Below are 71,413 nucleotides of genomic sequence, written 5' to 3' on the forward strand. Positions count from 1 at the left end.
AGGGTTAGGGTTAGCCCCAACCCTACCGTTTAAACACAATTTTTAACATATCATTGAAAAATATGAAACAAAGCATGCTGTTTATTAATTGTATATTGTATACATGCGTATACTGTCATGTCAACCAACCTTATTTAGATAAAATAACCTGTTAATCATTCCATATTTATGTCAGCATCTTTGCACTCTGCACACTTGCAACAAACTCAAAGCATAGACTTATGCCCGTCTACGCTCATATATTTTGCAGAAAATATGCAACAGCGACCACTGGGGTCACACTCTACGATGGGTAACAGATTACTGTGAAGCTCCGTCTGAGCTGCGATTTATTAAATGTCCATGTCCGAGTTCGGGTTTGGCTCCCCGGAAACCTATACTATAACGCTACGATGTGTGGCACATTTCATATACAACATATAACAGTTACACAAGTACGGTACTAAATGAAGTTCCTTAAAGTCGGAGTGGGACCATGAAGATAAGATCTTCTTTATCTTTATTGCAGACTTATATAGGTCCATATACAAGACAATACAAAAGACAAACTAAAAATAGAAAAAAACAACAACAACAACAAACAAATAAGAAACACAACTAAAAAACATACAGACACTCTCTCCAATGCTTCCAGAGACTGGAAGTGTATCTGATGCTGCTTATCTTAGGCATGGTTAAAGTCATTATAATTTCATTTTTTGAGTCCATCGATCTCATCATAAAACTGTACATCAGATTCCTGAGCAATGCATTTAAAGTGGGAACACCACTGTTTACAAACCGTTGACTGGCACTTGTGCACCTTGGTAGCCTCAGCAGAATTCTAAGAGCATCATTATACGCCACTCTCAATTTGTTCGATTTACTTTTACTGTATCTGCACCACAAGTGGGCAGTATACAGTGGAGTAAAATAAGTTTTAAAAGGGCAATCTTAACATCATCAGTACACATATGAAATTATTGTGACAACATGTTAGCTTGTGCATATAATTAACAGTATTGTCTCTGAACATCATCATCATCATCACTAAGGTCGTCCCTTATGATGTGACCCAGATATCTGACCTTATCTACAACATTGCAACCCGGTATCACGCGATTGCGTGCTCCTGCGCACGAACGTTAATCTATTGAAGCGTGTTCCAGAGCACGATAGTCCGACTTTTTGCGTGTTACACAGAACGAAATGTAAACCAATGCATTCTGAATGGGAGTGTTCTAAGACAATTAACTAAAGGGTACGAGAGAGAGAGAAAGAGAGAGAGGGAGGGACAGAGAGAGAGAGGCTTCAGAAAGGGTGTGCGCAGATAGTGCAGTGCACCCTAGTTATGTTTATACCAAAACCACAAATGCTATATATATATATATATATATATATTGTGGTATCCCGGGCCTCGGTTGAACCGGGTTCCACGGACAAAACTCGCTTGGCCTTGTGTTTTTAGCCATGGCAGGCATTTATTTAACAGTCAACTGAAACAATCAAACAATGAAGGAGACTCGGTCTCCAGGGCCTCCGTGGGCCTCTAGGCTCTCTCGCTGCCACGAGCTCTTCCTTCCTGCTCCCGACCCCTGCTGTGCTGTGCTGTGCCTCCTTTTAAAATGGCTCCTCAGCTTTCGGCCAGGTGTCCCCCAATCACCCTGATTGGGGATCCAGAAGGGCTGCTCCCCGTCGCCGGCTGGTGGGTGGGGGTGGTATATCCAGTCCTTTACGTTACCCCGGGCCCGTCCAGGCTGAGGTCTCCGTGGCGGGATGCCACAATATATATATATATATATTGCCTAATTATATATATTGCCTATATATATGTATAGGCTATATATAATTAGGCTATAATTATATTATTTAGCGTGTAATGAGACAATCTATAGCCAAATTGTCGAAGATGCCCGAGAATCTCCGGGGATATCAGCATGGGAAATCGGCGAATCAGACCCATGAACCAATAAAGAAAGACGTCATCTCAAGCGGGAGGGAACGTTTGCGGTGCTGGTTTGTGTCACGTAAGTACAGGGCTCTCATGTCTCATGCATTCGGTGTGAGACACACGCAATTCAACCCATGCACACGCTCGAACCTGTGCCGTGTTCCAATACCCGTACTGTCCGTACTTACTAGCCAAAATTTGAGTACGCAGTACGTTCCAATTCAGATCCGGCGAAAAGAAGTATACTTCAAGGACCCGGATGCCGTACTCAAAACGGGCTAATCCTGAAGTGTGGATCGAAGGACACTCCCCGTACTCAACATAGACATCATATAGGGGTACTCAACATAGACATCTTATATGACAGACGGAGCATCGAATGCTACCGCCTACTGGCACTGACGAGACGCGGGGCCGCCATCTTGGAGTGGTCATCCGCTCCACTCAGTGTAATCCGTTTGGCTGGAGCAATGAACTGTCAGCGCATTTAATTAATCATACCTCACTGAATACCACTGATTTTCATGCGTTTTTTTGTCATACGTGTAGCTATGATAAAGGCCACATGGTTTGGCGTGTTTTATTATTCAATACTAATTCTACCAATAGTACGGTAATGTTAAATCTTGCTTGTGAAAAGTAATCCCCCGATTCCTATTATGGATTGTCCGCCGATTTGAGCAGGAATACGCTGAACAACAGCCCGGCATCCTGTTTATGCTGCTGTTGCTGCTCCCGGTTGACCACTCCAAGATGGCGGCCGTATTTCTCGCGTCCCAGCAGCCAATGCTCCGTCTATCTATAAGATGTCTATGGTACTCAACGGCAGCCATCTTAGCTACGTAGCGGAAGAGGCGGAGCCAGGCTGAGCCAAAGTCGGCGCATTTTCCACATAGCCTGCATTAATAGAGTCATTTTGTAGTTTTTATAGCTGCTAGGTGTAAAGAGTTCACCGTTCAAAGCGGGATGTTTATTGCGGGGGAGGAGCCACGGCGGCAGTCGTGATCGTAATTTCCGGTTAGTGCACCACGGAGTAGGCTACTCGATTTGGAACAGCACTCACATCTGAAAAAATAACGTAGTAGATAGTGCAGATAGTATACTTCCTTTAAGTATACTCATGGAAGTACGGGTATGGTCTCACGGAAATACGTGACACTGTCACGTTATTTAATCTATTGAAACGTGATCAGGGACACGTAGGCCTATTTTCTAAATTTTGTATTTCAATTGGAAGTAGGCTATTTGTCGTGTCACTAAGCATGACTTCCAAACTAAGGTTCTGTCCGGGAGCGTTCTCCCTAATGTCCCTTATGGAGCTCCGTACAGATAAAATTGTCTTAGAACACTCCCATTCAGAATGCATTGGTTTACATTTCGTTCTGTGTAACACGCAAAAAGTCGGACTATCGTGCTCTGGAACACGCTTCAATAGATTAACGTTCGTGCGCAGGAGCACGCAATCGCGTGATACCGGGTTGCAACCACACACACACACACACACACACACACATACACACACACACACACAACCTCTTGCAGGCAGACTCAGAATCTTGAGCCCATTTATTAGGGAACAGGTGTTATCGGGATTCCATCACTGCATTCCCAGAATCCTACATTGTGAAAGTCTTCCCTTTTTTTTTAAAATGAACAATGGCATTTTATTCTACATTCAAAACAACCATAGTATTTTTCAGGAGTCCACGACCACCCTGCCCATTTTGACACACAAAAGTAATTTGACACTTCTGGGATGAGCCAATGATTCATCTGTTTGGAAGGTTTTGTTGGAGACAAACAAAGAATCTTCAGGCAACAGATGTTACAGCTGTGACTGCTCTCTCTCTCCTTCGTCTGCTGGGTCCTCTGTGTTTGCCTACCTGCTACAGGTAGCCAGTGGGCGGGGCTGAGAGGCTTGTCAGCTGATGAGGTGCACCTGTGCAGGTCTGCCACGCAGGCTTTAGCCAGTCTCTCTCTCTTTCCACAGAGGCAGGGCCCCGTTTCCCGATACCGATGGATCTTCGCTCGTACGATCATTCTCCCGATGGATCTTGCGATCCATCGATAATTTCTTTGTCGCGTTTCCCGAAACTCCTCTTAAAGGCCCACTATGCAACTTTTTTAGCCAAAATTACATTAAGTATGCAGGTTGAGAGTTATGCTGATGGTTCTGCATCCATTTCTGGGTCGATTGGTGGGTGTGTCATTTACCCATGTCGCCTCTCCAGTGAAAAAGCGCACATGCAACTTGCTCTGTTCGGACCGACACAATCCGGATGTGACGCAACGGAAGTATCCTCGAAAATGTAGTCAGATTGTAGTTTCGAAAATGCTTTACGGCACAGACACACACCCAAACATGGCACCGGCTAGATATAAACAGCCAGTTGCGAGGCAATTGTTGCATTCATCATGGATCAATCGACTAATGGTACGGCCACACCAACCGCGTTACTCGCGTTGGATAACGCTAACGCGCCTAACCTGACGCTTGATCATTGTGTGTCACAAAAATGGTTCAACGCGCCCAACGCGCCTGTGGCTGCGCTAGAGTCCGAGGTAGGAAATCCAAACGCCGCCGTGTTTGGGTGCATGATAGAGTTTAGATCGGGTTAGATTAAATAATCTCGGATATAAATAACAATCTCATCTCATCGTTATCTGTTTATCCGGGGTCGGGTCGCGGGGGGAGCAGCTCAAGCAGGGGGCTCCAGACTTCCCTTTCCCGGGCCACATTGACCAGCTCTGACGGGGGGATCCCGAGGCATTCCTAGGCCAGTGTTGAGATATAATCTATCCACCTAGTCCAGGGTCTTCCCCGAGGTCTCCACCTAGTCCAGGGTCTTCCCCGAGGTCTCCTCCCCACTGGACGTGCCTGAAACACCTCCCAATGGAGGCGCCCAGTGGGCATCCTTGCCAGATGCCCGAACCACCTCAGCTGACTCCTTTCTAAGTAAAGGAGCAGCGGCTCTAATCCGAGTTCCTCACGGATGACTGAGCTTCTCACCTTATCCCGAGACGCCAGCCACCCTTCTGAGAAAACTCATCTCGGCCGCTTGTACCCGCGATCTCGTCCTTTCGGCCATCACCCAACCCTCATGACCATAGGTGAGGATAGGAACGAAGATCGACCGGTAGATCGAGAGCTTTGCCTTGCGGCTCAGCTCTCTTTTCGTAACAACGGTGCGGTAAAGCGAACGCAATACCGCCCCCGCTGCTCCGATTCTCCGGCCAATCTCACGCTCCATAGTACCCTCACTCGCGAACAAGACCCCGAGGTACTTCAACTCCTTCACTTGGGCTAAATAACGATAATCGGGTTAAATAACTTCACATGGTGTGTCTGGTGTGTTTCCAGCATTCGTAGTGTTGATCAGCAGAGAAATAGTCCGCCAAGACGTTGAGGTTGCTTAGCAACCAGAGACTCTGTCCATGCAAGTGAACGGAGCGTTCACTCTTCGTCATAACTATCAAACCAAACATCCTTCACATTCACCGAGCGAACATTATGAAAGTAAAATGCACATTTCTCGCTAAAAATGTTTCCATAAACGCATTTAATGGCGTAACTATGTTACTATTTCCACCCAGAATAAAGAAAGATGTCGGCCGTATCCTTCTGTGCAAGGGTCACTACTCTCTGTCAGTGACGTCGGGTCAAGCTCCACGCTGATTGGCTATCGTCGCTAAGCGTCACGCGTTGAAAGTTCTGAACTCCGGGCGTTGGTGCTTTACGGCACAGACCCCCAAACACGGAACCGGCTCGATATAAACACAAACACTAAGGGATTGTTATATTCATCATAGATCAGCCGACTAAAAAGAGACAGAGAAACCCAATGTCGGAGGAACAGAAGAAGAGAAAAGGGAGACTGACCGACAGAGAGGCCAGACACAAGTAAACTTTGGGCAAGCTTTTCAGGAATAGCGTGAACTGAAAGAAAAAGAAGACTGCAAATCACCGTGGTAAAGTTAGTTTTATATTGGACGTTGGATATTCGACACATTCGAAAAATCTATTCAGCACTGGCTTCGATGGACGAATTTGTGTCAAACCAACTTAGATGTGTTAATACAAGGCCTACCTATGTAAAACAAAGCTTATTTCTTTAAAAAAAAAACACCATTTGATTTTATAAAAAAATGTAATGTTAAAAAAGGCTATAAATCTATTATGCGGCTTGACCTTTTGACCTACCCATATCAAAACACGTGTGATGAACCCATCTAACTGCCCCACACATAACACAAAGCTTATTTTTTCAAAAAACCCACCTTTTGATTTTATACAATTTTTTTAATGTTAAAAAAGGCTATAAATCTATTATGCGGCTTGACCTTTTGACCTACCCATATCAAAACACATCTGGTGAACTCAGCTAACTGCCCCACACATAACACAAAGCTTCTTTTTTCCAAAAACCCACCTTTTGATTTTATACAATTTTTTTAATGTTAAAAAAGGCTATAAATCTATTATGCGGCTTGACCTTTTGACCTACCCATATCAAAACACATCTGGTGAACTCAGCTAACTGCCCCACACATAACACAAAGCTTATTTTTTCCAAAAACCCACCTTTTGATTTTATAAAAAAATGTTAATGTTAAAAAAGGCTATAAATCTATTATGCGGCTTGACCTTTTGACCTACCCATATCAAAACACATCTGGTGAACTCAGCTAACTGCCCCACACATAACACAAAGCTTATTTTTTCCAAAAACCCACCTTTTGATTTTATACAATTTTTTTAATGTTAAAAAAGGCTATAAATCTATTATGCGGCTTGACCTTTTGACCTACCCATATCAAAACACATCTGGTGAACTCAGCTAACTGCCCCACACATAACACAAAGCTTATTTTTTCCAAAAACCCACCTTTTGATTTTATACAATTTTTTTAATGTTAAAAAAGGCTATAAATCTATTATGCGGCTTGACCTTTTGACCTACCCATATCAAAACACATCTGCTGTAATTAGCTAACTTCCCCACACATAACACAAAGCTTATTTTTTCCAAAAACCCACCTTTTGATTTTACACTATTTTTTTTATGTTAAAAAAGGCTATAAATCTATTATGCGGCTTGACCTTTTGACCTACCCATATCAAAACAAGTATGATGAACCCATCTAACTGCCCCACACATAACACAAAACTTATTTTTTCCAAAAACCCACCTTTTGATTTTATACAATTTTTTTAATGTTAAAAAAGGCTATAAATCTATTATGCGGCTTGACCTTTTGACCTACCCATATCAAAACACGTGTGATGAACCCATCTAACTGCCCCACACATAACACAAAGCTTATTTTTTCCAAAAACCCACCTTTTGATTTTATACAATTTTTTTAATGTTAAAAAAGGCTATAAATCTATTATGCGGCTTGACCTTTTGACCTACCCATATCAAAACACATCTGGTGAACTCAGCTAACTGCCCCACACATAACACAAAGCTTCTTTTTTCCAAAAACCCACCTTTTGATTTTATACAATTTTTTTAATGTTAAAAAAGGCTATAAATCTATTATGCGGCTTGACCTTTTGACCTACCCATATCAAAACACATCTGGTGAACTCAGCTAACTGCCCCACACATAACACAAAGCTTATTTTTTCCAAAAACCCACCTTTTGATTTTATAAAAAAATGTTAATGTTAAAAAAGGCTATAAATCTATTATGCGGCTTGACCTTTTGACCTACCCATATCAAAACACATCTGGTGAACTCAGCTAACTGCCCCACACATAACACAAAGCTTATTTTTTCCAAAAACCCACCTTTTGATTTTATACAATTTTTTTAATGTTAAAAAAGGCTATAAATCTATTATGCGGCTTGACCTTTTGACCTACCCATATCAAAACACATCTGGTGAACTCAGCTAACTGCCCCACACATAACACAAAGCTTATTTTTTCCAAAAACCCACCTTTTGATTTTATACAATTTTTTTAATGTTAGAAAAGGCTATAAATCTATTATGCGGCTTGACCTTTTGACCTACCCATATCAAAACACATCTGCTGTAATCAGCTAACTTCCCCACACATAACACAAAGCTTATTTTTTCCAAAAACCCACCTTTTGATTTTACACTATTTTTTTTATGTTAAAAAAGGCTATAAATCTATTATGCGGCTTGACCTTTTGACCTACCCATATCAAAACAAGTATGATGAACCCATCTAACTGCCCCACACATAACACAAAACTTATTTTTTCCAAAAACCCACCTTTTGATTTTATACAATTTTTTTAATGTTAAAAAAGGCTATAAATCTATTATGCGGCTTGACCTTTTGACCTACCCATATCAAAACACATCTGGTGAACCCATCTAACTGCCCCACACATAACACAAAGCTTATTTTCTCAAAAAACTTACCCTTTGATTTTATATATTTTTTTTACTCTCAGAAAAATCTATAAATCTATTATGCGGCTTGACCTTTTGACCTACCCATATCAAAACACATCTGGTGAACCCATCTAACTGCCCCACACATAACACAAAGCTTATTTTCTCAAAATACCTACCCATTGATTTTAAATATATTTTTTACTCAGAAAAAGCTATAAATCTATTATGCGGCTTGACCTTTTGACCTACCCATATCAAAACACGTGTGATGAACCCATCTAACTGCCCCACACATAACACAAAGCTTATTTTTTCAAAAAACCCACCTTTTGATTTTATACAATTTTTTTAATGTTAAAAAAGGCTATAAATCTATTATGCGGCTTGACCTTTTGACCTACCCATATCAAAACACATCTGGTGAACTCAGCTAACTGCCCCACACATAACACAAAGCTTCTTTTTTCCAAAAACCCACCTTTTGATTTTATACAATTTTTTTAATGTTAAAAAAGGCTATAAATCTATTATGCGGCTTGACCTTTTGACCTACCCATATCAAAACAAGTGTGATGAACCCATCTAACTGCCCCACACATAACACAAAGCTTATTTTTTCCAAAAACCCACCTTTTGATTTTATACAATTTTTTTAACGTTAAAAAATATACATAAAATCAAAGGGTAGGTATTTTGAGAAAATAAGCTTTGTGTTATGGGAAATAGGGTAAGGTATGTATTGATGAGGAATACAACGGTGCATCGTTGAGCGCACGATCGGGAGGTGGAAGTTGCGCTTTAGATGCCTTCACAAGTCAGGCGGAGGGCTCCAGTTTTCGCCGGCCAAGTCATGCGCCGTGATATGTGTGACGGCTATGTTGCACAACATTGCAGCGATCGACATCGCTGCAATGAGGATCGACATATACAGAGATAAAAACAAAACCAACAGGCTTGGAAAGAGATCGCTGAGGAGTTTGGCCTGCAAGGTACTTAGCCTACAAGTTTTGTGAAAAACATAAAAACTTTCATACGGTATCTCCGTAAAACGACGGCGAAAGTTAAATTTTTTGAACGTATATTACGGACATACCGGACAGAAATTTTACGGAGGGGAGGAGTCTCGGAGGAAAAACGGACATTACGGAGAATCACATAGGAATTAATGGACTTTCGGTCGGAGACGGTTGGATCGAATACGAGAATGTACGTATGTGGAAACGAGGCGTAAGGCTGGGGTGGCATTGCTTGAACCGGAGGACGCTGAGGACGATGACGACGAGGAAGATCGGTGTGAGGACGGCCTCCCTCATAACTACGCGGCTGGTTTTCATGCGCGTCGAAGAGTGATTGAGACTTTTTTTTAACCCCCTCCACCCTCCCACATGTCACTAAACATTCCCGTCAACGTGACCAATCCCCACCATATCCCAGCCTTTTGCCTGCTCCTTTGCTTGTTTTTTATAATTTATTTTATTTCTTTATTTTTAATTTTTTTAATTTTTTTTTATCTTATTTTATTTGTTACATTATTTTATGCTACGTTTTATGAGTAGCCTATGTCAGTCTGCACAAATCCCCCCACTTTCTCTCACACATTTTGAGTGCCCTGCCTGCGCAAACATTTTCTGGACTGTCCCGTTTTATTTTGGCCATTTTAACATCTTTATTAATAAATTAATTAATAATCTTTATTAATTACCAAACTAAGAACATAAAGGCGCAATGCGTTTTAATAAAACGCATCCAATAGACGGAATGTCCGATGGTGACGCCACTGAGGCTATAGCTGACGATGCTCTTAGCGTCCTACGAGTACCTACGAGCACCCCTGGAGTACTCGTTAGCTACGAGCGTTTTCATGACGTTCGTTCCCAACGATGCTTTCGGGAAACGCGGTGAAAACTCTACGATGCCCTTTCGACGCACTTCACGATCCACTTAGGCTAACGACGCTTTCGGGAAACGGGGCCCAGGTGGGCTTGGGTTCTGTTTAGGGTGGTTCCTTAAGGTTTTGGTATGAGGGGCCGTTTAGGACATAACTAATTGAGACACTCTCACACACATACCTATGAAACACTTACACTCACTACTGAAACGCTCACACACTCACTACTGAAACACTCACGCATACATACATACTCTTCTGAAACACTCACACATAGGCCCAATCTCATTCATTTGCTCTGTCTCAACCCTACATCTCAACCCTAACCCTCATTGCTCAATCTCATTGCTACCCCTCATTGCTACCCCTTAACGGTCCCCTACCAAATGGGACAACCCTACCCTGTGACGTCATCATGGCCTCCCCGTGCCCCCTAGCAGATAACCAGACCCCTGGTAATGTTACAAGAGACAGACTGGCTGCCATTGTCTCGGGCAACGAGCAAGACCCATTGTAAAGATGTTTAACCTGAAATGGTATTTATATTTTGTAATTGGCATGTTTAAATAAAGTAAAAAATAATAATACTGTGGTATTAGCCAGACTGGCCACACTCACACTGGCAGATTTGAGCACGGTTAGGTGCTAAAACGGCCACGGCCACGGACAGATGGCCTAGTGTGAGTGCACCCTTAGATAATAATCGGTTAAGAACAAGAACACTTTAGAAGAAACACTTTATTTAAATAAGAAACACTGAACCACACATCTAAAAATACACACACACGCACACCTAAAAAATACACACACACACAGACACACACACTCTCAGCTTTTGAGAGAATGGTGGAGAATCACATCTTCTCCACCATTCCGCCAACTTTGCCTCGCTCTCCTCATGCCTCGCCTGCCCCCTGGCACTCTCCTCTTGGAAGGGGTGTCTGGGGTGGTGGAAGAGGTGCCTGGGATGGAGGAGCATGAGGGAGAGGTGGGGGGGGCTGGTGGCAGTGGACTCAACGAAGTCCTGAAAGAAAACGAATAAGAAGGAAACAGAAATTATATGCCAGAACTGGTTGATATGGCCATATGTTATGTACAATATAAAATAGCTATGTACACAATATAGTACTGCCAAAAAATACATTGATTAACTATGTAATATTACTAATATAATGTAATATATTAGTATAATAATACTTATAGAATATTACTAATATATATATATTAGTATATATAATATCACTTATAGAATATTAATAATTAATAACTAATAATATTACTAAAATGACTTTCTATATTTGATAAGAGTTTATTGTTTACTGTTTACTGTTTTTTGTTCACTTTTTATAGTTAGTTAAGAGTTTATTGTTTATCTTATATTATATTATAATTATTGTTTACTGTTTACTTTTTATTTTACTTTTTATAGTTATCTTAGAGTGTATTGTTTATCTTATATTGTATATAATTTAATATTGTGTTGTGTTTCTTTCTGTAAGCTACTGGACAATCAATTTCCTTGAGGGAATTATCCCAAAAGGATCAATAAAGCCTAATCTAATCTAATCTAATCTAATCTAATCTAATCTAATATATTAGTATAGTAAAGCTTATTTTTAACCTGGAGTCACTAGAACATGGAAGATCTGGATATCATACGACATGATATCCAGCCCGGTCTGCAGCCCGGTCTGCAGCCCGGTCTGCAGCCCGGTCTGCAGCCCGGTCTGCAGCCCGGTCTGCAGCCCGGTCTGCAGCCCGGTCTGCAGCCCGGTCTGCAGCCCGGTCTGCAGCCCGGTCGACGGCCGGGATGCAGAGCCCGTGATCGGGCATGCATCCCGGCCGAGAACCGGGGTCGGGCGGCCTGCGAAAGTCGGCCGGGGAGTTTCGCGATCTTCCGCGAAAATCGGCCACAGACTTTCGCGATCTTCCGAGAGTCCTTGGCCGGGCTTCGAAGCCCGCGGCCGGGCTGCAGAGTATAATTAATAAAAATAATTACTAGTTAATTACAGAGAAAATACTTACATTTGTGTTTTTCCAATCCTGTCGCATCTTTTCGTCCTCCATCTTGTCTAGGATATTTCTTGATTTTCCGTTTTCTCGCAAGGTATTGTGGGAGCAAGTCAGAACTGAATCGCTTTGAGGGTGCCCATCGAAAATCTCAATTTTGAGGGGATGTTAGCCCTCCCCCCCTACCCCTTAAGCTACATTTAAACAGTATTGGGACATGACTCCACGGCGCGTGAACGCGCAACAGCGAGGGCTAGGGTTGAGATTTTCTATGTAGCAAAGGAATGAGAATGGGCCATAGCCTACATATGAGAAACACACACGCATACATACATACCTCTGTGGCATATACACATACATATGAAATGCTCACATTCATACAAGTGAAACATTTATACGTATCTATCTGAAAAACTCATGCAAGCACATATTTGTATAAATGTTTCAAATGTATGAATACGTTTTTCAGTTATATGTATGTATGCTCTTACATGAGGATGTGCAAGCGTTTCAGAAGAGTATGTATGTATGTGTGAGTGTTTCAGTAGTGACGGTGAGAGCGTTTCAATAGTGAATGTAAGAGTGTTTCATAGGTATGTGTGCATGAAATTCCAAGGTCAAGGTCGGCATTTAAACCGGAAGGCGGGAACAAAGAGTGCCGGTTTCTAAGCCAACGGTGAAGAGTGTGACATTTCAGTCACGCTCTTCACCGTTGGCTTAGATTGGCTGAAATGTCACGCTCTTCACCGTTGGCTTAGAAACCGGCACTCTTTGTTCCCGCCTTCCGGTTTAAATGCCGACCTTGACCTTGGAATTTCATGCACACATACCTATGAAACACTCTTACATTTACTATTGAAACGCTCTCACCGTCCCTACTGAAATTACTGGTATGAATACTACATGTGAAACGCTTGCACATCCTCATGTAAGAGCATACATACATATAACTGAAAAACGTATTCATACATTTGAAACATTTATACAAATATGTGCTTGCATGAGTGTTTCAGTTGATACGTATAAATGTTTCACTTGCATGAATGTAAGCATTTCATATGTATGTGTATATGCCACAGAGGTATGTATGTATGCGTGTGTGTTTCTCATATGTATGTGTAAGTGTTTCAGAAGAGTATGTATGTATGTGTGAGTGTTTCAGTAGTGAGTGTAAGAGTGTTTCATAGGTATGTGTGTGAGAGTGTCTCAATTAGTTATGTCCTAAACGGCCCCTCATATTTTGGACCTTTGGATTGGTTCCATGTTTTGTTTTATGTTAACACTATTCAACATCCCCACAGCACACTTTCCACTGCCCATATACATAGGCTAATCGAAAGAATTGTGTGTTTGGTCAGTAGTTCAGTTGGTTGGTCACATATGTTGGTTTGCTGTTCAGGTTTGGTTTGTTGCATTTTGTTTGGGTATTTCCAACATGGTAAAGATGGTTTGTTGTTCCCAGTATTTGTTTTGTCTGTCTGGGTAAGTTTCCTCCGTTCGGGCTCGGTCGGTCCTTGTGATTTTGGTACTGGTTTTCTGTCCAAACCATATAATCGCACATTTTCTAATCTTCCATACGCTACACTAATCCCTTTACAGATTTCATGATACTTACTTTATTCTAATAAATAACTTTATCCCTTATCATGTGTGGATCCCGATCTTTGCTCTGACCCGAGCCTCGTCTTAATGCAGCCAAGGAGATGGAAGAGCGTTATGAATAATTATTAGATGATTGTGTTGTACAATGAAAGACAGTAAAGATTCAATATGAATAAATAAGGATGGGATTTTATTTGAACAATAAAATATGTGTTGGGCAAATTATAGAGAGGCTGAGATTATAGATTTCATATTCAAAAGGCGAAGGGGTGAAAAAATTTAAGAAATATATTTAAGAAATATAGGCCTACTCAAAGCCCAAATCATTGATATCATACCCTATCCAATAATAAAGAAATTTGAATTTGAATGGTAACAATTCCGTTAAATCCTCGTCCTCGTTTTGAACGTCTCACTCATGGCAGATCAGTGTGTTCTTTCTGATTAGCTCTTAATTGAGATCACCTGCCACGCACCCCTTTATTAAAGGTGAACACAATGGGTTTGGTTTACTTTTTGCATCGGCCTGTGTCAATCGAGGTTGAGTTTAGTGAGGGTTGAAAGTTTTCGATCTAGATTGCAGATCACTATTGTCAATTTATACAAACTGAAAGCATGCGTTGTTGCGTGTTTGTTTTTGTGGGCATTTGACTGAACAGCCCAGACAAATATTGCTACCAACATGGCACTTCGAAACAGACCACCGCAGTGAGTAAAAGTTATTTTCCTTTATTAATTGTTGACGTTTTTGGGCTGTCTCCTCAGACACAAGCCATCAGTATCCCTGCTCTTTGCACCTTGACATGCATGTCGCCGCTGTTTGTTAACCTAGCTTTGCTGATTTGTATCTTGTGGTGTGTGTTTTTCTTAACAGGTGTTAGATGACTGACAAGATCTATGGGGGGGCCCCCTTTGGGCCCCCCCATACCAACTTAGTCTTCAAAGGAATCTAGTGCCATGGGACTCCAGTGTCTTCAAAACGTCCTCGGAATACATGTGTATGAATGGTCCACCGAAGGGTTGATCTGGAAGCCACCACGGTCCACGCAGTAATCTGCTGCGTGGGCCGTAGTGGCTTCCAGAGCCATCTTTCGGTCTTGGTCAGGATTTGTTACAGTTGCCCTCAATGTAGCAGGCTACGGGTTTCTGAAGAAGCCTGCTTTACGTAGCATTGGAGTACAAATATTGTGCAAAATGCTCATGTAATTGCACTAGCACTAGTAACCTGTAGATTAGCTTAGTTTAACATCATTCCGTGCTGTCTCTGTCAAATGTGTAGCTTACTTTAAGTCCACAAGGCCCTCTGGTAAACCACGTTGGAACACCCCTGGACACGGTGATTAGTCACTGGGTGTGTGCTAAAGTTTTGTTCCATTTTTCACTAGTTGGTTAAGGTTTGGTAGAATTGTTTGGATGCTAGCGACGTGATGGTGTATGTACAAGAGCCTACCGTGGCCAGGCCACAGTTGCGACGGACACGGCCAGATGGCCTAGTGTGAGTGCAACCTTGATTGCATTTGTATACTGTACCATTGGATGTTTATGCAATTTGGCTTAATTCATCCGCAGTAAAGCTGCATTTGACTATTCCAGGGTCGTTTTGTACAGGCTATCATTGAAGGTTTGGAAGGTTTTGTTGGAGACAAACAAAGAATCTTCAGGCAACAGATGTGACAGCTGTGACTGCTCTCTCTCTCCTTCGTCTGCTGGGTCCTCTGTGTTTGCCTACCTGCTACACCATGTTGACTAGTTTGTGGGAAGTTTTTTATTAGGGGTCCAAGCCAACAGGTTGGATCCCTATTGTTTTTGTAAGGATTATTATTATTCCGACATGCTAATCCTAAAAGTGTGCCCACAGCCCAAACCGTAAATGGTGCCGACACGCCAATTGCATGACTAGATCCAGGGCCCTGAGTTCTAAGCAGACGACCAAATCCAGACACGCCGGCCACTAGGTGGCGCTATACCAAGGAAAGATGCGTTTGGGGCTATAACTCCCACACCGAACCTCCCACAGTCAAAAACTTGTACCCACATATTCACTGGAGTCTGCTGCATCTTTTGGCCTAGGCCACGCCCATTTGCGTCTAGAATTTTTTTTCGCAAAATCGCGAAAACCGCAAAACTGTTTTTTCCCTACTCCTCCCACATTTCTTGACCAATCGACACCAAACTTTGCACACGACATCTTCTGACGCACACGCAAATAATGCATGAAACACTTTTTTGATCCGTCCTTCGATAACGAAACGGTAGCGTTTTGAATATTGGTTTATTAGCTAAATTAGACGTGGAATAGCAAAAATTCAAAAAAATCCAAAATTAGACATCGGATCGAGTCCACATTTTACACACATGTTGGTGCTAACCTTAATGTCGTTCGATAAAAATTTCGGAAAATTTCACCATTAGGGGGCGCAATAAATGAGGAAATTGTATATCTTCTACAAAATCTTTCGCCGCGCTACACTGACTTCTCGCTACTCCTACCACAGTCAAATCCTTTGTATCCACAGGTTCAGGGTAGCGTTTTGAACACATGCTTCGCTTTGTGCCGGCGAAACGCACATTCCTTGTCGCGTTGTGCTGGCGAAATGCACACTTCTTGGACCCCTGCATAACTGCTTGCAGTTCTAGTTTTTTTTTTACCTTTGCTTACAATCCAACGGTTGTGACCACTTATGCAACTGGGCTGTGAACCTTGCAATTCTAGTTGCATATTTGTACACGCAAGCTTGTCCATTTCTATCGCCATCACTAACACTAGCTTCAGCATTTCCTTGTAGGCCATTAGCTGACTTGTGTATTGGAGCGATGATTTGGGTATTTTAAGATGCTTGAAAACCTAAAATAAAGCAAAATGCGTGTCTGGTGTGCAAGAGCCAATTTGTTGGCTTGCAGTAGTCGAGGAGTTGCCGTAGGTCGTAAGCCATCTGGAGGTTGTGGCAATGGAGGCTTGTGGTAGATCTGCCATCCAAGAAAGGTTAATTCTTCTGAAGCATGATTAATAGTTTAGTAAATTGAATCTATTCATATAGAACTATAAAATCCAAGACTGCAGCCCGTAGGGGTCTCGCCCGGGGTGTAATTCCATGTAGAACCGCCAATGGGCATGACTACAGGGTGACGAAGACAATTATTCCCTGCCTATCAAGAGACTTCTAAAACATATCTGAGTTCCTATACTTTTTGTATAATTTGGTCATGCTGCAAATTTACTTTTTGTAGTTGCTCCATATTTAGTTCTTTGACAGCCTCACCTGCTAGAAAAGTCTATTCAAATCGGCTAAATATAATGAACTAAATTAATAGCCATGAAATGTTGTCACTCATACTAATGGCAAATACCCTTTCAGTTGGTGGTTCAACACTGATGTCTCTCTAGGCTTGAGGGAGAGCTCACAAGTAAATTACACGAATGTCCTGGAGCAAATGGGAATACACTTTTATTTATTCTACCTGACCAGGGACATCTTTGAACTATAGGTCACCTAACCCAAACTTTTCACTCTTGTTAGGTTGTCCTTTTCTCGTTTTAACCAGAAAGGGCTGAAATATCAACATTTCAGGTATTCTGTTTGGATAATGTGCAAAACTTGTGGCTTCACTAATAAAAAAAATTAACAAATGTATTTTTCTTAATGTGGTTAAACTATTTAAAGATTTGTATGCAAAATATTTCTGCTCAATTTGTGGTCAATGAAACTGAAATTGTTTTAATTTGCTAAAACACAACAATGGTTAAAGGTATTTGCTTTGGGCATCTTTTGATATTTTTAGAATCTAGCTCCATTGCCGTTAGAAATGGTGTCTCCCAGTAGGCTACTGCAAAGTACTTTCACAAGTTTAAAAAAGAATGGGCAGAAAAGGAACTGCCAACTAAATCTATTTAACATGGGTAGAAAGTTTCCATGGAAGCTCTTGGCTGCTGGTTCCCAACACAGCTCCACTGTTAGCCTGTGACCTTGCGTTTAACTTTTTTCGACTTTTGGTGACTTTCACAAAAGAGAAATGAACTGGTTAATACAATAAACAAGACATTTCATGGTACCATTTTGAACTGTTTGTGGACATTGCATTAAATCCATATGCTTGAAACTTTTCAATAATGCATATCAACGAAACGATGGTATGAAATAAATCTGGCTCGGGCAGAGAATCTAAACACTGACTGGAACTACTTAGCAGGTGTCTGTAGGGCTTTATCAGGAGTTAATGCACGCACTGCAGCCAATCAGAATCAGAGTATTCCCCCAGACCGTGGTCTAAACAATATTATTCACGAGTTATAAACAACCCCTAAACATCAAAATTAATGATAACCCTGTGGAAATTGCCATAAGTGAGAAATCAAAACGTGCTGAAGGTAAACAAATCCCGCATGGGCTCTGACGTCATGAGACGCTCGTAATCCTTAAAAGGGACATCGATCCCTGAACCACCAAGACAGTAAACAACATGCCTAACACAATTGAAAGAACACATAACAAAATACTGTAGGTGAATTATGTTACTCACTGCAACCCATTAAATACGGTATGATTTCTAGATGTCATGGCAACGTCCGCTCGCGACACTGGACTTGCGATCGAGGCATCGACGCGGACGTTCATTCACATAGCCAAAAACAAGAGAATAGATGGCTAGATAAAATAAACATCAAGACATAGAATTCTAAAAAGAACAGATGAAGCAGCTACCCTTTTTTCCTTCGCGGTTTGCCTACAGAGCAGCGCACCTGCATTTAATATAGGCCTATCCGTGTATTGTCACAATTTCTCAGTATCAAAGGTGAAAGTAGAAACTGGTGGCCAAAAGCTGTCATATTGTTAGGTATCACAGACAATTTTAAGTAGAAACGGGTGGCCAAAAGCTGTCATTTGTTAGTTATCACAGACAATTTTCAACAATGAATGATCTGTACGGAGCTCCATAAGGGATATTAGGGAGAACGCTCCCGGACAGAACCTTAGTTTGGAAGTCATGCTTAGTGACACGAAAAATAGCCTACTTCCAATTGAAATACAACATTTAGAAAATAGGCCTACATGTCCCTGATCACGTTTCAATAGATTAAATAACGTGACAGTGTCACGTATTTTCGTGAGACCATACCCGTGCTTCCATGAGTATACTTAAAGGAAGTAGCCTGGATACCAGCCTGAACTCCGCCCACAAAATTTTTGGTCTGGGAGATTCAGTCTGGAATTGAGCTAGTTGGGAGGTATTCAAGGCCTCGAAAAAGTGATCTGACCAATCAAATTGTAAGGGCGGGCTTTAAACGTTGATGGACAGATGATACACATTAACGTAATCAACCACGTCACCAAAGAGCGCTCAGTTGAGTTAGTTTGAGAAAAGATGTGCGTCGCACAACATACGTCACATACTACGTTGCTCTGATTGGTTTTAGGTCTATCCAATTGAGCGAAGAGGCATTTTCCTTCCTGGTTCCGCCCTATAATCACAGCCCAATGGTTCGGTCTCAGACTCATATTCTGACTAGAATTATGAGTATGACATCGTCAGGCTATAAAGGAAGTATACTATCCGCACTATCTACTACGTTATTTTTTCAGATGTGAGTGCTGTTCCAAATCGAGTACTCCGTGGTGCACTAACCGGAAATTATGATCACGACTGCCGCCGTGGCTACTCCCCCGCAATAAACATCCCGCTTTGAACGGTGAACTCTTGACGCCTAGCAGCTATAAAAACTATAAAAACTACAAAATGACTCTATTAATGCAGGCTATGTGGAAAATGCGCCGACTTTGGCTCAGCCTGGCTCCGCCTCTTCCGCTACGTAGCTAAGATGGCTGCCGTTGAGTACGGGGAGTGTCCTTTGATCCACACTTCAGGATTAGCCCGTTTTGAGTACGGCATCCGGGTCCTTGAAGTATACTTCTTTTCGCCGGATCTTACTCAAATTTTGGCTAGTAAGTACGGACAGTACGGGTATTGGAACACGGCACAGGTTCGAGCGTGTGCATGGGTTGAATTGCGTGTGTCTCACGCCGAATGCATGAGACATGAGAGCCCTGTACTTACGTGACACAAACCAGCACCGCAAATGTTCTCTCCCGCTTGAGATGACGTCTTTCTTTATAGGTTCATGGGTCTGATTCGCCGATTTCCCATGCTGATATCCCCGAAGATTCTCGGGCATCTTCGACAATTTGGCTATAGATTGTCTCATTACACGCTAAATAATATAATTATAGCCTAATTATATATATAGCCTATACATATAGGCTATATATATATATATAATTAGGCAATATATATATATATATATATATACATATAGCATTTGTGGTTTTGGCATAAACATAACTAGGGTGCACTGTACTATCTGCGCACACCCTTTCTGAAGCCTCTCTCTCGCTCTCTCTCTCTCTCTCTGTCCCTCCCTCTCTCTCTTTCTCTCTCTCTCGTACCGTTTTGTGGAGCACGTTAATTGTCTTAGAACACTCCCATTCAGAATGCATTGGTTTACATTTTGTTCTGTGTAACACGCAAAAAGTCGGACTATCGTGCTCTGGAACACGCTTCAATAGATTAACGTTCGTGCGCAGGAGCACGCAATCGCGTGATACCGGGTTGAACATTGAGCACCTTGTCAGCCAAAAGAAAAGAAGGGAATGTTGCATCCTTAATTTTCATAATCATGACTACACTCTTTTTGGGATTAAACTTAATATCAAAGTGCTGTCCATAATCAGAACACACTCTGAGCAACTGCTGAAGGCCAGCTGAACTGGGGGTCATGATCACCAGGTCATCAGCATACATTAAATGATTAAGTAGCCTTTCTCCCACCATGCAACCAGTCCTGCACATAATGCACGTCCCCCTCTTTTCTAAATGTCTCAGCCCAAAACGCTTTTATTAAAATCTTGTAATGTTCAAATTCCATCTGAAACAGTGGGTTAGGTGGCTCTCAAATATATCCAACCCAGTCTCACGTATGTGTGTAAACTTGTTCATTAGACCTTTAATCAGGTTGCATCTTGGGATTGCTCTGTGAAAATTGTGGGTCTCTTGGCAAAAAGGCGGACCCAAACCTTAACCCTATACCACAGACAACACCGTGGCCTGATGAAGAAGGTTTGTGTGGGGGTCCCAGTCAGGCCTTTGAACAAGGTTGTCAATTCTTAGGTCAGTAAGACCTTTCTATCTCCAAAACTATATTTTACACCACATTCTGATCAACTAGGTCTTGCAGGCAACACTTAGTAAAAAAAACAGACCATTTGGAAAATCTCTTTCTGTAAGCGAAGATAGAAGATATGTCAACCACGAGACCCAGGGGAACATGCATTTGTATTTTGGTATTTTTAGCCAACTCGAGCAAATGGGGATAAAACATTGAGCAGTTTATAACTCCCCATTGTTGATAGGATGGAGAGGGACATTTGTGCCTGAAGGTGTGTAGACACAGCTGGCCAGTCTACAGTTTTTCAAGGCTGGGTTCAAAAGGTTAAAAGGAGATGGCACCACAACCCTTATCAGATTAAAAAAAGTGAATGTGCATTTCGCTCATAACTTTTAGTAGTATATTTGAATGCCCTCTTTCATATATATGACACCACCACCACTGGGTGTGGCAACAACTCTCGATATCCATATGGGAAGGGGGGAGGGGGTGCTTCAATGCACACTCAGGATGAAGAATGACTTCTTCTTCTCAAATAAAACCTTCAAAAATATAACTAACGGATAGTGCCACTGGCATTACACAAAGTGGTTATCAAACAATAAGGACATTTATTGAAAGCATCACATAACCCCCATAATAAAACTATTATAACTAATTGTCTTTTCCTTCTAGAAAGAACAAAAGCTGTGGTAATGCTCATTAAGCACCCATATCCTCCCAATGGACTGTCATGCTGTTTTGCACACACAATTTTACCACCATGACGATTCAACAATCAAAGATGAGGCTTTAGCAAAGATTCAAATCTTAAAAGTTCCAAAGTCATCAATAGTACATTATTCAGAGTGTTCAGAGTATTGCCTTAGCATTAAGTGGTTGAGACGCTATGTACTGGCAAGATGGACACTTTTAGGCCTTTCCCCCAAGTTGAAGCAAGAAATCTCACTCTCTCTCTCTCTCTCTCTCTCTCTCTCTCTCTCTCTCTCTCTCTCTCTCTCTCTCTCTCTCTCTCTCTCTCTCTCTCTCTCTCTCTCTCTCTCTCTCTCTCTCTCTCTCTCTCTCTCTCTCTCTCTCTCTCTCTCTCTCTCACACACACACAAACACATGTCTGTAATTGTGTTACTTATTCATTTTGTGAAAAAACAACAACTGTTACCATGACAATAGACATTTCCCCCATTTAGTTTCCCTGTATGGTAGCCAGGGTCATTAAAAGGTCCCTAAAGCCTCTTTCACCAAACTGGGTATAATTAGCATTAACTAATATAGTGGGTGTGATTTAACGAGATTGGGGGTTTGGAGGTGGACTTGATCAAGGCCAAATGTGTATTTAAGATTAAGTTTTCTTTTGGCTAGTTGTGACTAGTGAAATTTCACCAAGCACTGCAAGGTGTAGAGCAGTTGGTCGCTCAGGTAGGGTCTACGGACAAATAATATTAAATTACTCCACATTGCATGTATGTAAAGATAAAGTTGGAGTTATCTTTACATACCGGCAATGTTGTCTACATACCTTATACAATTGTATGCCTCCTGACTTGTATTCTAAGATGTATAGCAATCTTGTTTATTTTACGTATTTGAATGGAGTTTATTCTTTTTAAAGTAATTGTTATTCCTGTTCCATGCATGAAGAAAATAAGTTGTTATATTTTACATGAAGTGACTTTTGATGAGACTGTTTTACGTTTTGTGTTGTAGGTGTTTACCTGTCTACTGAGTAGAATGGACCTAATGACGTTTGAAAATGTACAACGCAGCCCTACTGGTAAGTCGAATACTGAATATAGGCCGGCCAACTAGATAAACTAGTATATCTACAGTGAGTTCAGTTTGAAACTACATTTCTATGTATGATTCTGTTACTACACCATTTCAGTTTTACTAACAATGTTTACTCAATTAAAGACCAATCAGTTGCATAGGGTTCTGATAGTTGTATTTCACTCCCAAACTCAAAAATATATATAATATCAATCAAGTTGTATTATGCATGTAACAGTTTCCTGCTGGTATATACATTGTTTTGAATGTAATGTCATTGTTCACTGTGCCCGCTTCTTTAGATGTCCATGTGAGCTGGTCTGGCGGTCAGAGAGCCATGACTCAGAACGGCAGCCGGCCGCCTGAAGTCCTGTCCTACTTCATTATCCAGGGCCTCAGCAATCTTGGGGAGACCAGGATCATAGTTTTCTATATCTTCCTGGTGGCTTACATCTTCATCCTGGTTGGAAACAGCATGATCATATTCATGGTAATTCATTTCTTATTCCCATGTTGAGCAGCAAGTCATCATTTATATGCAAAAGTATCTTCCTCAAGTGCACGATAATATATCAAATAGTTCTCCATGAGACTCGTTTGTAGATTCATCTATTTGATTAAATCTGTCTGCTCTGACATTCGTTCACAATTTAATTTTTTGCCCATTATTCCAATGTTGCTGTTATCTTGCTGAAAGTATTTTGTATTTTGTATATTCCAAAAAGATATCTGTATATATTATTCCAAACATAGGTTTAACATGATCTCTAGCATTGTCATTATAAAGGGATTTTAATTAATTTGTCTTTCTTCAGGATTTATCCTGATCTCAACAGTTTTGTTTGTCTTTGTTTGCCATTTGTATACAGAGTTTGACCAACCCAAAGCTCAGCTCCCCTATGTACTTCTTCCTCCACAATTTGTCCCTGGTCGACATCCTGTATACCACAGTCACCATCCCCAACATGCTCTCTGGATTAATGACCAAAACCCACACCATCTCAGTCCGTGGCTGCTTCGTCCAGATGTACTGCTTCATCCAAATGGCTGTCACTGGACGGGGCATCTTAACGGTAATGGCATACGATCGCTACATGGCCATCTGCAACCCGTTGCACTACACAGCGGTCATGACCAGGCCCTTCCGCTGTGTCCTCATCGCAGCGGCCTGGGTCTTTGGGGCCATATGCAGCCTCCCCGGGACGGCCCCTTCCTGGAACAAGACCTACTGCGGCCCCAACATTGTGCGCCATGGCTGGTGCGACCCGTCATCCGTCAGACGTTTGGTCTGCGGTGACACCTATTCAGACAACATTCTCTCACTCTCCTCTGCCTTGGTGGCTCTACTGCTCACCGGAGTGCTTATTGTGACCTCCTACATTTTGATTGGCTTGTCGTTATCCAAGATGAACACGGCTGAAAGGCTCAAGGCCTTTGGTACCTGTGCGGCCCACCTGACTGTAGTGTCCATCTCCTACGGCTCGGCCTCCTTTGTTTACATATCTTACCGTGTGGGAAACTTCCCTGCAGAGGTAAGCGGCGTTCAGTGCGTTCCTTCTGCTGTTATTCAGACTTTATAACATTTTTGACGAACGCCTCACCATTAAGTTGGTAGTAGTCTCATATCTACCATCTCCATATTTTTGCGAGCAACTCAGAGATAAATTGTCTATAACTTGTAATATTTTTATACATTTTATGTATATTTAGCATGGAGCAAACTTGCTTCAGCTATCTGCCTGTTTAGACCAAAAAGCACAAAAGATAGAAAATTAGCGTATCATGAATACAACTCAAATTGTTTCTAATTCTAACATTCTAGTTTGGTTGAGTATCCAGCCAGTTCAACCTAGTCAGCTGCTACAATACAGACCACATCACCCATGTCCTTCCTTTCAATATTTTAATGATGAAAAATGTAATTGAGCATCTAAGTAAGTTTCAAATCAAATTCTATCTATATAAATCCATTTAAATATGTATTTGAATAACTTTATTCAATATAGCATATTCAAGTGCTCATGAACTATGTGATTTAAACAATGAAACTACTATATTTCAGGTCCGCATCATTGTCTCAGTTTTGTACACAGTGCTCACCCCCTTCCTCAACCCGGTCATCTACAGCCTGAGGAACAAGGAGCTGAGAGACGCCATCAAAAGCACCTTCTGCAGGCGTCCTGCGCTAGCTGCCAAAAGGCTAATCAACACAGTCTATCCCTGAACTCTTATACTAAAGTTGTGGCCTAAACGTTTTTCCCTGCTGCAAACTGCAGCAGGTTGTACATTTGATTTCACCCGGTTATTCTGCAGGTTATTATGAAAACTTTTATTGCACAATTCTCTTGTAGAGCAAAATTGTTATAATACAATTATTATTGGCCTTTATAATGTCGGCCTGTTTGAATGTGTGCATATCCAAATGTAATGATGTATATGAGGAAGAGGATTCATAGCTGATTTGTTTTGGCCCTTTTTAGATCTAAATACAGTTTTCAGTGTTTTTTCAGTAGCCATTGTTTAATCAATCCATGCATGCGATTTAATCAGCGAGCACTCAACTTCATCTAAACAAATTGTTAAATGTAAAATTATTATATTGTTTTCACATATGTATTTCATGTGAAAATTACACATTAACTGCCAATGAATCTACTTTTGTGAAATGATCTCACAGATTTTGCTCCTGTTCCTATAGTTCCTGTTTTAATTAATTAACACCACCTGTGTAAATCAAAAATGTGCTTTGCCTGTTTTTGTGGCAAGTTAATTCATTATTATCTTGTTCGCAACTATCGCAAACTATCATTTGAACTGTTTTTATTTCTTATTCTATCGCGTTATGTCTCATTTGTGCTTGGATTCAAATCTATATGTTCACTGACATGCATGGCATTATATGGTGAAATAACACTCTCTCAATAAACTATATTCAAAGGTCCTCCTCATTTCATGTATAATAATGACAGGGATTTTGCAAGTAATCCTGACAGGGTGATTCAAATATGATTGGAAATAGTGTCTATAATTTTAAACCTCCATTATACTGTGTGAAAGTGACCAATGTAACATAATTAGTCAGCTAACAAAGCAAATACTAAGAATGGTCTTGATGCAGGGGGCATGTCAAAAACCCAAGCTGATTGGATACAAGGGTTACATGAGACAGTTTGCCTCAACGCACTGGGGGCCAAACTCATTCACCTTATAAAAGGGTCTGCCTTTCACCTCTGGACCCTCCTCCTCCTCCTCCTCCAAGGAGGAGGAGGAGGGTCACATCAGGCAAGGTAAAGCAGTCAGAAACAAATTGACAATCTTGTATGTATGGCAGGAAGATCATCTGTGCCGTATAATAATGCATACAAGTAAAGAATACAGGGTTTCCACTGTAGGATCGTAATGCGCACAATTCAATAAGGTTCAGGGCTGAAGTTATTAAGTTCTGTCTTGAATTTATATGTTTGTACATTGATGTAATGTTTTTTTCACTTAATTAAATGTTCAATTACACATATTGACACTCAACACAGACATATCTCTTTATCTTCCAAGCTGCATTATAAGAATAATCCTCCTGTAAGTTGTTATCTTTGCCTCTCATTTACATTCAAGGGAGAGAAGGTGGTTGATTTATCAGCCTCCAACAAAACATAAGAAGGCTATTTTTTTTTCTGATTCATAGTTTTCCCTTCATCTATTAATGCAATTTATTAATGTTGCTTATGCTATACGGTTGCTAGGTAATCTACTCTATACACTCTCTTTGTTAAATCAAATATTCTCTACAATTTCTGGCAGGTATCCTCGATATTACAATATGGAGAACCTGACTTTCAATGCTGACATTTTTTTCCTAGAGGGGTTAAAAGTCACCCCACAATCTTCTTTTCCTGCTTTCATCCTCCTCCTCATCATATACATCTTCATCATGGTGTCCAACATCAGCCTCACGGCCCTGATCTGCCTGGACAGGAGCCTTCACCAGCCCATGTATCTGCTCTTCTGCAACATGAGCATCAATGACGTCTTTGGTGCATCCACCATCATACCCCGCTTGCTGAGTGACATCTTCATATTAACAAAAGACAGATACATAACCTACAAAGAGTGTGTTATCCAAGCCTTCTGCGCTCATTTCCACGCTGGCACCTCCCACTCAGTGCTCATGGTCATGGCCTTTGATCGATATGTGGCCATCTGCAACCCATTGCACTACGCCGCCATCATGACCAACAAGATGGTGCTGAAGCTGACTTTGTTGGCATGGTTTCTGGCCCTCGGCTCAGTAGTGATCCTCATAGGCCTCAATGTACGTCTCTCGAGGTGCAAGAGGGCTATATTTAATCCATTTTGTGACAATGCGTCCCTGTTTAAACTGTCCTGCGACAACATCATCATCAATCACATCTACGGACTTGGCAGTGCTGTGTTAATCCTAGGCTCTTCCATTGGCAGCATAACTATCACCTACTTAAAGATCACCATGGTGTGCTTGACCAGTAAGAACAGGGTTTTAAACAGCCGAGCCCTGCAAACCTGTGCCACTCACCTAGCTGTGTATCTCATCATGCTAGGCTCATCCTTTGCCCCAATGGTTCTACATCGTTTCCCTAAATCGTCAGACAGTGCAAAACTAGCTTCCATCTTGTTCCATGTCGTCCCTCCTGCCTTGAATGCTGTTATCTATGGACTGCAAATTAAAGAGGTGAGGCAGAGGATTATTAAAAGTCTTTATAATAATAAAGTTTCTAACTTCACTTTTTAAATTATTTGCAAAAATGTCCTTTCCCATCATGTTTATTGGAATATTTAAATTTCATTTAAATGTACATACATTACAAAACCATACACCTAGGGCTAATATAGAGCTGGTCTACCTTAAAAGGTCTTACACTGCAAATCTGTAAAAATGATCAGTGGATTAGTTTTGTCTACTTGTGGGAAGAGATGCACTATTCCTCCAAAAACCCATCTGCTCAGGTTCCTCTGCTTTTAGAATGAAAACATTTTCCACTAACAGCCACAGTATGAGAACGAAGACTTGTGTCTGCAATCTCGACAGTTAACCAAAGGCTACTGATCAACTGTTCACCTTTGTCTAAGGTGAATTAAGAAGTTTAACTTGAAATGCACACACTTGTTGTTAGCCAGTGGTTGACCAAACCTCCAACAATACAATGCTGAACCAGTTTTTTGTTGGCAAATGTCTTTGATATATTCTTAAAATGGCACACAACATGGGTTTTTTAAGGGATTCAAAAGAAGACCATAAATGCTAGTATCATTAAAATATGTTTTGGGATGAGGTCCCGATAGAGCTCTTTAAAAAATATATGATGGTCTATTATGGCCGTTTCAAATGCACTGCAAGTCCTGTTGTTACAACCAGTGCAAAATTAATGCTGCATATTTCAAGAACTAAAATAAATAATAACCAGTGTTGCCTATCTGGATTCACCAGGTCTCCAAGAAGAAACTATAATTTGAGTTTGTCTGAGACGCCACATTTGAGCTGCAGTCTGTCTAATAGTATTTGACACATATCTCATTTATGTACCCATAATTAAAAATTATTAAACTATTCTTTCACTTAACTTTTCCAACAGTTTGTCTTCATAATTGTAGTGTCTAAGGATACATTTAGGTGCAACACCCTCAAGAACATCATGCATTATGTTGACACATTTCCGTACATGAAAGTAATCCAATGTTCAAACATAACATTTTCTTTAGGCTCTGTTTTAGTGCCATCACTTTTTTCGTTTTTTTTTTAAGCTGATCTTTAGTAAGGACTATTTGTGTCCGTTTTATTGTGGAACTTGTTCAGAGCTTTCCAAATTATATCTAAGATTTAAACATACATTTTTATTTAATATCAACCAAAATATTGATTGTGCCAAAAACAAAACATTTACACAAAGTAAAAGTTTGTTTGTCTATTCATACATTTTGGAAAAAAAATTAACTTACCATTACATCCTATAGTTTTTACTTTGGAACAAATTTATTCAAAATCACAAATTGTATGATAGGCAATTTTAATGACTCTTCTTAAATTACATCTCTGATTCAGTTAACATTAACATTTATACAGGTTCCATTTTACCATAAAAAATATTGAAGTTGGCTATAATGTGATCAGCAGTAGTGGCACTGGCAGTATGGTCTGTGCAGTGGTTGTTTTTGATGTCCGCGTCCAAAAGAGTGTTGAGCTTATCAGACTCAAAGTATTACATCAAGCTGGGTTGGTGTGTGGATCTCAGTTTGAGGTTGATTTTGATGTCTGTATCCCAGAGAGAATTATGCTTCCGGAGACAGTCGTTTGTCTAGGTAGGAGCAATAGTCCCACAATGCTACCGCCTGGTAGCCTACTACTATTTCAGGTTCCAAAACTGGTATTACATTAGTGTATTCCTCGCTGTCAGAAATCCCTTCAATATACACAATTTGACAAAAGCATTTTTAAGACTTACCATGACACGAAATCAGCAGGTTATGGGCTCATGTGTGTGTGATGGTGTGTACGAAAGCAACAGCAGACTGAGCAAAAGCGTAAAAGATAATAATGCATACGTTCCCCAAAATACAGATGATATTTATTGTTAATTTGCATTTAGCTACAAACCACACATGTAATTAAGTATGATTCATGTGTTTGTCAACTTTACCTTTACCAACTTTACTGTACTAGGAACTCAAACTTCAATCATATTTTAGAATATGAATAATTTTACTGTGAGAGCAGCTGGTTCTGTAGTGGTATCATAATAATAGCATACCTATTATGGTTACAAGTTATTGGTAATGTCTTCCACGTGCAATTCCACCAATTTAACTATCTGGTTTTATAAACCAATTTAGTTGTGATTAAACAAGGCCAAGATCTTGTGTCTTATCTGTTTTATTTGCAGCCCATAGACGACAGTGTTGAAAGCAGGGGGAACCAACATGATCACAATGGAGGCCATTTTCCTCTGCTCTGATAACTCAGGGAAACGATGCAGAGCCACAAAGCTGAACCCTGAGATCATCATGATGAGGTACACCGTGAGGTGCGTGGAGCAGGTCTGCAAGGCCCGGCTGTTTAACGCCCTGTTGTTACTGGTTATGCACACCATGGCAATCTTTAGGTAGGTGAGCAGTGTGCTGCCAAGCGAGGACCCTAGTAGGACAACAGTGTACCCAAGGCCGTAAATATTATTGATCGCCACATTCTCACAGGAGAGTTTGAACAGAGATGCATTGTCACAGAATGGATTTGTTATCGTGCTCCTACAGCGAGACAGGCGGGCAGTAAGACCGATAAGGACGCCTACTAGCAATATGATGACACCCCATGCAAATACACTCAACTTCAACACCATCTTGTTTGTCATTATATCTGAGTAATGCATGGGGTTGCAGATAGCTACGTAACGGTCAAAAGCCATTATCATTAGAACCGAGAGATAAGTGCCTATGTGAAGATGAAAGAAATATGCTTGGAGTACACACCCCATGTAAGTAATGTAGCGCTCTGCACTTTCTGTAAATATGTCACTTATCAAGCGAGGTAAAATGGCCGTAGCACCGAAGACATCATTGATGTTTAGATTGCAGGACAGCAGATACATGGGCTGGTGAAGGCTTCTCTCCACTGAAATCAGAACTGTCAGGCCAATGTTGGACACCATGATGAAGATGTAGACGGCCAAAAGGATGATGAAGACAGGAATGGAAGACTGTGGGGTGACCTTTAACCCCTCTAGGAGTAAGACATCTCCAATCCATGTCTGGTTCTCCATACTCAGGCAGCTGGTCAGAATCAATCAAAATGTGAAATACATCTGCCTATCGTCGGCATGAACATGTAAACACTTCCACACTCACGGTATAGTGTCACGCTGTCTGTGTGGGGGGTGTAGGGATTTCCGTCTTGGCAGCGCGGGATATTGACAGCCACCTCCAAAAAAGGGTTAAAGGTTCAGTCTGGCATCTAGTGGAACAGACCTGGCAGGAATGGAAAATAATTATGTTTTAATTTGATTATAATACCATGAAAACAAGTAGCGCTATCACCTTAGAATGAGCCCTTTGTGTCTCCATAGGGAGCGGGTCCTCTCCCAAGGCAGCCCACCATGTTGCACGGCCATGTTTCTACAGTAGCCCAGAATGGACAAATGGCTCCAGAGAGTACGCCTTTAAAGAAATGACTTAGACTTTGGTTGCATGTTATCCCAATGGATACAAGCTTTTTATGATACTTTATTAGTACTGTCAGTGTGTATCATTATAGCCTAATGAGCGATGTTGTGTATGAAACGTGCCACACATCGTGATGTTATACTGTGTGATTAAGAAACGCAACCCTCTCTTGACAAGGACATCAAAGGCAGCCTCTGCGCCATCTGAGATGGCGCTGCACACATCCATACACACCAATGGTGTGATAGTTAAGTGTCTGAAAAGATTAACCCTCCCTCTGACCTGCCTCACATAACAAGTGAAGCCCTCCTTTCACAACAAAATATCTGTATTTATCTGTACATATGTGTTGGGAGGAATCACACATTTTTGCAAAATAGTGTTGTGAATGTCAGTTTACGGATTAGGGGAATTATGATGATGGATGTGCATTCTGTAATACATCATTTGTTGAGATAGAGGGATAGAGGCAACACATAAACTAGTGCTATTTTGAGTATATTTGTAGTGGGAGCTAAAGTGGATGCATCCGTCCAATTTTGTGATATATTGTTTATATGTTGGTTTGGGACGTGTGCATTTCGGTTGACAGACCAATGTGAGTGAGATGGAGAATGAGATGGAGAATTTCAAATCATGAAGACGAGTTCACTTTAGTGACTGATGCAATGGTTTGCCAACCTTCAGTTAAACCCATATAATCAAAGTTTAGATGCTTAAATTAATTAATTTTACATGACCACTAAGAGATAGAGAAAACAAATTAAAGAGTGCCATTTAGAATTTTTTTGTAATAGGAGCTTAAATTGATGCATTCTTCAAAATCTTTGATCGATAATTGATGTGTTTGTCTGGGATGTGTACGTTTCGGTTGACCGACCTATGTGAGTGAGATGGAGAATGTCAATGGCATGGAGACGAGCTCCATTCACTGACAGGTGCAGTGACGTATGGGTAGACAATATTTTTAGCATGTAAATAATATGAAATCTACATGTTTAATTTATAATAACCCTTATTATAAATGCATATTTAACAAGATTAGACACAAAGTGGCAAGTTTATATGAATAAATGTGTGCAAATGAATTCATAAGGCTGGCAGAGCATATTCCAACCCCATATCCTAGCAGTGTTAAAGCCTAGTTCTACTAGTTGATCTAGACAGGGCAAATATCTTGTATATCATTGTTGTGTAGACGGACAGTGATCAAAATATAATTTCTTCGTCAGACACACAATACGTCATATAATATGAGCAACAATTCATGTAGGGTTAGGGTTAGGGTTAGGGTCATGTAATAGGAGCAACAATTGCATTGCTGGAAATAAAAGACATTCTCAAAATTGCACAATAAAAAATAACAATAGTAATAATATAACATATAAGCATGACGGCAAAATAGAAATGTGACAAAAGGAGAAAAATCATGGCAGGCTGCACATGTAGTTAACTAGTGTATGATGTATGTCTATGTGTCTGTGTATGTCAGCTTTACCTTTCGTGATTGGAACTCCAACATCAGTCATATGTGAGAGCATGAATGCTTTTATTGTTGGAGCAAAGGTCCTAAAGTTCTTACATCATCATGGCATGCCTTTTATGGGGACGCCTCTAATCTGACAAACAAATGTTGGTTTTGCACAACAATGAAGCTTTGGTTGCTATGATAATTAATCTTAGCAGTTCCTATTATTAACAGATTTCTCAGAGGTCTGACCAGTATGTGCATAACTGTCACTTTCATCGTTTGCACAACTTGCACAAAGGTACATCAAAATTTTGAACTCCAAAACCCAATTTAAACATCAATGATTATACATGCTGAGCACCAAAGGCAATAATTGTAATAATTAATTCAGGAAAAAACATTACTCTTGCGTCTCTTTTCTCATGTTTTTATTATAATCTTTACATTATATTTATTGACTATTATGTTGTTTTTTTTGACATTTTGCAATTAACAATACATTGCATTGTATTGCTTTCTCTTATCTGTAAAGCACTTTGGGCATTTATGCTATCACCAAGATAACTCCTAAACAATTTCTGGATAATTATTCTAGATTCATTTAACACTTCTGCTTGTGTTAATGAATTTGTGCGCTTATTAATGAATTAATATATTATCATAGATGTACAAAATGTTGTTCCACTGTGCATTCAAAAAAGAGAAAATAAAATGGTAAATACATTAGTAATTATCTACACTTAATACATTTCATACAGTACGAGCCAGCCAGAATTTTCTACCGTAAGGCTAAGCAACCTGAAAATTATCAATGCACACTTACACACAATGGATGCCGCTCAAACTTTGAGACTGTGTAATGATACAGCAAGACATTTGTCTTTGGTACTTCACATGAAGTGCCATTTTAAAAATCAAAGTAGTTTATTACCAAATATTAATCTAAGAATGGAGTTAATTTTGCTGGTTCAAATGCCTATTTCGAATTCGTAACAAGTGATAATGTAACTTTATTTTTATTAAATAAGGTAACAATCTTCTGCCTTATCTGTTTTATTTGCAGCCCATAGATCACAGCGTTAAGAGCAGGAGGGACCAACATGGTCACAATGGAGGCCCATTTTCTCTGCTCCGATAACTCAGGAAAACGGTGCAGAGCGATTGAACTGAGGCCTGACAATATCATGATGAGGTATAGAGTGAGGTGTGTGGAGCAGGTCTGTAAGGCCCTGCTGTTTAATGCCCTGTTCTTACTGGTCAAGCATGCTATGGTGATCTTTAGGTAGGTGAGTATTGTGCTGCCAATGGATGAACCCAGTATGACAACAGTGTACCCAAGGCCGTAAATATTATTGATCAAGACACTTTCACAAGAAAGCTTGAATAAAGAGGCATTGTCACAGAATGGATTTGATACCATTCTCCTGCAGCGAGACAAACGGACAGAGAGGCCTATAAGGATACCCACCATGAATATAATTACGGCCCATGCAAATACACTCAATTTCACCACCATCTTGTTCGTCATTATGTTGGAGTATTGCATGGGTTTGCAGATAGCTACGTATCGGTCAAAAGCCATGATCATCAGTACTGAGAGATAAGTGCCTATGTGAAGATGAAAGAAAAATGCTTGAACGACACACCCCATGTAAGTAATGTAGCGCTCTGCACTTTCTGTAAATATGTCACTTATCAAGCGAGGTAAAATGGCCGTAGCACCGAAGACATCATTGATGTTTAGATTGCAGGACAGCAGATACATGGGCTGGTGAAGGCTTCTCTCTACTGAGATCAGAACTGTCAGGCCAATGTTGGACAGCATGATGAAGATGTAGACGGAAAAAAGGACGATGAAGACAGGAATGGAAGACTGTGGGGTGACCTTTAACCCCTCTAGGAGTAAGATATCTCCAATCCATGTCTGGTTCTCCATACCCAAGCAGCTGGTCAGAATCAATGTTAATTATAAACATGAACATTATTAAATAAACATGTACAAATAATTATGAAGTTGTAATGAGTAATATTATACCGACTTACAATTGTTTTAATGCTGTTAACATGAATTCCTATTATATCAATTAAAAACTGCTCTAGTCAAAATGTTACAGTTGTAAAGAGAGAGTGGAGAAAAGTCATAATTATCAGGTGCCAAGATACATAAGTCCTATCGTCACCTTTTGACAGGCAAGATGGATTCTCCTGACCAATCAGATAAGAGCTGTACTGATTGTTGATAAATGAGCAGATTAGGTTTTATCTATAGTTACAATTTATAAAAAATTGCATTTATGAAATACGTAGTTGTAGAATGTGATTTTTATTTTGGTTAACAACATATGAAAAAACCTTTTAGAGGTTACTTTAGTGACAGTATTGCCTTGATCTACAAAATAAGAGCTATTCCTTTTGCAAGAAAAATAAAATTATTTATTTCCATGTTTTTCAAAGCTACAGGGAGCAACTGCAGAGGGGTGGAAGTGCCTAGGACTGGTTAAACATGAATGACATAATGTGAATTGACAGGACATGGCATTAAGACATGTAGGAGTAATTTGATGTGGGACAGTTTGATATGAGCGAAATATACTCAACTAGATTAATTTATAATAATGGAATTCAAGCAAACATATGTTCAATTCATATAAAATAAAATGCAATATAAGGCATCAAAACTGCAATTGAATTGTAGCAAAAGGAAAAAAGCAGCAGGAACAATGTAAAGAAAATATACAGAAAAATAAGAGGCATGTAAGATGAAGAAGATGAATGTATTTTTATTTGGTCTACAATGTTTTGAATTTAATGAATAGCATTGAAACAATTGATGAATTTGACTTTTTGTCATTACAAATTAAACCCTCCAATCAAGGGTTAAAATGTATATGTTTTTCCTTTGTATGTGTTGCCAACTCATGATGGAGCTGTTGCCCTGAGTAGTACATTTTGTTAATTTATTGTGGATAATAAGTGCATAGATAATAACACATTTGTTGATCTCTATGTATAAAGACAATAAAATAAGTGAGTCAAGGAAAATAATTATTAACACTTAACACATGTGATTATGATGTAATCTGATGATGTATGTGTGCGTCAGCTTTACCTTTTGATCTCCAACCTCAATCCTATGTGAAAGTCGTCAACTTTTATTGGATGAGGAGATGGCCCTAAAGAACTTACATCATCTTAACATGCCTTTTATAGGGACCTGATTGTATTGTGCAACACAACAGACAGTTGTTATGGAAATACAGTTTGTAGTGTCCATTATTAATTTAGGTTTGACCTGTAGGTCTATGTGCATAACTATTTTGTTTCATGATGAGTCATGTTTTCTTCTTGGTTATGTGTCAACATCATGCTATGGTGAAGGGGAGTGTATCATTTTAGTTTTGTACCTCATTTGTAGGATATTTTGAGCTTCAATTGTATTCAATTTATGTAAAATAATACAGTTTAAGTTCCATATTGGGTTTTTTTTCAGTTGATTTCATTGATTTACACTGAGGTTAGAACGGGAGAACGTGAAGGCAGTGTTGCCAGATTGGCCTACTTCTTCCCCCCCTGACTACTATTAATCACGTTAGGCTGGAAAAATGAGCATGCGACTACATACAATTTCGGCTGGTTAAAAAAAAGACTGGGAAGATTACTATAATTCTTTCTACAAACATCAATCAATACCATACCTTTCATATGGCATATCGTTTGTGCAGCTAGTACCACTATTACTTCAGTTACTACCACTACTTCAGCTACTACTACTACTACTACTACTTCAGCTACCACTACTACTACCACCATTACTACTATTACTACTACTACTACTACAGCTAGTACCACTACTACTACTAACTTCCAGAAAATATTGAAAATATTATAGTTTAGCTTCCAGATTTTGTAACAATGTATTTCAGCCCTTTGCTTCTTCAGGTAATGTTATTCAGCGTCAGTCAGTTTTCGACTTCAGCTTCCAGGTGTTCCAAAATTTCAGGGGTTGCCAAGCCGCGACAATCTGGCTTAGCAGTGATAAATGCCTAATGACTAATTTCAAGGAAGCATCTGGCTGTTGATAAGCTGTAGTACTTATTCCAGGTCTATATGTGGTGCTGTTTCTGCTACAGAGCGCTGTATACAAAAATACTGTCCATAATCCTTTTTAGCTCATCATAGTGGCAGGATAACAGTATATATTCCCCAGCAACCAAACAAGGGTCAATATCTAATACAGCACTGGCAAAAGCCTGTAGTCCGCCACTGATGTTGTTAATCAGCTCAATCAAACTGTGGTTCGATTGAGCCACTAAATTTTTTAGTGGCTCAATCAGTTGGTTTGAGAAGTAGTGCTCTTCTAATACTGCTTCAACCTTAGCGATAGGGGTTGAAGTTGCCTAATTGCTATTAGGTGACTATTGTTGAGTGTGTACTGTGTACGGTGCTTAGATTTGGTACAATTCAGGAGAGGTGACTCTATAGGAGAGGGGGGGGGGGGGGGGATTTAACAATAATTTAACATCCCTGGTCATTATTTGTGTACTGCAGGTCTGCAGGTCTTATTTCATTGCAGCGATAGCAGTCACAAACCTTTTGTCCTGCAGAATAAACCAACCCAAAGTTTGTTGTTGTCCTGCTGTTCTTTTGTCTAATGAACATTGTCACATCAGCTCAGTTAAGGGTCCACTGGGGATCTTTAATATATTTGAAGATCCTCAAGACTCTGGCTGGTTTTGAGATAGAACACGGGGTGGTGGGGCTCTCTCTGAGTCATTTTGGGAGAGCATTCATGGTCTTCCCCATCGCATACACGACATTAAGGGCATACAACATTAACTTTTGTATTTAGGTGAGTGTTGTAATCAGCGCTGAACTATTTTAATTTTTAGGATTTATTCTTTCTATCCATCTTTCTTTATGAATTATTCTCTACAAATTTTAAGACCATAATCCATCCACAATTTTTCACCTGGAGACTCCAACCCCCTTTGGAATGGAGTCGTTTAAACTTTTAAAATGTTTACATACGCTTGGAAATTTCGCACAAAACCATTCAATCTTTTAAAATATTTAAGAGGTCCCATGGCATGCTACTTAATGGATGCTTCATATAGGTGTTAGTGGGCCACTAATACAGTATTTGAAGACGTTCAAGAAATTCGGTTCTTGTGCAGAATTACAGCCACTACGAGCCAGTCCCACAATGAGCTTTTGTGCCGTCTGTGCGCTAGTGTTTACAGTGGATGTATCGCAATGGCTCGGATTCATAATATCATGCGGAGGCGCACACAGCTTTTGGCCGTGTTCTGTAAATATTCTAGAACACTCGGTTGCTCCGGCGGGAGTCCTGAAGCTCTATATCTAAATAATATAATATAATATATAGATATCTATATAATATAATATATATTATCAGGGCCATAAGCTGTGTGCGCCTAAGGATGATATTATGAATCTCAAGGTTCTCTGACGTCTCTGGTTCTTCCACTTACAGGTCAATCTGGAGTAGGCTAGACTGAGCGGTGAAATGGAGGAGGAGACTCGTAGTGGGGGTTACCTTGGCCATGATTGAGAAGGAATTTGGGGAAAGGTACTTTGGCTTTGACTCCCTGAAGTCCAGAGGGTTGGGGTTAGGGCATGGTTTCTCAACGGGGGCGGTACCGTACTCAGCTACTTTTTACTGTCTATGCGCAATGGAACAGTGATAATACGTTACATCAGCTATCGCCATGATCTCTATAGTAACGCTGATAAACATAACCCAAGTTCGCGGGTTAACAGGTCAATAACACAACACAATCAAACATGGCCGATAGCAAGAAAAAAATATCAAATTTTGTTTCAATGCCCGTTTTCCTTCTTCCTCTTGTTCAGTTCCAGCTGCTCTGAGCGTAGTCTCCACGAAAAGGCTGTTGCATTTCAAATACAAAACATTTACTGTGGTGCTTTTTTCATCTTCTATAGGCAGTATGGTCCTTACTTATGCAAAGATTACAGCAGTCTGTCTGACAAGTAAGAACAAAGCTTTGAACAGTAAAGCTCTTCGGACTTGCAGAACTCATCTCTTTGTATACCTCATCATATATTTTAGGAAAAATATTACGATTTTGCCTAATCGTAATATGGTGATGATTAGGCAAAAGGATCCATTAAATTTTTTCATTTAATTTGACCACATTTTAATTGCAGGGTGATCACAAACTCAATGTGTTGTGGCTTCCTGCTGACTGTCAATGCGAGTCAATTGATACATCTTTGCAAATCATTTCTCAAACCTGTGGTTGTCTGCTTAATGCCACTTTTGCCTTCATCAAAAACCAATTATTATTATTATTATATGCATTCAATTAAAAATATGTTAACACAGTCTTTATTTTTATTTCAAATAGCATGTTGTTTACCAAAGCAACAAACTATCGTTGGCAATTCATAAAACTCCTAAATAATGAACAAATATAAAAAATAAAGAAGAAAGATAAAGACTAGTGGCAAATTACAAAGTAGGCCCTTGATCTGCTCTTTCAAATGCTTAGTGCATTTCCATTGATGTAACTTTGTTCTTATTAAACAAGGCAACAATCTTCTGCCTTATCTGTTTTATTTGCAGCCCATAGATCACAGCGTTTAGAGCAGGAGGGACTACCATAATTAATATGGAAGCCACTTTCCCTTGCTCTGCCAAATAAGCAAAACGGTGCAGAGCAACTGAACTGAGACCTGACACCATCATTATGAGATACAGAGCAAGATGTGTGGTGCAGGTCTGCAGGGCACGTCTGTTTAACACCCGGTTTTTACTTGTCAAACATGCAATGGCGATCTTTACATAGGTTAGCACTGTGCTGCCAAGAGATGAACCCAGCAAGACAACAGTGTACCCAAGGCCGTAAATATTATTGATCAGGATACTATCGCAAGAAAGCTTGAATAAAGAGGCATTGTCACAGAAAGGGTATGATATTTTTCTCCTGCAGCGAGACAGACGGACAGAGAGGCCGATAAGGAACCCCACCATGAATATGATCACGGCCCATGCAAATACACTCAATTTCAGAAGCATCTTGTTGGTCATTATGATGGCATATTGCAGGGGGTTACATATAGCCACATGTCGGTCATAAGCCATGATCATCAGAACAGACAGTGATGTGCCAATGTGAAGATGAAAGAAAAATGCTTGAATGACACATCCTATGTAGCTAATGTAGCGGTTGGCACTGGCTGTAAATATGTTGCTCAGCAAGTGAGGTATGATGGCTGTAGCTCCCAAAACGTCGTTGATACTCAGGTTGCAGAAGAGCAGATACATGGGCTGGTGGAGGCTCCTCTCCATGCAGATAAGAACTGTCAGGCCAATGTTGGACACCATGATGAAGATGTATAAAAGAAGCAAGAGGAAGAAGACAGGAAAGGAATACTGTGGGGTGACCTTTAACCCCTCTAGGAGTAAGACGTCTCCACTCCATGTCTGGTTCTCCATACTTTGAAACTGGGAAAATAAAGGCAGAGGGAAACAAGGGTTGCTAGGTTCAATTTATATATTATTTATGAAACTCATTTTTTGTTTTAACTGTAAGATAATTTGAGCAGCAAAAAGGGCATATTAGTATGCGTTTTCATATTTAAATTCCATTTTTGTTCCTGTTTATTGTTTAACTTTACCAGAGGCTCATATCATTGTTCATCTTTGTGAGTGAAGTCAAAGTGAACTTTATTGTCAGACGGACCGTGCAACGAGTAGTTACATAGAGGACCGAAATTGCCTTTCCCCATGCTCCAAATGCGCTATTCAAATATTTACCACAACATATAACATACTAACATAATGGTGCAAAAAGACAACAACAGGAAACACATCAAATACAAACAGACATTATACAATTAGAATATTCACTGTGTTTTGAGGTATTCAGTACATTCATTTTTCCTTTTGTTTTTTGTTGTATTATTCATTGTGCATTGAGATCTTTTGCAAGCTCACCTTACTCATTCATTGTACTGAATTGTATAAATAATAATAGGATATTAATAATCATAAATTTAAATTGCAACATAAAATGTAAACATCTTTATAATAATATATATATTGTTAATCGACAACATATGCTATAAAGATGTGACCAGCTTTAATCCAACACAATATATAATATACTTTGAGCCCCTTCACTTTTGGCTCATACCTTTAACCAATTTTTATTTGTAAATGTAGCTATCATTGTGCTTCCAGCAAACGGGAGCTATTATGAAAATCAAATTAAAGAAGTAAAAAAGAGTGCATTATATTTCAGCATAGACATTATGTTATTTTATCAAGTAGGCATATACAGAAATGTAGCATTGTGTAAACCAACCATGATCATATCAGTGTGCATGGATTGCTCATGCTCTACCTTTTGTGACAAGGTCTCCCCTCCATCCTAAGCCAAGGGAAGGAGTGAAAGTACTTTTATTGAGAGGCGCATAGTGCAACTTTTTCAAACTGTTGCGTCACATCAGCACCAATCTTCAATAGGCCACTGCTGTTTTGACATGTCATTTTCTGTAATTTCTAGCGTTCTACCATAACACTCACAAGTAGGGCTGGGCGATATGGACAAAGTCTTATATCACGATATGAGTAATTTTATATCACGATATGGATATATATCACGATATGGTATTTTTGAAGTAAATTAAAATAATAAATGGCTTAAAATAACCATACTTCACATTTGATCAGTTTTTTCTTTTATTTTGAACTTGAATTTCCATGCTTACAAAGGAGTAAGTAGTGAACAATCTGTCATTAACTGCAGTGTCATATAGTGCAAACATCTTGTAAACATTGAACTGTTTTTTCAATACAAATAACATTTTGGCTGTCAGTCAGTGCAGTGTAATATAAAATAAAAATCACAGCATCACACAAATATTTTATATTTTAAAATAGCTGGTGGTAAAAATAGAACTGTTTCTTCAATACAAATGAGATTTTTTTTCAACTTAACAGGTGAGTCTCACACCTGCCTTGCTTCAGTCAGTGCAGTGCAATATTTTTTTTTTTTTCTCTCTCGGTATAAACGATATGGCCAAATCTCTCCCGGTAGACACTTTCATATCGTCCACGGTATGATATCGTCATATCGCCCAGCCCTACTCACAAGTATATATTTTTTCTATAATCGCTCAAGTACCACTTGCTGCAGACTGGGACAAGAATGGGTTAGATTATAGGTTGGGTTGAACAGAATTCTATAGTTTTGCTTTGTGTTGGAACCAGGCGAAGGACAGCACCACATTGCTGTGCATCTTGGATGAAGGCCAAGTTGCTTTGGTAGGTCAATAACAGAGAACGGTCGATGAAGCACTCCGGCCACTGGCTGTACAATGGAAGTCTGGAAAGTGTCTGGTTATCTCGATAGATATTTATCTGCATACGAATGCAGCAACTGTAGGCCACAGGTTTTGGCATCTGAAGCATTCAGATTTCTGCCTGTTTTGTAGTTGAATTGTACTGAAAATAAAGTTTGAGCGGGCTTTGGATGCATGCAGCTAAGATAGCTGTGTGGAGAGTAAAAATATCAGGGGGTGGTTTTAAGTTTTTAAGTTTGGGTCGCAAGACGGTGTAGCAGGCATCATGGTGCAAGACGGTATAGCAGGCAGCATGGTCAAGTTTTGTGTGTCAGTATGCAGTTCTTTTGTTCGTTTTTAGGCTTTAATTCAGTTTATTCTCACCAAACATTTAGACGTCCTGGAAGCATCGATGCATTGCAAAATTACTTCTTAATTTTTCCGCTCAAAAAGTTGCACAACGCTGAGAGCAGTCTAGCTTTCTAGCAACAACGGAAAAGCATATGCAAAGTCTCTTTGGATGTAAAGCACATATGTTTACATTACTGAGTTCTGTTGTTTGTTTTCAAGCTTGTTTGTTGAAGACGCAAATTGAGCTAACTGAATGCCAATTTAATGACTAGTCAATGACATTTGGGAAGGCTATAAGTGCTGCAAGCCAGGAAATTTCGTCACAAGAGCAAGTCGTGCATTCTGGTGTACGATGCATCTGGAACAAACCAGAAGCCACGGAGGAGTGGGCCGGTGTGGGAAGCTCGGATGAGCCCAGCGCAAATTATATTTTATAAGTATAGGAATGCAGCATCAAATCCTGCTTACTAAACAGGGCTATTCTGGTGTGTTCTTCTTCTGTGTTAGGCCCAAGTCTCCCTGAAAGTGAACTATTTCATATAATTTGCTGTAGTGGAACAAAGACTATAAGGGTATGTTCATGAGAAAGATTTTTGCTATTACATCTAAAATTTTTTCACTGAGCTAAGTGCATAGGTGTTGCCTATAAAATCGCCTTAAAATATATATATATATATATATATATATGCGCGGGGCTGAGCGCGTGGCTGAGCGGGTGCCTGTTACGTCCAAAGAGGCATATGCTTTGTAGAACTGGATCGGACCGAGGTGCGTTTGCTTTCACATCTCAAGCGAACCGTACCAGGGTTCGTTTGGAAGCGAACCGAGACCAGCTGTTCAGGAAGGTCTCGGCCGGCTGATTTGGTTCACATCAAAGTGAGGTGGTTGCATTCACACCAACGCAAATGTACCGAACCAAGGGGACCAAACTCGTTTAGTGCGCACTAAATGCTGTTGGTGTGAAAGCACGAATAAACTGCTGAAACAGAAGTATCGTCATGTAATCCATTGATTTCAACAATGTAACTGTATTCTAAATACCAACTATTTAAATTGTAACTGTAAAGGAATACAGTTAGCTATAATTTGTATTCTGAATACGTAACGCCGGTACATGTATTCCGTTACTCCCCACCACTGCAACTGCAACTGGGTGACGCTTATGGTGCGTCGAGCCTGGCCATCTGGCCAGCGACTAACCTGCACCGGCACCATGGGCTAGAGCCCCTCATCTTACGGCATAGTGGCCCAGTGAGGGGACCACCACTCCGGAATCCCACCCCTCTCCATGTCGGTGTGCTCTGGTTGGCAGCACTGTACCTCCACTGCAGGCTCAACCACCGACTCTGTTAGGCCGTGGTGGACACAGGGTCAACCATCTCCCTGGTACGTCCTGGCATTTTCCCGGGTATCATCGACGCTCCCTCGGGGGGAGGGTGGTCGGCGACTAGCGTCCGCCTGACAACTGTGACAGAGCAGGAGACTGGAATGAGGGGGAGGAAGCGGCTAGTCTTAAGGGTGTGTGACCAGGAGGTGATGCATGAGTTTTGGCTCGCCGACATCCATGACACAGGCATCATCAGCCTGGACCTGCTGACCCGTTGGGGTGCCCGGGCTGCGCGATCCCTGCATTCCCCGTGGCCCTGTGTCTGCCGCCTTTCCTTCCCCTGAGATCGCCAAGAGTGTCCATGCGCTTTGGCTGCGCAGTGGAGTTGACCTTGAAGTTCTTCAAAGTCAGCAGCTGAGGCTACTACTTGAGGAATATGGGGACATTTTCTCAGCTAGGGATGAGGACTGCAGGCGGACAGGGCTGGTGCAGGATCCCATCAACATCCGCTCTGCCTGGTCCATCCCAGGACAAGGTCAACGAGATAGCTGCCCCGTGGGTGAATGAGCCATCATCCAGTCCATGAGCAGCTCCGGCCGTCCGGGTGAGGAAGAAGGATGGCAGCTGGAGGTTCCGTGTTGACTACCGGTGCCTCAACAAAGTCAGCCGGAAGGATTCGTAGCTGCTCCCTCACATCGACGATCCAGGGCATCGATGATGCCCTGGATCGGGGGGGTTAGCTGGTTCAGCTCCCTCGACCTGCGTAGCGGCTATTGGCGAGACCAGATATAAGACTGCCTTCCCCATCAGGCAGGGCCTGTGGCAGTTCCGAGTCATTCTGTTCGGGCTGTATACACGCTAGCTACATTCGAATGGAGGATGCTGGCAGACGTCCCACGGAGTCGTTGTGTCTTGTACCTGGATGATTTTTTGGTTCAGGGCCCCGACTTCGGGGCATGGACGAACCTACTGGAGGATCTTCCTGCAATCCACTGAGCCGGCTTGTGGCTGAACCCTTCCAAATGATCTCTGCTGACCAGGGAAACATTGTTCCTGGGGCATATGGAGAACGAGCAGGGCGTAGCAACCAATCTGGCCAAGGCGGCATCGGCCCCGGACTGGCCTACCCCTACCAACTCCAGAGAACTGCAGTTTTCTTGTTTTCTAGGCCTGGCAGGGTTCTTCCGCCGGTTCGTCCGGAACTTTGCCACGGTCGCCAGCCCTCTCCACCACCTAACCGAGGCGGACTGGCCGTACGTCTGGGACAACGCCTGCGCCACGGCCTTTGCCCGACTCATATTCGTCAGCCCTTTATCTTGAATGCTGATGCCAGCAATCATCAGCATCTGTGCTGTGCTGTGGGCTACTACAGCCTCATTCTTCGTTAGCGGGGCGTACTGTGTGACCCGACGGGAACTGCTGGCTTTGGTCCTGGCCGTGCGGCACTTCAGGACATACCTGAATAGCAAGCGCTTCCTGTCCCGCACAAACCATGTATCCCTCACGTTGCTCCTCAGTTTTAAGAATCCTGAGAGCCAGGACGCTCGATGGCTGGAGGCTCTGCAGTAGTACGGCAACGGCGACGCACTCTCCAGACGGTCCCTTGCAGCCTTGGAGTGCTACTACTGCCTGCAGCAGGAGCGGGCCCACGAGTCTCTGACGGTGGTGGCCATCCAGGCTACCGCTGATGAGGAGGGGTGGCCATGGAGTACTTCACCAAATGGCCCCAGTCGTATGCTGGTGGAGGAGATGTCAACCCGCTTTAGGGTCCCCGCCGAGCTCAACAGTGACCAGGGGCGGAACTTTGAGACCCAGGTCTTTGGGGAGGTCTGCCGGTGGCTGGGGATTCACAAGACGGGGACGACGCCGCTCCATCCCCAGAGTGACGGGCTGGTGGAATGATTTAACCACACCCTGGCCACCCAGCTTGCCATCCTCACCAGTCAGCACCAACCGGACTGGGACTGCAACCTTCCCATGGTCCTGAGATCCTATCGGATTGCAGTGCACGGTCCAGCCACTGCAGCCGCAGCCCTCATATTTGGGCGGAGCTACGGACACTGGTGGACTTGTAGTTCGGGTCCCCTCCCGAGCTTCGACCTATGAACTCCTAGGTGGAGATTAAAAGATTCTAGACAGGGTGTGAAGAGACTATGTCATGAGATTACCCGGTTGATTTTCATCGACAGACTGTTATGCATAGCTGTGGCGCTATCAGATGCAGGTCAGTCCATCCAAATTGTTGTTCCTGGAATCTTGGTACCAGAGGTCATGGGACACCTGGATGGGGCACATTTCACAGCTCGCCTGGCCTATGAAGGGTTCTTGGTGCACGCAAGAAGTGTGTGTTAATGGCCGTACATGCGCAGTGACATTCGAACATGGTTCCCAAGCACAGAACCCTAATGAGATGGGGTTCATGTGTGGTTGAATGATCCATGGGCTCCACACTGGAATTGGCCTTACTGTCATGCCGTCCACTTCTGCCAACTAGTAGTGGCCAGCGTTCCTTACCCCCCCTGTCTACACACCTGCCGGCAATCATCCCTAGATCTCCCGAAAATCATCGCTAGACCGTTGCTTAGACTCAGCCGTTGAGTAGCAGGATTCGATAGTGTTGCGATATTGGGGCCATGGTTCAATATTATTGGGGTTCTTAACATGTTGCGATACAGCAAGTATTGCGATTCGATTCTGCAATATATTGTAATTCATGTCTCCCATATTATTCAAGGGCATTATAAAAAATGGGGGAAAATAAGACTGCTAAACTCACTTCAAAGGTTCCATTTAATTCTGTGAGCAACATTATCGTCTACACATTAACTGTGTTGTGTTTACATTTGCAGTTATTTGTCTCTTTTTTTGTTTTAAGACAAATTTGTAATTAGAAATGGGGACATTTCTTAAAGTAAGGGGACATATGAAGGCGCTGGTTTGGACAGCCTTCATTTGGTTATGCCTGAAGTGAGTGGGAGCTGACGTCTGACTGAAGACAAAAGCTTCTTAAATTGAGAAATAAATGGATGCAGTTCTCCTGACACTCCAAGAGGATAAGCTATAGACTCTTTGTAGATCCATAAGAACATCTTTGAGGCCAATACTCAAAATATATCTTAACCCAAAACTCTGCTATTCATTATACATGTTACTTTGCCAACTACCCCCAGGTGATGTGATAGAGCTTGATTGTAAATTTTAACATATACTTATTTTGACTGGGATTACATTTTATTTGATATTGATATGAACAAGAAAACCTTAATGTTACACATGGCAAAACCGTTCACAATTAGTAATCATAATAAAAATTATGCATTTGTGCTGAAAACTTTAAAACAAATAAATGAAAATAGCTCAGATATGGTATCATAATACATGGTGCATGATGTGTATAAGGTATTGTAGTACAATAATTGTGAGAACAAAAACATGATCATTATTCTCATTGCTTTTAATGAATGTCTTCATCTAAGCTTTGTAAAAATGTTCTGTGCATTTAAATCTGCAAATTCAGTCATATATATCTTCAAAATTTTGAAAACAATTATTGAAAAACCTTTCTGGTGTGGAACTGGTTTGACAAGAATACACGGATCTCTTTGGACTGTATTCCATAGATGATGGGGTTCAGGCTTGAAGGGATGATGTGAATTAGAATCGCACAAAGTTTTCTATAGTCTGAATACTGAGGGAAGCGATGCATTAGAATAATCAAGAAACCACTTAAAAGCATGATGAGGTATACAAAGAGATGAGTGCTGCAAGTCTTAAGAGCTTTACTGTTCAAAGCTTTGTTCTTACTAGTCAGACATACTGCTGTAATCTTTGTATAAGTAAGGACCATACTGCCTATAGAAGATGACAAGAGCACCACAGTAAATGACAGTCCATATAGATTGTTAATGAAAACGCTCTCACAGGATAGTTTAAACAGTGAGGCATTGTCACAGTAAGGATTTGTGATCATGGTTCTGCATCTGTTCAGTCTGATGGTCAGCCCAAGCAAAACAGCCACGAGCACAATTGCCACCCCCCAGGCAGAGGCAGTCAGCTTGATCACCATTTTGTTATTCATAATAGTTGTATACCGCAAAGGGATACATATAGCTACATATCTGTCAAAGGCCATGATCATCAGAACTGTGTGAGAGGCTGTGGCAAACATATGTGTGGTAAAGGCTTGGACCACACACTCGTAGTAGCTAATTATGCGTTCAGAAGGAGGCACCAGAATGTCTGCAAGAAGCCTTGGCACCATGATGGAGTTACCTAGGATGTCGTTGAATGTCAGATTACAGAAAAGAAGATACATAGGATTGTGAAGACTCTTTTCAATGCAGACTAACACCACCATTCCAACATTGGCAAACATGATAAAAAGATAGGATACAAGAAGAAATATAAAAACAGGGTACACTGATTGCTCTGTAACCTTTAACCCCTCCACCTGAAGTGAGAAGCTGTTGTAGGTGTAGTTTTCCATTGAACTAAATCAAAGGAAGAAAGAATTGAGAGAGAACATTTATCTATTAAGCGACATAATGGAAATTTGTATTAATATTTTAAAATGCAATTTTGAGCAGTAATATAAATATGACAGTGAAGTAAATACATTAGTACATCTAACAAAATATATATATTATATATGCATATGAGCAGCAGAGAAATTGCCCAAATGATTTGTTCCAGACATTCATTACATTTTTCATTGCGTTCGCCAATGAAAGTAATGTGAAAGTACCTCTGTCTTTTTGCACGTTTCTTCTGCCGAATTAGTCTTTGTGATTTCCTTTCCTTTCTTGTCATTAGCCTTCTTTAAATGACTATCAAGACCTCTGTCTTGACTTTTATGAATATAATTAATAATTATATTATCTTGGGAGCACTGCACCAATGATATTCTGACACAACTCCCCGGTCTGTGGGCGACCATCCTATTGGCCATACATGGCCCAGACGTAATAGACTTGTTTGTTTGCCCACATCTTGACCTACTTGACCTACCAAAGGGCTAGGGTAAGCCTAGGGACTTTTGATAAATCATCATTGATAAAATGTGATGATTGATGCCTTTTTGTACTGTGCAATATTAGTTCCATTATATCACTGTTTCTTGTTTGTTTGATACTTATGTTTTACATGGATGACACACTACCACAAGTTCTATGTTTATTCTGGTTTTGTATATTATGTTGATCTTGTATAATGTTCGATAAAAATAATAAAATAAAGTGCAATATTGCAATTTCTAACAGATTGTGGGCATGAATAATGTTCTTATTTAATCATACCGTGTTTTTCCATGTGGGTAAGGCTACGTTTCTAAGACATTCAAACTATACAGTAAAATTCCAGAGAAAGATATTGTATCAAAAGATCAAAAATTGTAATTCAATTAAAAATCAAACCCTGTCAATGACAATGACATACTGTAACTTGGTCTTTAAGGGATTTTGTCCAATTTCGTAGGGGTAGGGTTGAGGGGTAGGGTTAAGGGGTAGGGGTAGGGTTAAGGTTTTGGGCCAAGGGATGTGACGGGATTGGGCCTAACTCTGCTTCCAAAGCTGTTCTAAAACCACGATTAACCATCGCCTCTTGTAGCTTATCGCCTCTTGTTAAGGAAATCTTGCCAATGTTGCTTGTTCTGTTTGTTGTTTTTGTTCTACATTCTATCATTTTGTTTAGTGTATTTTCCTAATTTCTGTCTTTTTTCTGTTGTTATTGTTTATTCTACAGAACTTCACTGAACTATTTGTCTCTGTACAAATAGTCTCTCACTCCATCAAATGTGACAATAAAACTTTTACCTGCCAGCAATGCTGTAACGTTTCCTACAAGGGCCCCTGGGCCCTCATTTACTTAATCATTGAAAATAGTTTCTTACAAATAAATGTTTGTGTTGTGTTGTTATGTATTTTGACATAGTTTTGGAGCAGATCTGCGCCGGAATCAGTCCGGAATCAGTCAGTAACATTACAAGATGGCTACAGATGAACACCAGTTGTTAGAAACGGCTTTGGCAGCTACAATATAAGAGTTAGACTCGGCTTTTCCTCTTAATGCGAAACAGAAGAAGACGCTCAAAGCTTTCCTTCGCATGTATGACAAATTTGCTGTTCTACAGACCGGATATGGCGAAGTCTTATCTATCGGACGCTCCACTGGTCGCTTAGCGTCGTATGGGGCTCTGGAATTGTCACCCTGTGTATTCTTCTGATTGGTCATAGACTACGACCAATCAGAAGAATACACAGGGTGACGAGTTGGACCATTTTCATTATTCATTGCCAGACTCTACAGCATTCTAGATGTGGGTCTGAATTTCGAGGCTAGCAGGATTCATCATTCAATAGTCAAATGCTTTCGCCGTTGCACAGTCATACATTGTTTTTAAGAGGCTGTATAAAATAGGTTAATGCGCCAACATTTAGGGTCTGGCATGGGTAGATTGAGACCCCCACGCGTTAAACAAGTAACAATAATTACACCTGTCAGGGAAGGTCACTACATCTAAAGTGAAATGTATAGAAGCATAGCTCTGCTGTGGTGGTGTTTACAAAAATGTCACATAGCTCAATAGCTGCTTATTGAATATATATTTTTTATCTTAAATATGAATTGGATTTTCAACTGATGTTACGCTCTGAAATAGTGATGTGACATGGAAAACAAGAGACGCTATCCTCGGTATGATGCCATTGTGTTAAGCCAGAACCCCTTTCGAAATCTGGGTCCCCTGGGCACTAGCCCATATGATATATCCGGGCTTGCCTGCGAGTGCCTTTCCCACAGTGGATCCACTTCGACCCTTACCCAGTTTTCCAGGAGGATTTTGCAGTGGCTTGTCATTTGGTGTTGAACACAAAACTCTATATCAATTTGATTGGCTTCACTCTAGTAGGTCTTATAGACCAATCAGATAAAATACATCGACAAGTCGGCTTATAGTTGCAATATTCAGCAGCCATTAAGCTGTGACATTAAATGCACAAGACCCTTAATAAACTGGAACCAGAGACTGCTATACCAAAACTATAGACTTTATGGACAATGCTTGACATAAAAGGCATGTCTATATTTAGCGAAATGGCAGCAAGGGAGTCTCAAAAGAAGGGCTAAACTCAGGCCACAATAAAGGAGGTATGGAGTAAATTGTACTGTTAGGACAGGAATCACATCAACGTCCAATGGACAAACAAAAACACAGTTACACAATTAACAATTTGGAGCTGGACTGCAATATCAGGGAGGTTAGTGTAGAGTTATGTGTACAAATTTGAAAACGTCACGAAAAACAGAAATTAGGAATAAACCACCAGCATACACGATCAAACTCAAACCAAATCAAAAATGTTCAACAGAAATCACACTAACCTACTCACAGCAATGGCTATTATACCACTCAGTCACCCCTTTAACACAGCAGAAAGCCCCATAAGAAAAATAACACGGAAAAAGGGCCCAATCAATGGATTAGTTACAGCCACACTAAAATCTAATGATTCTGGGGAAAATACAGTTTGCCTCCTTTAAGACCTTTAAGGCTCTTTTTTTTTTGTATTGCTAGACACTTTTTTTTATTATTGAATATTTTATTCTCATATATGGGATGAAATAAAGTTCTGATCCATCTTATCTTATCTTATACTCATGTTTTTTGATTCTTTGGGTTATAAAGAGTGTGAATAATTTGCAAACTGCTGTTATGCACTTCTGATGGGAGTCGCATGGGCTAGGTGTGTTGTGTTAAAATGTGTAAAAAGAAAACATTTTTTGCTGCATTGTTGTTTATTGTAACCTTTATTTTCGCTGGGTTTATATTTTATTTTATATTTATGAACAAGATAACCTAAATGCTACTTCAATAGGTTTCACAGCTGATATTCATTACAACAATTATGTTATTGTATGCACAATTAATTATTTGTGATGCATGAATATTGTTGTTTTCATTCACGTAATTGTCTTCATGAAAGTTGGGTGAAAATATTCTGTGCCCATAAATCTGCCACTTAAAAATCTAAACCCCAAATAATTATGGAATCACCTTTCCAGTATGGAACTGGTTTGACAAGAATGAACGGATCTCTTTGGACTGCATTCCATAGATGAGGGGGTTTAGGCTTCCAGGGATGATGTTATATAGAATTATAATAACATTTCTAGAGTCTGCATACTGAGGGAAGCGATGCAGAATAATAATCAAGATTCCACTTAAAAGCATGATGAGGTATACAAAGAGATGAGTGCTGCAAGTCTTTAGAGCTTTACTGTTCAAAGCTTTGCTCTTACTAGTCAGACAGACTGCTGCAATACTTGCATATGTAAGGACCATACTGCCTATAGAAGATGACAAGAGCACTACACTAAATGTGAATCCATATAGATTGTTAATTAACACACTCTCGCAGGAGAGTTTAAACAGTGAGGCATTGTCACAGTAAGGATTTCTGATCAAGGTTCTGCATCTGCTCAGTCTGATGGTGAGCCCAAGCAAAACAGCTACCAGCACAAAGGTCACCCCCCAGGCAGAGGCAGTCAGCTTGATCACCATTTTGTTGTTCATAATAGTAGTATACCGCAAAGGGTTACATATAGCTACATATCTGTCAAATGCCATGATCATCAGAACTGTGTGAGCGGCTGTGGCAAACATATGTGCGGTAAAGGCTTGGACCACACACTCATAGTAACTGATGAAGCGTTCAGAAGGAGGCACCAATATGTCTGCAAGCATCCTCGGCATCATGATGGAGATTCCTAAGATGTCATTGACTGGCAGATTACAGAAAAGCAGATACATAGGCTGGTGTAGGCTCCTTTCAATGCAGATAATGACCAACATGCCAACATTGGCAGACATGATAAAAAGATAGGATACAAGAAAAAATAGAAAAACAGGGTACATTGATTGCTGTGTAACCTTTAACCCCTCCACCTGAAGTGTGAAGCTGTTGTAGGTGTAGTTTTCCATTGAACTAAATCGAACGAAGAAAGAAGTGAGAGAGAACTGTTAGTTATAAAGCAACATAGTAGACAGTTGCTCTTCTCATGAACAAAAGTATAAATATTTAAGTGAAGTAAGTACAAGGAACAAAATATATGTCTTAAATTAAAACATATTTCACAAGTACAGAAATTATCCAAATAATCATCAGTTTTCATCAAGTTCAGCATTATTTCAGAAACATTTTGAATCACAGTTTAATCAAAATAGAAATGACCAGCCATTGATGAGTTATTTGAAAGTACCTCTTTGTTCTTTTGCGTTGTTTCTGCCTAATTAGTCTTTGTCATTGCCTTAAAGTCAGTAGCTGTCTTTAAATGACTATCAACACCTCGGTCATGACTTATATGAATATAATGCTATTATCTTGGGAGCACTTGGAGCCAATAATGTCTGACACAACTCTATTTCACATCGACAGGAGAGCTGGAATGGCAAAAGTTGACAAACTCCTCCTTCTTTGGAATTTCTCATGAATGTATGAATATTATATGTGAACTACAAAGCCTTGATATAACAAGATTAAATAGGAATACCATATAATAGTTTTTTTTTCATTCTGGGGAAGGGCTGCCGGTTTGTGACTGCTGTGGTGGTGTTAACTAGCACACAGCTCAATAGCAAAACCATTTTTTTTTTTTCTAACCCTAACCCTCTGGACTTCAGGTAGTCAAATCCACAGTTCCTTTCCCCAAATTCCTTCTCAGTCATGGCTGAAATAATTCCCACTACGAGTTTCATTTTGGAAGTACAGAGAGACCGCAAACGGCAACAATCCCTTTCTACTCCATGTCGCTGCTCAGTCTGTAGCCTACTTCAGATTGACCTGGAAGAACGGAAAACCCGACGCAGTCGTTTGAGATTCATAATATTATCCGGAGGCACACACAGCTTTTGGCCATGATGAAATATATATTATATTCTATAGAAATCTATATATTATATTATATTATTTACATCATAAAAATCCTGGACTCCCGCCGGAGCACCCGGAGTGTTCTAGAATGTTTACAGAACAAGGCCAAAAGCTGTGTGCGCCTCCGGATGATATTATGAATCCGAGCCATTGCAATTCATCCACTGTAAACACTAGCCCACTGTAAATGGCACGAAGGCTCATTGTGGGACTGGCTCGTAGTGGCTGTAATTCTGCACAATAGATGAATTTCTTGATCGTCTTCAAATACTGTATTAGGGGCCAACTAACACCTATATAAAATCATCCATAAAGTAGCATGCCAAGGGACCTTTAAAATATTTTTCAAAATTGAATGGTATTGTGCAAGTCCAAGCTCATGTGAACATTTTAAAAGGAGTCTCTAGGTGAAACATTGTGGAGGGATTAGGGTCTCTAAAATTTGTAGAGAATAATTAATAAAGAAAGATAAAATAAAAAAAGAAATGATAAAAACCAGCCAGAGTCTTGAGGTTCTTCAAATATATTAACATATAAATTCAATTATGAATTGAAAGCATTGATATGTTCATGTATTTATTTTCCATGCATTTCTCATTCACCCTGACAATGTAGAAATAATTACAAATAAATGGCTTTACAAAACAACAGCAACTTTGAGACATAACGTCATATTACTTGGATATAATCCTGAATATTGGATTTCATTATTCTGTTTCATGATCATCGAGCCCACCTAAAAACATATAAAAATGAAAAGTAATTCCATTTATGGCAGTAAACATTATCTTCAGTACCATCAACATAAACTGTTTATCATCCTAGTGATCTTTAGAATCATAAACAGCTCCACCCTTAATTGAAGGTAAAACATTTTTAGACAAAAACATTTTTGAAAGGAGCTTTCGTATCTCTTTGGACTGTACACCATATATGATGGGGTTGAGGCCACTTGGAACTATGTGAAACATAATGGCGGACAGCTTCCTGTAATCTGAGTACTGAGGAAAGCGATGCATCAGAATAGTTAACATTCCGCATAAAATCACTATAAGGTACACTGAAAGGTGTGTGCTGCAAGTCTTTAGAGCTTTACTGTTCAGAGCTTTGTTTTTACTGGTCAGACAGACAGCTGTGATCTTTACATAAGTAAGGAACACCCCGCCGATAGAAGATGTCAAAAGCACCACAGTAAATGTCAGGCCATAGGCATTGTTAATGAAAATGCTCTCACAGGAGAGCTTAAACAGTGAGGCATTGTCACAGTAAGGATGTGTAATCAAGGTTCTGCATGTGTTCAGTCTGACAGTCAGCCCGATCAGGATGGCCACCAGCACAACAGCCACACCCCAGGCAGAGAAAATCAACTTGATCACCATTTTGTTATTCATAATAAGAGCATAGCGCAGAGGATAACAGATAGCCACATATCTGTCATAGGCCATGATCATCAAAATGGTGTGAGAAGTGGTGCCAAACAAGTGTGAGAAGAATGCTTGGACCACACACTCGTAGTAGTCGATGAAGCGTTCCGAAGGAGGCGTCAAGATGTCAGCGAGAAGCCTTGGCACCAAAACTGAGCTTCCTATGATGTCGTTGATTGGCAGGTTACAGAAAAGCAGATACATAGGCTGGTGTAGGCTCCTTTCAATGCCAACGAGCACTAAAATACCCACATTCATAATAATGATTAATAAATAGAAAATTAGTAAAAAGGCAAAAACAGGGTATACAGATTGCTCTGTAACCTTCAACCCTTCTATCTGAAGGGTAAGGCTGTTGTATGATTCGTTTCCCATCGCTGAAATCAAATACATATATATATTGCAAATAAATATAACGGTAACTTCAGATATTTTCCGATGTCACAATATTGTCACTGTTTGACGTAACAAAAAAAAATCATATTTAGGATAAAAACATCTGGTTAGTGTTATAGTAAACTATAGTAGACACTGTGCCTCTTTTTCAAGCTTTTCCCAAGACTATGCTTTCTTCAATCATGTTCTAGAAATACCAGTGTGCCTCAGAATCAAGCACTGTACAAGTACATCACTTATGTGATGATTTATAGGGGAGGGTTTTTAAAGTCAACATATGCTGTGTGAGTCACCCAGTTCACACCATAGTATCAAGCTTGGCACCAACATGGTCAGTTGACCCCAGGGATTTTCCGCTTGCTGCTCCACCTCTTTGTGACATTGTTCTGCTGTAATCATAATAAAGCTTTATTGCAGACACATAACACATATGTGTCCATATAACACATCACATAAATAGTCCTCCTTCTCCTCTAGCTGGGCCTCTCCATCAGCTCCTTCCCCACCCAATTCAGTTTTTCCCTGCCCCAGGGTTCCTTGTCATTGAGAGTTTTATGCAACCTCATCGAAGTGTAAGTCACCAGATAGCCTCATGATTAACATTTACTGATATTCTTCATAGTTCATAGTTGGCTTTTCTGGAACAAACTTTGATAGTTATGATGAAATGCATTGTGGTTACAGGCATGTTGTTAGTTTACATGTACTTTATGTTTAGCAAATAGTTTGCCTATTGTCTATTTTATTTTGTTTTATTATTATCCATATGACCCACTTCTTCAAAGTTTCAATGTGTCAAATTCAGCCCCTCCAGTTAGTAGGCTCGAGAGTTTAAGAATGAAAAAAAATGAAATAACCTAGCCAGTCTCACACCAAAATGTAGCTACGTGTGCCCAGTGCATTGGTAAACGTAGTAGTAACGTCACACATGAGGGGGTCATTACCTCGGCCAAGGATGGATTACTGCACGGGCGGTGGGCCTACAAGGCCAAGGCCCAGGGGCCAAGAGGGCCTGAAGCCCAAACCTCTGCACAAGCATTTCAGTATTGTCTCTACAACATTATACCTACTGATATCTTAAGGGGGCCCTGAAGCCATCTAACATTGGTTATGTTATGTGATATGTCTCAATAGGGCCCCTCAATCATATGCCACGGGTTGTGTAATTCATCCCTCATACGTGAAAGGGCCCTCTCAATCAAATAGAATGGCTCGGGTGGTGGGGGGGCCCTTTTCTCGCCATCTGGGCCCAGGGGCCCACTGACTCATAATCCGTCCCTGGCCTCGGCGGAACTTGTGGAGGCGCTGTTCTGTCTGGCACACCTTAGTTTATGTGTCCATTTCCTTGCCACTGGAACCCAGTTCACGCCACAAACAAAACAATTTACCTGGGAACTATAGATCTATGAGACTGAACGATGACGGTCACCACGAATGATGCCATTCAGCTACCTGTCGCGAGATCCTTATATCAAAAATGTCACATGTGACTGACTGGAGGCATTTCCCGCTGCATTAAATGGATGCGAGGACATTTGGCCCTTGCTCCTTGGCTGGAACGCTTCGTTTCGTTCCGAGTGACAAAGGAGGGTGACGGTCATCGTTCGGTCTCATAGATCCATATTTATGGTCATAACTCACGATCTACTTTGACCTCTCTCTGACTGTCACCATGGTCTTACTACGGATGACCAGTACCAAAAGTCTTGCAAGGAACAGAGGAACCCTCTTCACTAGTCTGATTGGCAGCCGTCATGAGAACAGTGGCGCTGACCGTGGTGGATGTTGCATTCATTCTGTACAATCTGGCAAAAATACATGGAGTACTCCAGGATGCTGCCACACAAACGTCACCAAGAGCAACCCCTTTCAAAGCTGCCCATGAAGTGGTCATGCTACATGTGGAGTGAGCCACCAGGCCCTCAGGGACTGGGAAACCCTGCTCCGAGTAAGCTTGGGCAATAGTGTCCACTAGCCAGTTGGACACTCAAAACAACAAGTGTTGTTTTGAGATTGGTTGACCCAACTGCTTAGCTCCATAGCATACAAAAAGCTGAGTGTGAGCATATCTCAGCTGCTGTGTACGATCAACACAGGCCCAAAAAGCCCTAACTGGGCACAGTGTATGAAGAGCCACCCCTGTTGGACAGGATGGCTTAGGGTGAAATGCCTCCAGCTCAATAGCAATGTTAATTGACTGACGGTTTAGTACCTTGGGGAGGAAGGACGGATTCGGCGAAGGCGACACTGCTGTATTTTCATGCAATCAGTACTCACAGAGAATGCGTGCAGCTCACTCTCTTGGTAGAGCACAAGGCCAGTAAAAACGCTGTCTTCTGTGTATAAAACTTAAGATCAGATTGCCCCAATGGCTCGTACGGGGCTGTGGTCAAATACCTCAACACCGAAGGCAGGTCCCAAGATGGGGCCCTCAAACATCTGCCTGGCCGCAGACGGTTTGCACCTTTTAAAAACTATACCATCTGGGGTTTTCCCACACGAAGGCCCACTACTAAATCATGGAATGCAGAGATAGCGGCTGCATAGACCCTTAGGGTGCTGGCCGCCCTGCTAGTGTCCAAGAGGGACTGGAGGATATGGAGTACCACCGCCGCTGAGCAGGTCTTTGGGTCAAAACCCCGGTCTTGACACCATGAAGAGTACAACCTCCATCTCTGCTGGTAGTTTGCCCGAGTGGAAGGTGCCCTAGCATTGCTTATGGTCTCCAGAACAGCCTCACTCAACCCCTGGGGCTGAGGCTGAGGAGGGACCAGGCCCACAGCTGCAGGACAGCTGGCCTGGGATGCCAAATTCGACCCTCCACTTGCGAGAGAAGGTCTGCCCAGACTGGCAGAGGGCCGGGTTGGCTGTGAACAAGGCGCAGGAGAGCCGGAAACCAATGTCTCGCCGGCCTCTTGGCGTATTCTTTTAAGCACCAGTGGGACCAAAGGTATTGGAGGGAAGACGTATAATAATCCCTCCGGCCACTCGTGAGGCAGTTCATCTCGCCACATTTGGCAGTGGGTCGTCTCCCTGGATGCAAAGACATCGACCTGGGCTACGCCAAAGCGTGGCCACAAACTTGCAACCTCCTCCGTGTGCAGCCCCCACTCTCCCGGAGGAGCTCCGGACCTTGAGAGGAGATCTGCGGCCTGGTTCAGAACACCAGGAATATAAACTGCCCAAAGTGCGGGCGAGGCGTGGGAATGCCCAAAAGAGGAGTACCTGGGCGGCCTTGAGGCAACGCTGCGATCTTGTGCCCCCCTGGTGATTGAAGTGATAGACGGCCGATTAGACCGATTCATCCCTCCCAGACTGCTCCCCAGCCTGTCTGAGAGGCATCTGTGGACACTAGCATCCGTCTGGAAGGTACCCTGCCCAGGGGAAGTCCCTGTGTGAACAAGCTTGACGCCCTCCAGGGTAGCAAGGCTTGCTAGCATGATTGGGTCACCTAGAGTTTCCTGTGCATGTGACTCCGTGGGTGAAGGTTGAAAGCATTCAGTCAACACTGCAAGGGTCGGGACCTGAGAAGGCCCAGTTGGACCGACATTACTGAAGCAGATATTAACCCCAGCATCCTCTAAAATTAAAGCAGTTCTATACGCCTGCCCCAGCGAAAAGCGCAGGGGACTGCCTGGATCCCGCCTGCTCTCTGAGGGGTGAAAGACGCCCTCATTGTGAGAGAGTTTAGGCAGAGTCCTAAAAAAGATAATTCCAGTATCGACTCTGTATCCTTTACGACATGCTGCCGGGATGGGGCTCATACTAGCCAGTCGTAGAGGTAGGGCATAAACCTTAAACAACTCTTTTGAAAGGGTGCCAAGGCAGCAGCCACCACCCTGGTGAACACCCCTGGGGACAGGGAGAGGCCAAATGGAAGGATCTGAAATTGATAGGCTTGTCCCTGAAACGCGAAACGGAGGAACGGCTGATGTTCCTGATAAATTGGGACGTGGAAGTACGAATCATTAAAGTAGATCGTAGTGAACCACTCGCCCGGCTCTATTGACTCTAGGATGTGCCTTGTCTGGAGCATCTTGAACTTTCAAGTGAGTGTTCAAGAGGCACAGGTCTAAAATGGGGAATAGCCACTGTCCTTTTTGGGGACATATAAATATTGAATAAAAGCTAGCTTGTTGTTTGCTGGTGCTCACCTTTGCTATAGCGTATTTCTGCAGCAGTGTTTCCACTTTTTCTGCTAAAATGTTTGCCTGGACTGGAATCTGTAACCCCTTGAAATTGTTGGGGGGCGCCAACGTTGGGGCACCCTACTTGCCACTGACTGGGGTAGATACCCTTTGATAACGCACAGGCCGGGCAGGGTTTTATCTGCTGAGATCCTGGCGTGTGTTACCCGACCAGGGTTCCTGATTTCTCGAAACACGTGTGTGTGTGTGCGCTGACGGCCTGCCATTCTAGCTGTGGAATGATGGAATGCCCTTTTAACACCCTCACGAGCACGCACGGACTCCTGAGCCTTAAGCAGTATGGCCTGTGAGTCGGGCTTGGAACACATTCCCCGGCTGTATCTCTCCATATTTATGATTTCCCTCTTTACATCCTCTGGGAGGGCAGTCTGGGCCAGCCAGATCTGCCTACGAGTCAATGACGACATTGCTGAGCCTTTGTCATGAGCAAGGGCAGGGCAGGCAAATTTTTTATTTTTTTTAAAGTGGTGGGTACAAAATTAATCTTGACAAAATCTGGTGGGGACGTGTCCCCGGCGTAATCGACGCCTATGCCTATACACCTGCTGCTGAGTCCATCCTGCACACAGCAGCGCTAAGCCTGAAAAAGGGGGGGGGGGGGGGGGCTGACGGCAATTTGCCACTGAGCACAGTGTGTGGCTCCTACCACTAGGGGGTGGTAGAAATTCAAAAGATTTTTTTTTCAATGAATAATCGTGATAAATAATCGTGATATCAATATTGATCAAAATAATCGTGATAATCAACTTGGAAATAATCGTTCAGCCCTACTCTGAAGTAAGTTGGTAGGGTTCCCTCTGAATCGGTGGACTTCAGTCTTTTAAACAAGTGCCTTTTTGTTTCAAAAAGGTGCCATTTACCTATGGCTTTATGTTCGCATGACTGCTTTGGTTTGGCGCAAGGACAATGCCAACTATTTATTTTGCTGTCATAGGCTATAATGGTCCTTTGAAGCCTGCTATAGTAGGACACCTTGGGCTCCTACACAGAAATGTGGTATTTGGCTTGTGGTCCACCAACTGTAAGCTCTAAAGACAGGGGCACACCTTCAGCATCTGCCTCCTTTTGCCGCTGTATGAGGCTTGCTTTCCGCTCCTCTCCAAACCATTTGTTTTGAACCATCTCAACTAAGGATTCCTCAGATAAAACAGGAACTTTGCCCTCTGACCGTGGGCAGTATGACAGTGACCTCAGATGATGACATTCAAAGGGTAAGATCCTGGATCGTACGGCAAATTCTGCATTCAGTTGGCATTGGTTCAACTCACATACAATTTTCTGTGTAGGTCCCCATGATTTTTTTATAACGTGTATGTATGGGTGTTGCTGGACCATGAAACGACTTTTCAACTGCAAACACACAATTTTTTGGATCGATGCACTGGCATGCCAAATGTCTTTCTTTCGAAACAACCTCGAAAGAATCTACATGCTTTCGGCGTATGTGTGTCTTGTAGTTTTTCCAGTATAATTGCAGGTTGCTGTGTGAACAAGTAACCTTTGCTGTTTGTCTCACAGGAGGGCTACTTGTCTCACAGGAGGGGTCACTGGGGTAACTGAAGGGGCCACTGGGGTGACTAGAGGGGCCACATGTCTCTCTGGAGGGGCCACTGGGGTGTCTGAAGGGGGCCACAGGGGTAACTGGAGGGGCCACTGGGGTGACTAGAGGGGCCACATGTCTCTCTGGAGGGACCACTGGGTGACTGGAGGGGCCACTGGGGTGACTGGAGGGGCCACTGGGGTGACTGGAGGGGCCACTGGGGTAACTGGAGGGGCCACTGGGGTGACTGTAGGGGCCACATGTCTCTCTGGAGGGGCCTGTGGGGTGTTGTGAGATTCCAGGTGCTTTAAGAGCTGTTCTCAGTTTATAATTGTAATTGCACAATTATAACAATGAAAGTGGGTAGTCTCCCTCAACCTAAACTGCACTTTATGATCGTGAACTCTGAAAGAAGAAATATGCAAGATCTATAATACAATTAATAAAAACTGCTTTCATTACGGACATATTTTAAATTGTGTATTTAAAATGGTATCAAATATACATAATAATAATAAAAAAAAATAGAAAATGTACCTCTGTATTTAACCGAGGCATGGCATTTAATATGATGGTCGATCTCATATTTTGACCCTTTATATCTGCAGAAGGGGCAGTGATGAAGACCGCTGCTGTCCAGCTGTATTTCAGGGCTCTCGCCATCCACAATTACACTGACGTGTCTCTAAAAGTCAAAGAAAACCAGTATAGACATAAAAGCAGTTTTCTACAAAAAAACATTTCAGCGTTTCGGTTTTCCATTTTTCAGCTGCTTTGTATAAGATGACTTGTGCATATGCACAATGTAATTAGACAAAAATCATATTGATATTCGATTTCTGTGGACTCCCACATTTCAAGACCCAACATGAAGTATCAACTCATTGCTAAGGATATCCACAATGACGATAAAGTAAGAATGCACCAAGGGAGGGGGAGGGTGAGGGGGGCTATTTTGACCTAAGACACTAGGATATATTTCATCTATATTCGCTAAACGTATTTATTCCACCGAATGGTTGACATTGGTTGACATTCCTGAGATTCTAAGCTTTCAAACGGTGTATGACATGACTATATCACAATGTGGACTGAGTGCCCGCCCCTCAATGGGGACTGAGTGCCCGCCCCTCAATGTGGGCTCCGTCTGCGGGCTGCATTCAGGGGTACTTGTCCTGGACCCCACCCTATCATTCCAGTCCCACATTAAGAACGTTACAAGATCTGCAGTCTAACACCTGAAGAACATTGCACGACTCCGACCCTCACTCTCAGACCCAGTTACTGAAACCCTGATCCACTGCTTCATCTCTACCTGCCTGGACTACTGCAACGCCATACTCACCGGTCTCCCCTCTAAAACCCTGGACAGACTGCAGTATGTGCAGAACTCAGCTGCCAGGGTCTTAACTGGCATTAAGCCCTGGCAGCACATCACCCCCACCCCGATGCAGCTCCACTGGTTACCAGTCAAGATCCTCATTAAATTCAAAATTCTATTACTCACATACAAGTCCCTTCATGCTCCAGCCCCCCGTTACCTCTCTGACCTCCTCCACCCCTACACCTCTCTGCGGTCCCTCGGGTCCTCTGACAAGGACCAGCTGGCAATTCCCCGCACGAGACTCAAGACCTTTGGAGATAGGGCCTTTTGCGTGTCCGCCCCACTCTGTGGAATCAGCCCCCCCCCCCCCCAACATCCACTGTGCCCCTTTCGTGGAGACTTTCAAAAAGTACACGAAAGCACACCTTTCCTCTGAGGCCTATGGCCTCTAACTCACGACCCCACCCAGCGCCTTGCGCATTTTGCACTCTCACTCACTTGCCCACACATACACCCCCACCTCCCACTCTTGTGAAGCGACCTTGAGTATCCTGAAAGGCGCTATATGAAATATTTTTTTATTTTTTTTATTATTATTATAACCGCGTCTTCCGATTACAGTTTAATGTATTTTTCACAATTTACCAGCTGGAAACAGGGAAGCAGACAGGCCAGCAGGGACTCGACAACAGGCGGGTGTCAGACAGGCGAGGGTTCGGAAACAGGCAGGATCAGCGTTGTAGAAACAGTTCAGGAGTTGTGGGAAAGCTCTGTGAGTACGAGAGACGATCTGGCAGAGACTGATGCTACGTTTACACGATGACGGTCTGAACAGAAGACGCAAAAGTGGCGTTGCGTCTTCACTTTTTATTCTGCGTTTAGACGAGCGTTTTCGGGAGGAAATCTGCGTGCATACGGTGACGCAAAAGTGTGTGGAATTCAATTGGGTATGCATGCCAGGCTGCTAGGTGGTGCTGTGATAGACTATCACACAACACCGCCATGTCTGAGCGCATGCGTAGAATCTTCCTTCTCTTATCCGTGCCGCAAAAACCAAAAAGATCCTTCTATGTTCAGTAATACTATCTGTAAATATCCTGTACATTTCGTGGAAATACTCCTGTATGCTTTTTAGAGCTGCCAGAGCAGCTTGAAGGTCCGACGCATGGAAATAATCTAACATGTTTGTTTATTTCCTTGTACTGGCACATGTATGTGACGTAAACGCGTACGCGACCTGAGCAGATCTGAGCAGTGTTTTGCGTCTTGGCAGCTTAGACGGGAACGCTACGGCGGAGCGTTTTCAACTTTTCCACTCTGGAGGATTGTTTCAGATTTATGCGTTTTCATGCCCCAAAAACGCTGTCACCGTCTAAACGAAAGGCACTTCCGATAATTTTTTTTGTCGTTTTCACCCGCAAGCGTCCTCGTGTAAATGGGGGCTGAGTGGAGAGAGAGGATTCATATAGAGGGGTCACAGGTGAAGGTGGTTGGGTTAATCAGGGGAGATCAGGGTGGCAGGCAGGTGAATGGGAAAACCAGGAGCGGACCATGACACATTGTCTGATTACAGTTTAATTAATTTTTCACACTTTACCAGCTCTCGTTTTGAGGACTAATCACCACGCCATTCGTTTCAATGGGAATCGCGACGGTCTATATTTTCAACATAAAGTGTACATATTTATAATTTGAAATTCGGCCCAGCCTTTATACCACAGATAATCTAGGGCAGTCATACTCAAGTAGCGGCCCGCGGGCCTTTTGTGGCCCGCGGGGTGTCTATTAATGGCCCTCGAGCTGTTTTGAAAAGTTTTTTAATTATATAAAAAAAAATAAAAAAAAAATAAAAAAAAAAAAATCGTACTGGGCGCTCTTATTTTGAAACCGCGCGCCGCGATCTCAATACGAGGCTGGGGGTTGCAACGATAAACAGATAGCACTCCAGCCCACAGACCGCTCCAGCCCTCCCAAACTCGAGGCAGACAGTCCATCTCAGCAGCAGTCAAGGCCGATTTAGGGTCGTTTTAGACGCAGAGACGTAAGCACGTAATTTACACAAGGGACTTGTTTTAGACAAGTTTTGATTTACGGTTCCTTTAAGGTCCCTTAAGGATTGCGCGTGTTGCAAGGGGATTCTCCGCCAGAACAGTAGGGGGAGCAACGAACGAATCTGTGGGCGTGGAAGTGGAAATCGCTGGCTTGTTTATATTTATAATTATCATAATTCGTTCTTGTGTTTTCTTCTTCTCCTTCTTCAAAATTCTTCATTCGCTTCTTTCACAGCCTTTTAAAAATGGCGCTATTATGCTGTAAAACCGGAAATGTGAGACTCCTGAAAGGATGTGGTTAGCTGGCCAATCACAGTCTTTGCGAGCTGCGTAGGGCCGTAGTGTTTTAGTCGCATAGTCAGGAATTTTGGCCGACGCACTTAAGCACGTAAGGGGGGATATTTTACCGCGCAAGGGGGGGTTATGTATCTTACGTGCTTACGCGTTACGTCTAAAACAGAGCATATATCGGCCTCAGTCACACGTATACCGACCGGCCCCTTGAGTCACTGAAAAAAATTTTTGTGGCCCCTCATCATTTCTACTTGAGTACCCCTGATCTAGGGTCTAGCATATAACCACGTTTTCCGATTACAATTGAATGCATTTTTCACATTTACCAGCTCTCGTTATGAAGGCTGAAATACAAGCGGCATATTGATCTACTATTTCATGACGCTGTGCTCAGTCAGCAGCCAGCGGTCAGCGTTTATAGGTCTTTAAGATAAAAAAAAAAAAAAATGTATATTTTTCTCCTGGTCCTTATTTTAAATAGGTCATACAAATTATCGATAATTATCGATATCGACCGATATGAAACACTTATATTGTGATAGCCATATCGCCCAGCCCTAATTGGGTATAACTGCAATAAAATACTTTAAGCAGGGGAAGTTATCTCCTACATTCACCATTCATAAAATTCCCCCTGCGCGCTCGCGCTCTGCCCTGTCTCTGTTACGAAGCGCGAAGCTGCCCCTGCATCTCTGCACGTTAGTTGGCGGGCCGAGCCCCTCCTTCTCGCGTGTGTGTGTGTGTGTCCAGTCCTCCCATATTAATGTGTAAACCACATAACAAGTAGTCAACAGAAGACAATGTTTTAATCCCACTTTATATCTCCTTGTTACTTTCAGATGAGAACCCCTGTCCAGCCTTTCATACTGGGTGTCAGGCTAGGGAATTTAAAAACAGGCAGCCTTGGTTAGAGTGGAGGGAAAAAAAGTTAGGTAAATGTCAGCCAACATACAGTTGGTATACACAATTGATATTCATAATGTTAATCACTATGCAAATGAGAGTATAGCTAATTCATGGTCATTTTTAAGGTGCAGTAATTTCACACTTTTACACAATTCAATTACAGTATGGTATGTTAGATAACAACAGTAAGAGCTCAAATTAGAGCAATTGAAAGTGAAACATTAGTCTCCTGTCATCTCCTTCTCATGCACTGGTTAGCCATGGTTGTAAACAGTTCATTAAATTATTTTGAGTAGATTTTGTCTTTGTTTAGCACGTGCTATTGCTACTATTGATTTACAAAGGACAACTTGTCATTGTTGTGTTCTATTTGTTCATACTGTTATTAAAACTGATAAACCTACTCAGCTTTCCATGATTGTTGATAATCGTTATACTCTTAAATCAGCGGGTTGTAGACCCCTGCGTTGGTGAGTGTGGTGCGACACCCCATAAGCGCCACACACGTACACGTACCGGTGGGACGGGTTTGTACGAGGCTGGGAGGGAATCATCACAGTATACCCACTACAATAAAATAGACTACACCGCTGGTCAGCAGCAAGTAGAATCGACAAGTCAGCGTCAGCGGGCAACCTGCCTGGTTCATGCCCTCCTCCCAGCCAATCAGAATCAAACATTCTTAAATGAAGTACAATAATAGGTAATAAGACCCCTATTATATGCTTATTAACATGAATTGGTGTTAATAATACTATCTAGTTAATAATAACATAATAAACGTGATTATTGTGAGATTATAAGACTTTTATAAGCACTCTGAGAGGCGCTGTTCTGTCTGGCACACCTTATGTGTCAATGTCCTAGCCACTGGAATTCAGTTCACAGCAAAAACAAAACATTCACATCGGTCACACGTAATGTTGTTATGGCAATTAGTGGACTATGGTTTGTTGTAAAAGCCGTTGTGATAAATCCTCACCTGAGTTTTTATCAATTTAAATTAGTAGTAACGTAAGCAACTAGAACCGTGCTTTGTAGACATATTCCTCATCACAGCAACCCGTTCCTATCAAAGGACGAAAAAAAAAAAAAAGTAATCCATTTTTTAAATCCATGTTAAAATCTGCAGGATATAGAGCTAGTCAGCCTAAAAAAAAGTCGCAAACAGTGTCAAATGGGATGTGTTAAGATTGGCTCAGTTATATGATTGATATGATTAATGCAACACAAAAAAAAGATTTTTTTGTTTTGTTTTCCCAGCAATATAAGGGGTGTTTTTACACTTCAGTCTGCACTGTGATTTGAAGTAATGTTCAGTTTTTTAATAAAGATGAGGCAATTACAAATGTTTCTTTTTTTTATCCGATTAATCTATTATTCAAATAATCGTTAGTTGCAGCCCTAGATCCTTGTGAACTGCAATAATAACAGCACATTTATAATGGAAAATGGTACAAATTAATTTATTGGCACTGCAGGAAAATGTTTTGATTCAAAGCATAAAAGGTTAATCTTGGATATCCATTAACTCACAGTTACCATTAAAAATGTGTTCATTATGTTTCACATACAGAGAAAGAAGATGTAAATTCAATACAAACACAATTCCCATATGTACCTGACTGGATTATTGCCCATATTAAATAAAGATGATTATTTTTTGTGAGCTACTCAAATCTATCACGATTTACATGTAAATTCAATGACTTAAACAAACAAATATTTTAACACACATTGAATAATTTAAAATATATTTTACATTTAACTAAATTATATAATGTAAAATATCACACAATTTAAGTGACGTTTGAGTTCGAGGTGGACTCACTTGAGACACGGCTGGACACATGTGTGTTTATCTAGGTCAGGCAAACCTCGATAAATATTGACCTCCCAGCATTCTATTGTGTTGTGATAACAAATGTATTGCTTCCATCCTTAATCAATGGTAGAAAAAGATTGGACAACAGCTTTCGTATCTCTTTGGACTGTACACCATATATGATGGGGTTGAGGCCACTGGGAAGTATGTGGAACATAATGGAGGACAGCTTCCTGTAATCCGAGTGCTGAGGGAAGCGATGCATCAGAACGGTCAACATTCCACATAGAAGCAAGATAAGGTAGACAGAGAGGTGAGTGCTGCATGTCTTAAGAGCTTTACTGTTCAAAGCCTTGTTCTTATTGGTCAGACAGACAGCTGTGATCTTTGCGTAGGTAAGCATTGTACTGCCCATAGAAGATGTGAAGAGAAGCACAGTAAATGACAGTCCATATACATTGTTAATGAAAACACTCTCACAAGAAAGTTTAAACAGTGAGGCATTGTCACAGTACGGATTTGTGATGACGGCTCTGCATCTGTTCAATCTAATGGTCAGCCCAAGCAAAACAGCCACCAACAAGAAGGACACACCCCAGGCAGAGACAGTCAGCTTGATCACCATTCTGTTGTTCATAATAGTAGCATAGCGCAAAGGGTTACAGATAGCCACGTATCTGTCAAAGGCCATGATCATTAGAATGGCGTAAGAGGCAGTGCCGAACATATGTGAGAAGAATGCTTGGACCACACATTCATAGTAGCTGATTATGCGTTCAGAAGGAGGCACCAGAATGTCTCTAAGAAGCCTTGGCAGCATGATGGAGTTTCCTATAATGTCGTTGATTGGTAGATTACAGAAAAGCAGATACATAGGCTGGTGAAGGCTCCTTTCAATGCAGACTAGCACTACAATACCCACATTAGTAAACATGATAAAAATATAGGATATAAGCAAAAAGAAAAAAACAGGGTACACAGAATGTACGGTGACCTTTAACCCTTCAATCTGCAGGTTCAAACTGTTGAATGTGTAGTTGTCCATCGCTGAAACCAAAGACATCACTGCCAAAGAACATTAAAAGGTGGTTATAACAATAAATAGATATTATTATTCAAAAAAACTATTTCCTGTGAATGTAAATAACAATTTAATTTATGTACGATGCAATATGTCAAGTTTTATCCAAATCTATTTGATTATTTTAAATTAAACCAAAATATTCCATATCTTTCAAAGAGACTGAGCAGAAACTGTATACATCTTCTGCTTTTCAGTCCTCCATATTAACATGGCATCTGCAACATTAGGACCTTATGAACTATTATATGGAAGGCGTTTGATGAAAATCAAATGATGCAACCATTTGTCCCTATGGCAACCGCCTAGTTTAAATGTAAACATCATCATTGAGCATTGGGCTGTATTGAATTTCCTTTTTGATTATAAATATATGAATATGGCATTATGGAGTAAAAAATAACATGAAAAATATAGGAACCAAATATATGAATCAGGAAAATAATGCAATATTTCTTATTAGATATATAATTATAAATAAACATGTGAATAATAATTCTTCAAAATTCATTATTCATGGGAGTTTATACAACGGGGGACCTAACGATCACAGTGGTGAAGCCATCCGGCTTCACCACTGTGAAGGGGGTCGCCGGCCCTCCGCTGCGCGTCGGGGCCAGACAACGCCCCTTAACAGTGGTATAATGAGCACATACCACAGCCTGGCGTGATCTAATGCTTAAGTATTCAATGGAATTGAATGGTCTGAACGTGTTAATTGATTGGCTTGCCTATTACCTACACCTGACTGCCATCTCAAAGTGGCAATCTCAAAGATTTCCACATTGTTCACCTTTGGCGATAAGGAGGAATTGTTCCAATAGATCCCAATGTTGTCGCCACAGACCCCCAGTTGTAACATTCATGGAACTGATAATGCAATGGCTTTCACCATTGTGTTACCTCATTCGGCGATAGGTAGGGGCTTGACCAACTTGCACATCAGGGGGAATGATCTCTGTTCCAGAGGAGAGGAATCCTGCAGTACATTCTGATCAAATCCTCAAGGTCATGGCCGACCCCATGTGCAGTGAAACCACGTAAGAACATTAACCCAGCAAAGAAAATCATCGCTTATATCAGAGCTGGTCAGAAGCCAACGGCAACTCCCAAGGACCTCCTCCTCCAGTCTTCTCTCAAAGTGCACGACTGAGAGCTGGAGAAGCTCCTCAAGTTCCGAGAAAATGTGGGGCCGACAAAATGTGAACAACACTGAGACCGGACCTGGCGCTGCTCTGATCGAGGACGCCAATGAGAGAATGAGAGGAAAGTCTGCTGAGCCGGTGGAGCAGTGCCAGCCCAACGGAGAGCTAGCATTGTGTGAGTCCATCCAAGTAGGGTGCAGAGGGTTTGCACAGGACCAAGCAAGCAAAGGGCCACAGAAATTGTCACTTATGGCGCATTACCACTGCGGGTGTGGTTCGGTTTGGTATGAATAGGTGCGGGACGGTTCGCGTTTACACCGCCAAAAGTGGGCGTGGTCCGGACTTAGCCGTGATTAGCCGTACTTATCGTACTTGCTTTGAGGTCACGATGCTTACGTAGCTGCCGCAGCTATCGCCATCCGGCTTAGACCCCGCCCTACCATAAGAGTACTGTCGGCGGTGGAAACGCAAGTCGTAACTGAGCTGTGCTTAACTGCACCTACACTACCGGACCTTATCGTACTGGGCCTAGCCGCACCTGCCGGTGGAAACACGCCATAAGGCAGCTGAAGTTACCTCAAGGTAGCTGTGGATCAGGAGTGGAGAGTCGTGGGTGAGGTACTGCTGCCTGGACATTAGGGCTGGGCGATTTTTTCGGTTTAAACAATTAATTCGCATTTTTACTTTGCTACGGTTTGTGAAATGGCTGAACCGAAAAATCGCGATTTAAAAACAGTTCTAAATCCGTGTATGGTTCGTTCTTTGAATATTCCGATTTAAAACAAAATCAGAAAAACCAAATAACAGAGTCGTTCTTTGGTTTTTCTGATTTGGTTTTGAAACGGAAAAAGGGCAAAAGGGCTAGGGATCGACCGATATATCGGTCGGCCGATATTATCGGCCGATATTCGCGTTTTTTACGTGTATCGGTATCGGCCGATACGTGGCCGATTTTCACCGATTTTTTTTTTTTTTTTTTTTTTTTTTTTTACTTGTTCTACCTCACCTGTTTTTACTATTTGTTAAATATAGTTTTTTATATTGAAGTTCAATAAATGTTCCTTTTTTTTAATTGAGACTTGTAACATTTGTTATCAGTGTAATTTTTATGATTGAGGGAGCAAAAAAAAAAAAAAAAGTAGTATCGGCTCTAAATATCGGTATCGGCGTATCGGCGTATCGGCTAAGTCTGATGAAAAAATATCGGTATCGTATCGGCCCTAAAAAATACGTATCGGTCGATCCCTAAAAAGGGCTAAACAAATAAACGGCATTTCATTTGTGTTTTTGTAGAAGGCAGAACGCAGCGAGCGAAGAAAAAAGAGCCTACCACCTAAACCAGCAATAGACTGTCCAATTATATTTAGCCTTAGTTATGGCCGCACTTGAACCATATGGGGATTTTATTCGTGAACTATTTCACAATGGAAAGACACACGACGAGATCAGTACCGCTCTAAAGCAATCTGGTGCACCGAAGTGCTCCGTTATGACCGTGAGGAGGTTTTGTGTGGAGCACAACCTTCGAAGAAGAAATCTAGTTTCTTTCTTCATCTATGTAGCCTATTGTACAATATGTAGGCTACTTGTCATTTAGATGTATTTTAATGTTTTATGACCAGCTAGGTTTCTTAGTAAACAGCCACCTGGAATATCATGGCGATCTTCTCCACGGTCATATCGTCCACTCGCAGACTAAAGGCCGATATATGCTCTGTTTTAGACGTAACGCGTAAGCACGTAAGATACATAACCCCCCCTTGCGCGGTAAAATATCCCCCCTTACGTGCTTAAGTGCGTCGGCCAAAATTCCTGACTATGCGACTAAAACACTACGGCCCTACGCAGCTCGCAAAGACTGTGATTGGCCAGCTAACCACATCCTTTCAGGA

The 71,413-nt window shown here is 41.5% G+C and overlaps 9 protein-coding genes across 9 annotated transcripts; 2 read left to right on the forward strand and 7 right to left on the reverse strand.

Annotated features, from left to right (window-relative positions):
• Positions 1–22,661: 22,661 nt before the first annotated feature.
• or6at1 (odorant receptor, family 6, subfamily AT, member 1) lies at positions 22,662–25,471 on the forward strand. The gene is made up of 4 exons (XM_030362426.1): positions 22,662–22,742; positions 23,041–23,228; positions 23,608–24,270; positions 24,801–25,471. Exons 1-4 carry the CDS (start codon positions 22,700–22,702, stop codon positions 24,960–24,962), a joined length of 1,056 nt encoding a protein of 351 aa, XP_030218286.1. The 5' UTR covers positions 22,662–22,699; the 3' UTR covers positions 24,963–25,471.
• Positions 25,472–26,555: 1,084 nt separating this feature from the next.
• On the forward strand, positions 26,556–38,587 carry LOC115547102 (putative olfactory receptor 13C6). Its single transcript, XM_030361072.1, has 3 exons — positions 26,556–27,154; positions 38,323–38,510; positions 38,583–38,587. Exons 1-3 carry the CDS (start codon positions 26,556–26,558, stop codon positions 38,585–38,587), a joined length of 792 nt encoding a protein of 263 aa, XP_030216932.1.
• LOC115547913 (olfactory receptor 52N5-like) lies at positions 29,596–30,723 on the reverse strand. Its single transcript, XM_030362425.1, has one exon. The coding sequence runs from the start codon at positions 30,520–30,522 to the stop codon at positions 29,596–29,598; it is 927 nt and encodes a 308-aa protein (XP_030218285.1). The 5' UTR covers positions 30,523–30,723.
• Positions 33,370–34,329, reverse strand: LOC115547565 (olfactory receptor 52E8-like). Its single transcript, XM_030361875.1, has one exon. The coding sequence runs from the start codon at positions 34,327–34,329 to the stop codon at positions 33,370–33,372; it is 960 nt and encodes a 319-aa protein (XP_030217735.1).
• Positions 38,588–38,922: 335 nt separating the features above from the next.
• On the reverse strand, positions 38,923–39,873 carry LOC115547103 (olfactory receptor 1N2). Its single transcript, XM_030361073.1, has 2 exons — positions 39,523–39,873; positions 38,923–39,393 (listed from the first exon to the last, which is right to left on the reverse strand). Exons 1-2 carry the CDS (start codon positions 39,871–39,873, stop codon positions 38,923–38,925), a joined length of 822 nt encoding a protein of 273 aa, XP_030216933.1.
• Positions 39,874–45,436: 5,563 nt separating this feature from the next.
• LOC115547104 (olfactory receptor 146-like) lies at positions 45,437–47,887 on the reverse strand. The gene is made up of 3 exons (XM_030361074.1): positions 47,536–47,887; positions 46,961–47,406; positions 45,437–45,511 (listed from the first exon to the last, which is right to left on the reverse strand). The coding sequence occupies exons 1-3, from the start codon at positions 47,885–47,887 to the stop codon at positions 45,437–45,439; spliced, it is 873 nt and encodes a 290-aa protein (XP_030216934.1).
• Positions 47,888–51,439: 3,552 nt separating this feature from the next.
• On the reverse strand, positions 51,440–52,378 carry LOC115547105 (olfactory receptor 52L1-like). Its single transcript, XM_030361075.1, has 2 exons — positions 52,027–52,378; positions 51,440–51,897 (listed from the first exon to the last, which is right to left on the reverse strand). The coding sequence occupies exons 1-2, from the start codon at positions 52,376–52,378 to the stop codon at positions 51,440–51,442; spliced, it is 810 nt and encodes a 269-aa protein (XP_030216935.1).
• Positions 52,379–54,148: 1,770 nt separating this feature from the next.
• Positions 54,149–55,126, reverse strand: LOC115547106 (olfactory receptor 146-like). Its single transcript, XM_030361076.1, has one exon. The coding sequence runs from the start codon at positions 55,124–55,126 to the stop codon at positions 54,149–54,151; it is 978 nt and encodes a 325-aa protein (XP_030216936.1).
• An 11,940-nt stretch (positions 55,127–67,066) lies between these two features.
• On the reverse strand, positions 67,067–68,567 carry LOC115547438 (olfactory receptor 52N5-like). The gene has a single exon (XM_030361653.1). The coding sequence runs from the start codon at positions 68,356–68,358 to the stop codon at positions 67,375–67,377; it is 984 nt and encodes a 327-aa protein (XP_030217513.1). The 5' UTR covers positions 68,359–68,567; the 3' UTR covers positions 67,067–67,374.
• Positions 68,568–71,413: the final 2,846 nt, after the last annotated feature.

The sequence above is a fragment of the Gadus morhua genome, chromosome 7 (genome assembly GCF_902167405.1).
Source record: "Gadus morhua chromosome 7, gadMor3.0, whole genome shotgun sequence".
Taxonomy (NCBI): domain Eukaryota; kingdom Metazoa; phylum Chordata; class Actinopteri; order Gadiformes; family Gadidae; genus Gadus; species Gadus morhua.

Excerpts from the sequence above, each read along its gene's own strand:
- or6at1 (XM_030362426.1), top strand. The coding sequence starts at position 22,700 with ATGGACCTAATGACGTTTGAAAATGTACAACGCAGCCCTACTG. Across the intron at positions 22,743-23,040 it reads TGTACAACGCAGCCCTACTG|ATGTCCATGTGAGCTGGTCT; the intron begins GTAAGTCGAATA and ends CCGCTTCTTTAG. Across the intron at positions 23,229-23,607 it reads ACAGCATGATCATATTCATG|AGTTTGACCAACCCAAAGCT; the intron begins GTAATTCATTTC and ends ATTTGTATACAG.
- LOC115547102 (XM_030361072.1), top strand. The coding sequence starts at position 26,556 with ATGGAGAACCTGACTTTCAATGCTGACATTTTTTTCCTAGAGGGGTTA. Across the intron at positions 27,155-38,322 it reads ATCAATCACATCTACGGACT|AACATTTACTGTGGTGCTTT; the intron begins TGGCAGTGCTGT and ends TTTCAAATACAA.
- LOC115547913 (XM_030362425.1), bottom strand. The coding sequence starts at position 30,522 with ATGGAGAACCAGACATGGATTGGAGATGTCTTACTCCTAGAGGGGTTA.
- LOC115547565 (XM_030361875.1), bottom strand. The coding sequence starts at position 34,329 with ATGGAGAACCAGACATGGATTGGAGATATCTTACTCCTAGAGGGGTTA.
- LOC115547103 (XM_030361073.1), bottom strand. The coding sequence starts at position 39,873 with ATGGAGAACCAGACATGGAGTGGAGACGTCTTACTCCTAGAGGGGTTA. Across the intron at positions 39,394-39,522 it reads CATCACTGTCTGTTCTGATG|ATCGGCCTCTCTGTCCGTCT; the intron begins ATCATGGCTTAT and ends GTGGGGTTCCTT.
- LOC115547104 (XM_030361074.1), bottom strand. The coding sequence starts at position 47,887 with ATGGAAAACTACACCTACAACAGCTTCTCACTTCAGGTGGAGGGGTTA. Across the intron at positions 47,407-47,535 it reads CTCTCACACAGTTCTGATGA|TTGGGCTGACCATCAGACTG; the intron begins TCATGGCCTTTG and ends TGGCTGTTTTGC. Across the intron at positions 45,512-46,960 it reads ACCAGTTCCACACCAGAAAG|GAGTTCATAGGTCGAAGCTC; the intron begins GTTTTTCAATAA and ends ATCTCCACCTAG.
- LOC115547105 (XM_030361075.1), bottom strand. The coding sequence starts at position 52,378 with ATGGAAAACTACACCTACAACAGCTTCACACTTCAGGTGGAGGGGTTA. Across the intron at positions 51,898-52,026 it reads CGCTCACACAGTTCTGATGA|TTGGGCTCACCATCAGACTG; the intron begins TCATGGCATTTG and ends TAGCTGTTTTGC.
- LOC115547106 (XM_030361076.1), bottom strand. The coding sequence starts at position 55,126 with ATGGGAAACGAATCATACAACAGCCTTACCCTTCAGATAGAAGGGTTG.
- LOC115547438 (XM_030361653.1), bottom strand. The coding sequence starts at position 68,358 with ATGTCTTTGGTTTCAGCGATGGACAACTACACATTCAACAGTTTGAAC.